This window comes from Brachypodium distachyon, chromosome 5 (genome assembly GCF_000005505.3).
Source record: "Brachypodium distachyon strain Bd21 chromosome 5, Brachypodium_distachyon_v3.0, whole genome shotgun sequence".
Classification (NCBI taxonomy): domain Eukaryota; kingdom Viridiplantae; phylum Streptophyta; class Magnoliopsida; order Poales; family Poaceae; genus Brachypodium; species Brachypodium distachyon.
This window is the reverse complement of record NC_016135.3, coordinates 6,793,927-6,864,991: the sequence shown is the minus strand read 5'-3', so window position 1 is coordinate 6,864,991 and position 71,065 is coordinate 6,793,927. Positions and strand designations below refer to the sequence as shown.

Below are 71,065 nucleotides of genomic sequence, written 5' to 3'. Positions count from 1 at the left end.
AATACCGACCGGGACAGAGCAGTTCGTGTTGGATTCGGACTCGGTTTAGGGTCGCGAATTTTCCCTTATAAATAGAGGGCGTCTTAGTTAGGGTTTCAGCAAAGACGTGAGGGAACTCAGAGCTTTGAATCTAGATCAATTCTTGGAGAGTTCTTGGATGCATGGTTGCATCTTTTGTAATCGATCGACATCGTTGCAATAAAGAGATTCGTTAGCGGTGTCATCTCTGTTCTTCTCGGATCTTCGTGAAATCTTCGTGCTAGATCTTTCTAACACTTTGGTGTAGGTTCATCACAAGTTCATAATACTTTGCTGCAGGTTTATCACGAGATCAAGAGAAGATTGCGATTAATTCATCTTTCTTGTAATTCCTCGAAATTGGTTTTAGATTAATCGTCGTAACTTTCTATCAACTGTTACTATTTTGATCATATCGTTTGATTGGTACGTCCCATTGAGCTGATTCTTCTTGCGTTGGCTAGATAATTTCAATACCTTTCTTTTGTATACTCATACGTATTTTTTGGTTCATCTAATCAAAAGTTACGACTGTTTTACTATCACGGACAGAAAGGTGATTTAGGGTTTGAACTTTCGGGAAAAGTTTTAATTTTCTTCTGCGCAATCATTCACCCCCCCCCCCCTCTCTGATTGCCTATCTTGATCTTACAATTGGTATCAGAGCAAGGTCTCTCTAATTTATCTTAACCGGTTGATTAGACTTGCTAGATATGGATAGGTATTCTACCAAACTCTGTGTGTTCGATGGTGTTGATTTTTAGTTTTGGAAGACAAAGATGAAGGGATACATCATGGCACAAAGCTACGCCATATGGGAGAAGATCACCAAGCCCTATGAGCTTCCCGCAGACAATGCGATCACACCAACAAACTTTGTCCACGTGGAGAACAACTACAAGGCAAGGAACTACATCATCCAAGGTCTACATCGAAGTGACTTCGACCGTGTCGCTCACCTTGCATCCGCTCATGAGGTATGGAACGCACTTTGTAGTTATCATGAAGGATCAAACTCTGTTAAGGAGGTGCGTCAGGACATGTACAAAAAGGAGTACATGAGATTTGAGATGAATACAGGTGAATCTTTGGATGAATTCTTTGCACGCTTTAATAAGATTCTCAGCAACTTACGTGCATTAGGTGTTACTTATACTGATGCTGAGACTTCTAGGCAACTTTTGAATGCATTAGATATGTCCATATGGGAGATGAAAGTTACATCTATTAGAGAATCTACTGTCATGATCACACTTACACTTGATATTCTGTACTCAAAATTGAAAACTCATGAATTAGATATTTTTGCTAGGAGAACCGGTTCCAAATCAATTGCACTTGTTACTAACCCTGGCAGCTCTAAGGATGGTACTTCTACATATTGCTATGCTCTGTCTTCTTTGTCTCAACTAACTGATGAACAGCTAGAGCAATACCCAGAGGAAGAATTGACACTCCTCACCTCTCGTTTTACACGTGCCCTGCAAAATGTTCGTTCAAGGAAGAGAGGTGGGAACAATGCTCCAAGGTGCTTTGAATGTGGTGATACAAATCACTTTCGCCAAAATTGTCCTAAATTCTTATCCAAGATGGCGAAAGAAGAAAATGGGGAGGACAAGAAGAAGAAGCGCTCCTTCAACATCAAGAATAAAAAGAGGGGCGACTTTGCTCGAGCGGTGGCTCACAGTATTTTCTGTGTAATCAATGAATATGGTGAATCATGCTTGAGTGATGTGGATATCGAGTCTGATGAAGATGATGCATCCAAAGGCAAGCGCGACATTAATGGGATGTGTGTTATGGCTAGCAATAAGAGTGCTACCTCCTGTGACGACTACGACAGTGACAGCAACAATGAGGTAGAACTCTCTTATGATGAATTACTTAAAAGTGCTAGTAAATTGAGTTCCTTGCTTGATCATGCTACTAAAAGAATTAAGAACTATGACTTGAAAATTGCATCCTTAATTTCTGAAATTACTAAACTTAAGTCTATGATTCCTCATGATGATTCCTGTAAGTCTTGTGATTCTATATATTATGAGCTTACCTCTTTGCGTTCTATTCATGATGATACTCTTGATAAGCTTAGAGTTGCATTAGAAAACAATGAGAAACCTATTGTGCATAAACGTAAACATATTAATGATGCTAGCATGGATACTTCTGATTTGACAGATTCAACTTCTTGTAATAATTGTCATATTCTTGAATTGAAGTTGAAAGATGCAAATGCTAGGGTTTCTCATGTTGAAAATGCTTTACATATCCATGAGGTTTCTTTGTGCGCTAATTGTAAAAGTGAAAAACAAATCATTGATGGTGTTTGTGATAATTGTATTGCCTTATCTCATCAAGTTAATTATTTACACGCATCTTTGCAGAAATTTTCTAGTGGGCACAAAAATCTGAATATGATTTTAGATAAGTCTAAAGTGAGTAAAAACAAGACCGGCCTCGGTTTTAATACACATGCTCATTTTAAGCCTAATCCACCCACTATTGTTAAGTCACTTGGCAATGGAATTTTTGAAACATCTAACAAGCGAACCAATGTGATTTTTAAATCTGCCGGCATCATGTCTAATGATACTTCAACAATTGCAAATGTAGGTCATATATCACATGCTAAACCTGAAAGTAGGTACACTTGCACTTATTGTAATAAACCTGGACATGGTGTTGTAGGTTCTTGTTTTAAACTAGCTAGAGTAATTAAAAAAGAAAGAAAACAAGCTAGATCTAATTCCTTCAAGACACATTATGCTCATGATAAAACTACTACTCCCCGTTATGTGCCTAGGGTGAATGTTTTACCTTCCGTTTCCACTTGCACGAGGCATGTACAATCTGTCCCAATGTATAAAGAAACTCGTGCTCTGCCTACTCGTCGTGTATCTCAGTATTGGATACCTAAAAGCTTTTTATCTAACCCCAGTACTGAGATCTCGGCATGTGTTTGTTTGTAGGCACTTCGCGTGAGGAAGGAGAACATATGACTAGTGGACTCCGGTTGTTCTCGTCACATGACCGGTGATAAAAATTGGTTTTTTTCTTCCTCAAACGTGCATCTCAGGCTGAAAGTGTAACCTATGGAGATGCTTCTACCTCTACTGTTGTTGGGAAAGGTACAGTAAAGGTAACCGACAATTTTGTGTTCAAAGATGTTGCTTTGGTTGAAAATCTAAAATACAACTTATTGTCGGTTTCAGAAATGATTGATGAGGATCTTGAAGTATCTTTCAAGAAGAGTGCTTGCAAAGTTTTAGATGCTTCGGGTGATCTTGTTTTTGATATATCACGCTTTGGGAAAGTTTTTAAGGCTGATTTTCATGCTGCTTCAAATGTAAAATTTAGGTGTCTAGTTGCCAACACATCTACAGATTTATTATTTTGGCATCGTAGACTTGGGCATATTGGTTTTGATCATCTTACTCGCATTAGTGGTATGAATGTCTTAAATGGTTTGCCTAAACTTAAGGGAGAAAAACATGTTGTATGCTCTCCTTGTAGACATGGTAAGATGGTTGCAGGTTCTCATGCACGCAGCTTCTACACCTTGATACAGTTGGTCCATCAAGAGTACAATCTTTTGGTGGTAAGTGGTATGTTCTGGTAATTGTTGATGATTATTCAAGATATTCTTGGGTTTATTTTATGGCATCTAAGGATGAGGCTTTTAGTCATTTTAAGAGTCTTGTGAATAGATTAAGTGTTGAGCACCTAGGATCTTTGAAAACTATCAGGAGTGATAATGGAACTGAATTTAAGAATTCATATTTTAATCAGTTTTGCGATGAACTTGTCATTGAACATCAGTTTTCTACACCTTATGTACCACAACAAAATGGTGTAGTGGAGCGTAAGAATCGAACTCTAGTTGAGATGGCCCGTACTATGCTTGATGAATTTTCTACTCCTAGAAAGTTTTGGGCTGAAGCTATATCTACTGCTTGTTATGTTTCAAATCGTGTGTTCTTGAGATCCAAAATTGGTAAAACGCCATATGAACTACGATTTGGACGTAAACCTGTTATATCTCACCTAAGAGTTTTTGGATGCAAATGCTTTTTTCTTAAATCTGGCAATCTAGATAAGTTTGAGTCTAGGTCATATGATGGCATGTTTCTTGGATATCCTGCTCATTCACGTGGTTACTGTGTTTATGTTTACGAGACTGGCCGACTAATGGAAACCAATGAAGTGACTTTTGATGAGGCTAGTTCTGGCTCTAGTCCTCTTGTTTCTAATGCAGGAACATATGTTCAGGGGGAGGGAATATTTTTAGATGATGAAGATGATGAGGAGGATGGCATGCCCCCTGCTGTCCATGCACCATCTGTAGCTGTTCTTACACCTACTACTACTGCTGCTACAGTTGATCACCCTCAGGAGACTACCTCGACTACTCAAGCTGGGGTTGAGCAAGTTGCTGAGTCAAATATTTCAGCACCCTGACACATTCAAAATAGGCACCCTCCTGAATAGATTATTGGAAGCATGACTGAGAGAGTCACACGGTCAAGGTTTATCGATTCTAACTCTCACAATCATTATGCATTTGTTGCTTCTTTTGAGCCCAAAGATATATCTCATGCATTTACTGATGAATCGTGGATCAATGTCATACATGAGGAATTAGAAAATTTTGAGCGTAACCAAGTTTGGACTCTTGTTTCACCACCTCTAGGTCATACCCTTATTGATACACGTTGGGTTTTTAAAAAACAAACAAAGTGAGGATGGTGTTATTGTTCGCAACAAGGCTAGGTTGGTTGCTCAAGGTTTTACTCAAATTGAGGGTCTTGATTTTGATGAAACTTTTGCCCCTGTTGCTAGATTAGAAGCTATAAGAATTTTTTTACCTTTATTGCTGTTTCTCCGACATTTTGATGTTTTTCATTTTCTTTTCAAAACCTTGAAAATCTGAGAGTTAAGTGAATGTGTATGCCAATCAATGTTCAATGTCGAGTGTTGTTAAGGAGATGTTGTCAATGTTTTCATCAAGGGGGAAATTGTGAAATCATAGATGATGTGTAACATTAGCAAGTGTTTTAAATGAAACATTGATGTGGATACTTTGGATAATATGGATATTTATGTGATGACATGTATCTTGTTTAGACTTAGTGCTTTGCTAGTGGTGTGCTGATCCATTAGTTTCTTATGTGAAAACATGGCATGAGTTGTGTGAAACTTACGCTGAGTCAAGTCGTGGACTTGTGCTCGTACTGGTTATTTGTGTATTCGCTTTCAGGTGTTGCCGGAGCTAGAGGAACGTGGTCGATGACGGGATCGAGGGACGAAGCTTGGGAGAAGCTGAGGTCGAGGATCAAGGTCATGCGGGACGTTCGTGCGAAGGAACAATGAAAATGAAAACTACGATGATCCGGGAGGGCATCGGTTTGTCGTACGTTGTTTATACCGGATATGTACGGTATTGGAGATATTCGATACGTGATGGTCGAGTTTTGAAGACATCACAAGAAGAGTTGATGGCATGGAGTGGCATCGACGTGAAGATATGTAGGTCCAGCCGTGGCTGGATGAGAGCTGTTTAAAGATTAAACAGAAGCATCATCAAGATAGCGTCGGATGGAAAAGTGGTCCACATGAAAGTTGTGCGAACTTTAATATTGGAGTCATCTCAATCCGAAGTCGTCTGTGGGCTCCACGGGCAAAATACCGACCGGGACAGAGGAGTTCGTGTTGGATTCGGACTCGGTTTAGGGTCGCGAATTTTCCCTTATAAATAGAGGGCGTCCTAGCTAGGGTTTCAGCAAGGACGTGAGGGAACTCAGAGCTTTGGATCTAGATCAATTCTTGGAGAGTTCTTGGATGCATGGTTGCATCTTTTGTAATCGATCGACATCGTTGCAATAAAGAGTTTCGTTGGCGGTGTCATCTCTGTTCTTCTCGGATCTTCGTGAAATCTTCGTGCTAGATCTTTCTAACACTTTGGTGTAGGTTCATCACAAGTTCATAATACTTTGCTGCAGGTTTATCACGAGATCAAGAGAAGATTGCGATTAATTCATCTTTCTTGTTATTCCTCGAAATTGGTTTTAGATTAATCCTCGTAACTTTCTATTAGGTGTTACTATTTTGATCATATCGTTTGCGTTGGTTAGATAATTTCAATACCTTTCTTTTTCATACTCATACGTATTTTTTGGTTCATCTAATCAAAAATTACGGCTATTTTATTATCATGGACAGAAAGATGATTTAGGGTTTGAAGTTTGGAAAAAAAAATTAATTTTCTTCCGCCCAATCATTCACCCCTCTTCGTTGCCTATCTCTATCTCACAAATCCCGATCCCGTCGTCCCTCCTCCCCATCCACGACGTTCACCGCACCGATCCCCGTCGCCATCGTCGAAGCCAGAGGAGCGCAGGATGCGAGAAGAACATCGAATCCGGCGTCCTTGGTGGTGGATCCGCCTCAAGATCCTCGTCGAGATCCCGGCCACTCCCCCTCCGAATCTCGCCACCGTTTGACACCTCACCTAATCTCTGCAGCGCGCGGCGGACGTGCCCAGATCCGCGCCGGGGGCTAGGACGTCTTCGCCGCTCCTCCGTCCGGCTGCCGTCTTCGAGATCCTCGTGTCGCCAGCTCCTCCGCGTCGCGGCCGCGGATTATGTGCACGGTGGCTGGCGGTGACCGGCCGGGCGCCTCAGCATCGGGCCTTCCTCCAGCTCCCAGCTGTTGCCGAGCAGTGCGTGAGCCACGTCGAGTGTGATTTGTTCGTGTTCTTGATAAAGTTCCACCCAAACGTGTGATTGATGGACTCGATTTCTGATGTTATTTGTTCGTGTTCGTGTTTGTCAGCCCGGCCGGATGCGTCTTCTTGATATTTGTTCGAGATTTTGTAATATGTTCTTCGTGAGGCTTGTTCGTGTGATTGATGGACTCGAATTCAGATTAGTATTCATCTGATCTGCTCTTCCCAGTTTTTATGCTCATCAAACGTGTTCTTGGTAATGTTGTTGCCGCAAGTTGTTGCCGCAAAATTCATTTGATATTTTCGAAGCTCTGCCGAAAGTTGTTGCCGCGAAAGTCAAGCCGGGGGAAAGGTGCTGCCGGCGATCGGTGTCCGGGAATTTGGTCGACCGCAGAGCATGTTTTTCTTGGATTTTTCTAATTTCGTTACACACGAAATTTCCATATACGGAGTATGTACTAATCGAACCCAGATTCTTTGTTCGGATTTTGTGTACTGATATTATGTGCCATTTTTTTATGCCAACCAAAATTAGTTATAAGTTGAATAATGTCGGCATGATCAGTAAAATTGATGGAGAAAAACCAGGCTTGCAAAGTTCCAGATTCGTAGTGCTAAAAATTTCTTCAAATTTTGTTGTAACTTCTGGATCTTAGGTGTTGGTCCAGGAAGAAGATGTAGAGGTCCAGTCGGGGGAGCCAGCATAGGGGATCTGGCCCAGGACGGGAACTGAAATGGTTCAGGTTGCATGAGCCTAACGGTCGGATCGCCTAGGACGCTGGGTCATAATTGCAACCCAGAGCAGGCCAGATGTGTCAGATACGGTCCGCATACGAATAGGCCTGAAACGATATACTAATTGCGAGCAGCCCATGAGGTCCACGCGATCAAAGAAACGAAGGCACCGATTTGGTCTCTCGAGGATCCCGGGACCTACATGGAGTATTCGGGGTAGAAATCACTAGGCAGCTAAGAAGTGCAGTAGGTACAAGGTTGTTAACCCCGGGCACCGGAAGCATATTTGCGAAGGTACCGACATGTTGGACGTACGTACCAAAACGAAACATACAAACAATAATGAAAACAATTTTACTATTTTATTATGTACCAAGTCTTTTTTTATCGAGACGTAGCCAGTCTTTTAACCCGAATACCAAGCACATATTTTGTTGAGAAACAATTCCCAGGTACCAAGTCTTTTAATTCCCAAGTACCCAAGATTATTGCTAGGTAAAAAAATTCCCGACATGAAAAAGTTTAACTTGCCGGCCACTGAAAAATTAAGTAGGAACTAGTCTTTCAACCACCGGCACCGGAGGATCTTCGTTGAGGTACCGAATCGTCCGGCCTCGAGTACCGAATATTTTTTAGCTGGAGTATAATACGCAGCAGTAGTATTTGGACCCCGAGTCACAAATCGATGTGCTACTAGATTTAATTAGAAATCTGAATTATTGTACCGGCTTTGGCAACATCCACGACGATGCAGGGACGTTAAATTCGGCAAGGATGCATCGAAATGTCCACTAGGTAATAGAAGTAGACGCACTGAAATGTCTGCTGGATAATAGGTGGAGATGCATAGAAATGTCTGTTGGGTAACACATCCGGGAGACTAGTACCATTCCTACGAAAGCTTGTATATCCACGGGATAATACAGATGTACTTTTTTAGAGAGACTTCTGCGCTGGGTGGATATTTGGATCATTCTTTTATTATGTAACGAGTGATTTAAATCTAAGTACCGAGCACATGTTTTGCTGAGGTACCGGCAGAATTAACCGGAGGTACCGGAGATTTGTATAGAGACTGCACTCGTATCTACACGTGATTTTGTACGCCGACTATTCATTCCGGTGGCAACATGCAGATGCATTGAAATATTCATTGGGTAATAGGATGCATGCATTGAAATCCGAGTAGATGCATGTCATGCATTGATTCGCTGGGTAACAACGTGCATGCATTCAAATGTCCAACGGGTAATAGGGTGCATGCACGAGATGTCTGCTGGGTAACACGCTGCACGTGGACACGACAACTGGATTGGACCCAAAAATAATTGTGGACTTCACGGATTTTGAAACTGGCCAATTCGGGTAAGAAAAAAAAGGCTCGGACCATGGACCCTGACGGCCCAGTAGCTGCTGTTGGCAGCCTGCCATCTGTTTCGAGGCCTAGGCCTGCCCCGGACGCAAATAGCACTGTTTTTTAAATTTGTGTGGTTCTCAGATACAACAACAAGCTAGATGGAGAAACATTTTGAATCTTGGCATAAAGTTGTCATATGTGTGTAAGATGAGGAAAACGAATATCGGAGAACAAATCACAGCACAAGGACAGACGAATTTAATGTGGAAACTCACCCTTATTGTCGGTACGTAATATTTTTACCTTTCAGTTTGCTTTTGTACCATAGATTTTCGCTTCTTAAACGCACAAAAAACATCAAATTTATGTTTCAGAAAATAAGTCCAAACTTTTCTTGAGTAATCGTCAATAATGGTAAGCATGTAATTTGCACCACCAATAAAAGTCTTACGGGGTCCCCAAACATCAGCATTCACATTATCTAATATGTCTTTGGTGATATGAATGAAAAAATGATTAACTCTTTTGTGTTTACCATAAACGAGTGCTCACAAAACTCAAGCTTACTCAAGTTGCAGACATCGATCAGCTCTCTCTTGACCAATTCTGCCATCCCATGTTCACTGATATGCCCAAGACGCTACATATTCGTTTTAGCACAATCATCAGAATCATTAGGTGTAACAGCGGCAGCAAAACCAGGCAAAGGTGCTACCTCTAAGAACATATAATTCGGTAGAATTCATATCACATATCATGTGAATAAGAGAACATTTAGATACCTTCAGAAGTCTACGCCCTTCGGCGTACTTGTACCCGTCACAATCCATGGTATTAAACGAGATCAAATTTCTGGCCATGCTTTGCATGTGCTTCACCTCTTTCAACATGCGTGTCATGCCATCATGGGTCTTGATCTGAACAGACCCAACGCCAACAATATGACAAGAATTGTCATTGCCCACAAGCACAAAATCTCCAGTCTGCACAAACTCATAAGAACTGAACCAATCATTGTTACAACAAATATGAAACGAACATGCAGTATCAAGAATCCATTCATTATCACGGGAAACACAAGCAGCAAGAACAACGAGGCATTCACCCTCAGAACTATCGGTAGAAACGACAGCGGCCTTACCAGTACCATCGGACTTGTCTTACGGTTTGTAGGTACCGTTCCTTTTATCTTTGTTCTGTAGTTAATAACAATCCTCAATAACATGATTATTTTTCTTACAGTACCTGGAGAACTTATCCTTTCCTCGAGACTTTGAACGAGCTTTTCCGTCCCTGCTCTTATCTCGGTTGCCGTAGTTGTTATTTCTCGGTCCTGTCACGAACCTACGGAGCTTTTGCCTTTGACGATGACCCCTCGGCCTGCACCAAAGACTTCATCTTCTCTTTCTGTCTAAATGCCTCTAAAACCTCAGCAAGGGTTAGAGAGTGATGACTGTAAAGAATTGAATCGCGGAAATTTGTATACGAACTAGGCAACGAGCATAAGAGTAAAAGGCTAAATCCTCATCATCATACTTAACCTCCAAAGCTTGCAAGTCAAAAACAATCTCTCGAAAAACAATTATATGAGATATTACTGATCCACCTTCTTGCAGCTTATGGGTGAACAACTTCATCTTAACATGCATCTTACTAGTTAGATCTTTAGACATGCAGATCGATTACAGTTTCAGCCACAGTGCTGCTGCAGATTTCTCCTCCAACACTTCCTGCAAAATATTATTGGACATATGAAGTTCCGGGTGCAGGCTGGAAGTTCAGGTAATTCCTGAATAACCGGAAGTTCCGCATTTTCCCGAAAAGTAATAGAGAGCGACCGGAGGTTCGGCCGGAGGTTGGGGCGGAAGTTCCGGTGCCTGGGAATTTGGATCACATCTTCAACGGTCACTTAATATGGGATGGAAAGAGTAAAACCAATCTGCCAAAGAAATGGTGTTTCCTTTCTCATGGTCCTTACTCTACTTTCAGAGTCATCTGAAGACACATGTTATTTAATAAAATAATATTCAAATTTCAATGCCTTTTAACCATATCATTTTTATATGTTCAATGTATGATATTAGTTTACACACTAAGTTGTATCGAAGATGTCATGTCAACTCACCTCCTAAGAAAACGTACTGAATTTTATCTATGGATGAAAAGGCACATTCAATATATTTGTGGATTTTTGAATTTTAGAAGCACGGAGACAAGCTCAACCCAAAAAATCACACAATGATTTAAAAACAAGTTACTTTAAACGGGAATAAAATTAGACCACCACAAAAATCCAACAAAACATGCCCATTAAAACATACTCCATGCATCAGCATATACAAGCAATATAGAATGGCAAATGAAGCCTAGTGTCCATCCTCCTCCGCCTACCTCTTCAATCAATACAACTGCTACAAAAAAAAAGATTATGGAGGTTTAGGCATTCCATGCTTAAAAGATCTTAATCTCTGCCTCCTTGGCTCTTGGCTCAAGAGGTGCTGCTTAGCTGAAGACAAACTTTGGAAGGCAATTGTAGACCATAAATATTCCAATGCCGCCAATATATTTTGTAGCAGAACTGTAGGTGTGTCAAGGTTTTGGAAAGGTGTATCCTATGCCTTCCAAGCCATTAAATTTGCCTATAGATGGTAGGTTGGAAATGCCAGGAAGATCGGGCTGTGGGAGGACACCTGGTTTGACACATCCCCACTAGCTACCCAATTCTTGCCTCTTATGTTCTCTTTTAATGAACAGTGTGCCACCCTCAGGTTCTGTTTGGATGGGAACACAGTCATGTTCTCTTTTAGGAGGACCTTCCCTAAACATCTAATGGAGCAATGATATGAGTTAGAACAGATCATACAAAGTGTTCAATTTTCTGAGGACACAAAATCTTTAATTTGGAAGTATACAGCTACTGGGTCTTACACTTTTAGGTGTTTGGTGGTGCCCCAAGAATCCATGTTTTTCTTTGGATAACTCCTTATAACAAAATCATGACCAGGGACAACCTTAAGAACAGGAAAATTTATAAGCCTGAATCATGTGAGTCCATTCAACACCTTTTCTTTTACTGTATAATTGCATATGCTACTTGGGATGACTTATCACAGTTCTTTAATAGAGATTTGGGAAGTATATTTTTGTCAATTTCTCATTTCTGGGTTGCTAAAAAGACACATTCTGTTATGAATGTGACATGTGCTGCTGCTCTTTGGCCTCTATGGACTTTTGGGAACAATCTAGTATTTAACCATGCTGTTTGGTGTGATATTAAGCAGATATGTGGTTGATTCTCAAGACTTTAAAGAAATGGGAAGTGATCAGCCTGTTTACCAGCATATCCCTGACATCATGGCAGGAAGCTTCCTGAAGACAATCTTCAACAACACTGTCTCAGTTCTAGTGCCGACGCCTCAAGCTGTCCTTCGTGAAAGTTGAGGTCTATCTGCCTTATGTATGCTATAAGACGTCTGATCATGCTGAGAAGTGAGCGAATGAATCTTGAGGAATACTTTTATTTTAAGCATTCACCTGCTATTTTGTAATAAGCACACTTTTAGCTTTCTCTATTTGCTTTCCTGCCTAGGTAGCAAAAAATCATGAAAAACAAAAACAGCAAAACACGTTGCTAAACTGACGAAAAAATGCAAAATATCCTTTCATTTGATGACGCATCAACACACGCATGACCGTCTAGTAACGATGCATTGCTAAACGTGCCAGCTGACACCAAAATGGACTCTGTTTTCTAGAGAAAAAAGGAGCCGATCAACACAAAAGGAGTATTTCCTCGCTGAACACAACGATTATTGTTGAAAAATAGCAATATATACTTGAGAATGTTGTAAAATACTTTAAAGAATAGAAGATATTGGCAATGTGCCTTACAGAGAGAATGACAAGTACGTTGTTATGAGAAAACTGAAATATTTTAGAACGCTTGAAGAGGAAGTTATCATTAAAGACAATAGAACAATTTGCTTATGGTAAACAAGGAAAAAATTCGAAACTAAGATATTTGTGTGAAGTATTCTAGAGTATAGATATTTATAGATGTATTGTTTGGATGGTTCAAGGTGTTATAATTAATCCTTTATAAACAGGGGTGCTCTCCCTTTCTTCCATGAGGCCCTCCAATGAGTGTACCACCACATCAATATGCCATCAGTATTGGGTATTAGGATCACAGCAAAATCTCAGTTATGATACAAGTTCTAATGTTATCGACATCTCTCGAAATTTTCTTAGCAACCCCTTTCAAACGGTCAATTACCCTAGAATTTAATTAAACGTCAATGTTGTCTATCAGAACTTGTCTTGTCAGTAGCACAAATACACAACTAAAACGGAATGAGACCCTTCAAAGATAAACTTTGTACACAAAAACAAAAACAGTAAACAAACATCACAAAGCTTTAGGACAATCAACACTTTCAATTACAGAATAATCATAAACATTTTGTTCTAAGATTCTTCTTTTTTGTGGGCCATTTGTGCCATGCAGGAAGAGCCCGAGCTGCTGCTGCAGGTTTTGAAATGAGAATCGATCGTGATTTAGAACCTGTTCTTTACATGAACCCTCTTAACTAAGATTTTCTTATTTATACTTGTTCTACTTCTACTATTTTTTCTAACACGTTCTACAGATGAATATCACAATTTTTCAATTTCAATAAAAGATTGCCTTTGTTTTTAACTCTTTTTATATACTTTTCAGCTCCGCTTGTAATTGCGGAATTTTATATCTACTCTTTTCTTTGCTTTTTCGACAGAATCTATCTGTTATTATTCTTGACAACAATTAGAGTAAGGGGTGTCAATGCTCGATGGAACAAGTGCGTGTATAAAAGTAGGGTGTGTACGTCAGTTTTATAGCGAAGGTCGCCGTACATTTGGACAAGTTGACACGTCGATATTTTTTTAATAGGTTCGGTCGACCCTGTGGGTACGACTTAATCCTATGTTACGAAAGGGTTCGAGGTGGTTGTTAGCCAAGTGCTTGGGCCGAGCGGATCTTCCTAAGACACCTTTAGCGAGAGATTCGTCGGGCTGCCTCGTACTTGGACCGAACACGCCTTTCCAAGTATCGAGGTTAGGATACCCTCTGAACTCTAACCCAACCTGATAAGGGGTGGCCCGATCTTCTCGTTGAGCTCGTAGTAGATGGATGATAACTCGTGAGAGGCTGACGAATCTCTGGCTGGACCCTCATTGCCAATGCAACAATTCTCAACCCTAATTGATATTCGCAACACCACACGCTTGCGCACGTAGCCGCCGACCACAAAACGGTTATGCAATCTACCAATTCCCAATGGAACAATAGATAACACTTGGATATCAACACTTGAGTATTCATAACCTCATCATCCTCCCCTTCTCCTTCAAGCCCGTGCTAACCAAGGTTAGCTCGGAACCTCGAAACTAGAGTCCCCTAGAAGGTTTCCTCGAGGCCGGTCGACTTTTAGTCAAAAGCGGTGCTCAAGAGTGAACCTTAGAGGGAGCACTCTAGCCCTCTTCCCTTGAGTTTATTCAAGTTGAGAGTGAATGATACATGCCCCCATGGAGGGTATTTATAGACTAGGGGTCCATCACAAAAGACCATGGCTACCCTTGAAGGAGAGAGAAAATTGGGGGCAAAGTGGTAAAAGTAGCTCATTGGTCTATAGCTTTTGTGTGCACCAAGTGGAAAAAGTGGGGGTTGGTCCATGATCCATCATGGACCAAAAGCCTCATGCTTACATCTTTCTTGCCCCCTACTCTAGCTCATTCCACCATTTGACCATGACATGAGAGGCTTGACTTTTTGACTTTTTTTGACACATAGGATTGACTACGCCACGTTGGCACCTTGACTCACGTTGGGAAATGTTGACCTAGTCATCGTCACTTAAGATTTACGGTCCGGCCCATATAGGAGTTTTATTTTACTACAACACTATCTTTCTCAGGTTTTTCAAAAAATATCACACCAGGTATCACATAATGCCGCGTCATAAAAGAATGAAACGTATATTTTAACTAACTAATGTCATCAATGTTATATTTCTCCATTTTAAAACAAAAAAAAATACGGTCAAAACAACTAAATGGTTTGCAAATAAACAAGGTTTTCTGATGAAACATGCACCTCACACAATGTTGTAACAATCTCAAATTGATTCACCAGCATTTATAGTGGTCTTAAAATGTTATGAGTTGAACTCATGCAATGGTTGCCTGGTGTGATTATGGGCATCTCGTGAAGAAAATCTTTCTTACTTTTGCGTGGATTCGATACAATTGATTAACTATATGTACTTAAACAAGATGACAGGATTCGGACATAACAAATTAGAGTAAACCTCAAAAACATGTTCATCACTCTATTTGGCAAAAAGAAGATATGCAGGACATGCAAAATTGGCAGCCTAACAAATCTAAGAATAAATACAAAATAAATAATGTTACAAGAAAAAAGACTTATATATTGCAAAGGAGCCCTTGGACAGAATAATATGCTAATAACACATATGGAAATAAGCAAAAGAAAACGTACACAATATGTTAATAACAGAACACTTGACACCCCCTCAAACTCATGGTGGATCCTAAATACTGAATTTGGAGAAAAAAGACATGTTGTAATCGAGTTTCCTCCTTCATGTGAAAATCAGCAAGATGCCGAGAGACAGTTGTCGGTTTCTTGGTCTTCCAAGCAATAAAAGAGCAACCAAGGAAAACACAATATGCCGATAGAGAGCAACCATACCTGAATATGTGGGTCTACAATTCTAAAGAACTGGAGGCAGATAAGAACAGACGACGACTCATGGTACCACAAAGATATCTCAAGAGACGCAAAAGGTGATTAAGCTAACCATCACCAGGTTTGAGATGAGTACCAACTTTCATTGGTGTCTCTGCAATTTGATGATCAGTGGGACACGCACGGTCAAAAAGATAATTTGTATACTTTTCTTGAAAATTATAATACTCGTTAGGAGTTGAAAAGTGATTTCAATCCAATGAAGTGATAAAGAAGACCAAAATCAGTCATGAGAAGCTGTTCATGAAGAAGATGTTGTTTGAAAATGTTCAGATGGTCATCCCCGGTAATGATCATCAGCATACAGGAGCAGCATGTGTGACCAAGAGCGAAAGTGTGAATAAATAATGTAGGAGCATGAGGACTAGCGGAAAACCAGCTCCTATGACCACAGAGGAGAAACATTTGAACCATGCACGAGGTGCATGTTCTTGGCCGTAAAGAGAGCGCCGCCTTCGACAGACTGCCATCAGGAACATGATAACCAGAAGGTGAATGCTTATAGATCGAACACCTCTTCCAGTTCTCCATTCAAAAAGACATTCTTGGCATTCAACTGTGATATTAAAAGTTGGAATGTCACCTTGCTGCTCCGTCAGGAACTCGATCTCTTTGCCGACCTCAGACCACTGCCGGAGGGTGGACACAGCGGTCTGGTCGATGAAGGCCATGTAGGCGGTGAGCGCGTCGAAGACAATGATGGACGTTGCTGTCACCGTGAGATTCCGCAGGCGGTGGTGCCTCTCGACCATCATGTCGGCGCCTATGAGTGCGACTGTAGCTTTCGGCCAGCCCGTGACCAAGTTATCATCGTCCACGAGCACTTGCTTGCACGTGTCCGGCGAGGTTACCAGAATCGTCCGACTGCTGAACATGAAGGCTTTGCACAGCCCCGTTTGGCCGAACCTGCCATATAGTGAGATTGGAAATTAGGGGAATGCTCGCTCCATTTCGTCATAATGCAGTTTCCCTATGCAAAATGAAGGAGAACTCATGCATTTGCCGTGAGAGAGTAACATTTTCTTTTGTGTTGCAGAGAATGCATTTTAGGCCATTCACAAGTCACAACGCATGGTCTCTTAGCACGTTATCTTAGGTGATGATTATTCATTAGAGACAACCTCTACAATGCATGTTCTTGTGATGTATCTTAAAATGATTGCATTAATTGATTTAGAAGTCGTTTGCATGTGATTGGAGTAATAAATAGTCCATGTGCAAAGTAGTATCTCTAGTAAAAGACCACCACCCTTTTCTTTTTTTTTAATTAATTAGCATGTCAGGGGTGTAGGCCGGTCAGCCATCAGTCTCAGATCTATTTGTTTGGTTCAGTGCAGGCACCATGCCAATATATTGGTCACTGACAAAAATTTGGCATTTGTTTTGGATAGTTGCCAACTATTTGGCAAGTTAAACTCTTCTACCAAACTCTAGTCCAATTTTTTGACCAAAATTAGCCAACTCATGACCTAGCAAAAGCATAACCAATTATTTGCCTATCTAAATTTTTGGTGGGTCAAGTTTGGACTCAAACCAAAGATACTCTAAAATTACATGCTAAGAGACTCGGTACCACACTTTGTACTTCGTTTATTTAGTGCTCTATTAAGGTCACAGAGGCTGAAATGTGACCCACATGTCAATCTCAAATACTGTATGACTTTCCAATTTTGTGATTTTCTTCCTTCTGTTATTCTTGCAGGAAAAAAGAAATGGCAATCTGTTTGACATCACCATATATATGTTGGTAGAAAACAGGTACGTAATCACCATGGTGTGAAGAACACTCTCCTACCTTCCAGTCAAGAATTACTACTATCACAACATGATAGGAAAGCTTGTCTACTTATGCTCACGGCTCACCAAATATATACTTGTTAGGTAGATGATTCCATGCTGGATTAAAGAAAGCTTATCCAATTGCACCCACCAAACTTGGTCTATCGGTGCACTTAGCAAAGTACTCCCTCTCTCCCTTATAAGATGTTCTAGGTTTGTCTTAAGTCAAACTCTCTCTCCCTTATAAGATGTTTTAGGTTTGTCTTAAATCAAACTTTTTCAACTTTGACTAAGTTTATAAAACAATCTACCAACGTCAAATGCATATGCCTATGCAGTGGTCTAGGAGTATCATCTGTTTGGTTTGGTTCGTGTACTCAGAACACTAATGTAGCATGCATGGGAGGGAATAGCATCACTTTACATGGACATCGCATATAGCCTTGTCATGTTGTTTTAGTTAAGAGTCATAATCCATAGAGATAACTACACGGCATAAGAACTGCTTAGCTTGGGTCTTTTGGTCGCTTAGGAGTATTATGTTTCTATCTTGGAGTCTTTAGGAGAGTTTATGTACCTTGTTTGCATGCATGTAATTTTAGCTAATTGAATACAATTGAAATATATACTCCGTATTAGATTGCATGTCATAGAAACAAACGAGGCTCCGCCAAAATTTTCAGTTTTTCCTCAAGGTTAATATATCTCAGTTAGAATGGTCATATTTCAGGTAGGAATTACCAGTATTGAAGTCTAAAAACTAATTCCTCATTTTTAATATAAGGTATATTTCATTTCTTTTGATCAATACTTTGACCAAGAATTATTCATTTAACATACAAGCTATGTGATAGAAATTATAACCGTTTGAAAACAAATAAAATGATATCAATTTTATATCACATAAATTACATATTCATGGAATAATTATTGGTCCGAGCCTCAGTCAAAAAAAAGCGGAGGAAGTGCATCCCAGGCTCCCAGCCCGTCCTTGCCATTTCGTTCTTTTTTTCTCTTCATCGCTGGCTAGCTGCGAACTTGCAGAGCGGCAGTCACGGCGTTTCTAGAGCTATAACAGGTCAGGAATTCAGGATAGAAGGGGTTAGCGCCAATACTTGGGTCCTGCCTCCTGCGGCCACCGTAGCAGGCCTTACTGATCGTCCACCAGTAACAGTACGCACAACTCAAACAAATTGCAGGAGTCCATATAAGTACCGAATTAATTAGATTAATTGCAACTTCAACAAATTTCATGGACGTTTGCTGCTGGAAATTATATTTCTTTGCTACCTAATGTTGCATCGATTGGTATGACGTCTCCTTCACTGCCTGACTTAGCTTCTACATCCACAGCTATCGCGTGTCATCTTGTGGGTTTCTGAAATTTGCCATGCACCCATACCCGTTGCATGCTCTTCCCGTTTTTTCTATTTATTGATCGAACACAGCAGTATTCGAGTTCCAACTGCACACGGATAAACCACAATTCAAGTCAGTGTTACATAAGCTGTAGACGCATGCTGAAAAATGAACATGAAGCAAACCACCTAATATGAAGAAGGGATATTTTAGCAATCTGTTGACTGAACTTCTTTTAGTGAAACTGAACATGGCAACGAGTAGTACCATAATTCCACATGTGAAACCAACCATAACTCGCAGAGTGATTGCAGGGCCATGCTGTCGTAGTACAAGACGCGCAAACCAACCAGGAGCACACAATTTATTCTGTAGCACAGAAGGTATATAGGTGCCAGCCGCTGGGTAGGAAAAGATGGTCGCAAACAGTAGCCCTGTTCTTCCCTGACCTGATGGCACTAGCACTAAGGGCAGTGGTGGTGGAACAAAAGGAGATGCTTGCATCAAGAGCGACAGTGTGGGGGCGGGGGGGGGGGGGGGGGGGGGGGGGGGCATCGCATTGGCACACTTTGCCTTCATTGTCTTGTCCCATGCTTCTAAATCTTCCCCAAAGTACATCTCGGTGATTGATCTTGTTAATGCAGTACAAGTCATGGTGAGTGGCTCTAAGATCAAGTGTAATGGCCTTGCTTAGATAAGGGCCTGAAGTGCATCCCTGTAGTGCGAATGGCACTATGGAGGCAGTCACACCAGAAGGGTGGAGGAGATATAGACTAAGTAACTCGTTATGTTATTCGCTTGTCCTCTAGTACGATATCTGCTCCCCTAACAGTGGATATCTAGGTGACAGTCAAATGCAACAAATAGAAAAGACGCAACTAAAACTAATTAGCAATTCGATAAAGATAACAAGCTGGGATTTATCAACATGACATGCTGCTATAAGTGCTGCGCTGCAGATGGGCTTCTTCGCGTGTTGGCCGCAGCTCCTAGCCTGCTACTGACCCATGAACCATGATGGAAATGCTGACCATGACAAAGGGTAGAAAGAAACATGTGCAAGTTCAAGTTCAGATTCACCTCCAATAACGAAAACATGTCAAAGCAATTGAAAGTTACCTCTAGTAGTCCAGCAGCATGAAAAAGCTCCCTCATAGTATCCAATGTGAAGAAGTAAGAAAAAGTGCCGTCAGCGCGCATATATTCCCGAAATCCGACTCTTTGGGAGGGAGAAAACCTAAGCATTGTCATGTCATAAAGACCTAATGATAAAAAAGAGTTGTCAGCAGGATTGCTGATAAAGTTTTTAACTAATATTACAGGATGTCTGAGATGGTGAGAACATGAGATGTTACCATAATCCCTGAATAGAACTAGGCCACCTGGTTTCAGAACAGAAACACAACGCTGTATGGTAATTGACATTAAGTTAAAGGGTATAGCTGACAATGTGAATATCTGTCAATGAAAAGAAAAACAACTGGGTTTTAGGGAGGGGAAAAAGGCACTGGTATATATAACCTGGGTGTAAATATGAGCATCAGTAATGAAGGTTTGGTTTTCTTGAAGGCTGATTGATAATTGCATTTTCGAAATGTAAATGCTAGTACACCATGATAAACTTTTTTTTTGAGAAAAAGACGGTCTATCCCTGTCATTCGATTAGAAGAAAAGCACTGTACATGGAGATCCAAGGTTGAACCATGATAAACTTTTAGAAAGAAAAACTAAAATAGTACTCCCTCCGTTTCATAATTCTTGTCTCAAATTTGCCTTAAAATGGATGTATCTATTCCTAAAAAATGTCTACATACATGTAATATTTCGACAAGAATTATGGAACGGAGGGAGTAGTGAACTCCTAGTGCTGATGCATCGTTCACCAAACAGAGGGAGCATGAACTTATGAGCACCGGAGTGAAATTCACCAACCATAGTAACAGCATCTATGCCACCAACACAACATTGATTTTCTTTCAGCAAGACAGGGTGTTCCTTTCTTGTATTATGCTCACTTGAATCTAGAAGGAACAATATATGATGCGATCAATAATATGTGAAAAGAAAATTTCAATTAGAACAATATATAAACGGAATATTTACCTAGTAAAAGGTCAACAGCCTTTGCATTTGACATTTGACATGATTTGCAGAACAACCAATCTGGAAAAGTTTCTTTAGAAACATCCAGTAAAAAAGGATGGAACCTATCTTTGCCATCAAGACCTTCTGTATTGTTTACAATCTCATTTGCCTTCTCTAGAGTGTCTTTACTACAATCACAAGCATAGACAATGTTGTTTCGACTGCACCTGAAGAAATTAGCAATGAAGTTCCTTGTGAGTCAGTGAGTGAGCATGCCGATATCATCATTCACTGACAGTTCCATTATTAATTACACTTGAACTGCAGACAAGAATTTATAGAAATGGGAACAATGTAGTGATTCAAAACACAATCAACATTCTGCACTGGAAGACAACACTACTAGCATACCAATTTTCATAAAATAAAGTGAAAGTTTGGAGGACATTACCGTAGAATGGGGACAACAGTGCTCCCATTCCCACACCCCACCTCTAACATCTTTGCAACGTCGTTGTTGTTAAGCAGGTCAGGAAATTCCTTGAGCAAATATCTCCTTTCCTAACGAAGTGATATGACCATGTCAAATTGATCGGCAAGAGAAAACGAATGGTGTGGACGTATCATTTGTTCTTGCGGACAGAATTGCTACATCGGTTTGCACATTTTGCCTAGTAATTACTGAAGCTAAGTGATTTTATTTTACCAAAGCATATGGTACATGATAAAGCTCGACAATGGTGAAAGAAAAGGAGGCAAGTTGGGAAGAGCGAACCTTGAAGAATCTGCCGGAGGCGTGGCGGCGGTGGAAGCTTCTCCAGGCCTCCGAAGACGGCGACGGCGAGGCGGCGGTCGTGGGGAAAGGGGAGAGATGGTGGGAGAAGGAAGGGTTAGCTTCCACGTCCGCCCGGAGGTCCTCCCACTCGAAGTCGTGGCAGTGGTACTCCGGCTCCGCCTCGTGATCCCGTTCGCCGCCTCCTTCCATGGCGAGGAGCCGAGACACTGGAGGCGGCGGCGCTGGCTCGACGAAGAGGACCCACGAGGCGAGGGGGTAGAGCGAGAGGGATGGCTGTCGAACAAGCGCCGAGGCGGCTGAAGAGCAGGAGGCGGCGGAGGCCGGAGGGCACGGCGACGACGGGGTTGGGCCGGCAACGCAGACACGCAGCAGGCTTCTTGTAGCGGCCCGTGTAGGCCGATAATGTAGGTCAGGATTACGTAAAAAAAATATTCTGATCTAGGTAAATGACGTAAATCTATAATCTCTTGATCATCGGTAAGAGAAATGTAATATTTGTAATTTCAACATGCATAGTGTCCACGTCATCAAGTTGATTCACACTCAGATTTATTTAGAGTGTATTTGGTGATATGGACATACTAACCATGGATACGACCATTAGAACTCTAATTGTTGGTGTCTCTAATAATTATAATCAGGTGAATTCAATTACAAAATGTTTTCAATATGTTACTTGCAAAGAGGCGGAGTTACTATCTTGTGTAATCTTATTATGTAGGCATTTTATTGAACTTTACAAGTCCAAAGTGAAGATGAAGTGTTATAGCCTGCAAAGGGAGATTCAAAGTGAAGCCTATCAAGTGTACTTTCCAACAAATCAAACGGCACATGATTCGGAGCTTGCTAGAGAAAGATATCACGAATTAAAGTTGAATCCGATTTGGGTCCGAGCTGTCAGGAGACCCGAATTTGTTTTAATCACCCAGGCCGCATCCGGAGTCCAAATCAAGCAAACAAGTACTTGTTGGAAAGGTAATTACAAGACCTTTCCAACGGATCTAGCCCCATCAAGAGATTCGACTTGTGCTGACCGTGGCGGACAAAACAAGCTGACGGATCTGTTTTTCTGTTTCCTAAAGAGTTGTAGTTTGTTAGGAAAGTTAGAGATAGAGTTGGATTTCGGACTCCTTATTCAAGGTGGACGAAAATATCTCTCCCTCCTCGTTTATATACCCCATGAGCCCCCCTAAGGAGCCTTGGGTTTTGTTTAGTTAAAAGTTAGCCATCGCTACTACTTCGTGTAATCGCGTGTGTCGGTTAGACCACCTGTTTTACCGCTTTCGGAACCCCAACTTATCGTCTCGTTGAGACATTGGTTTGATATAGTATATTCGCAATTTTAGATTGCATCCGCTATTTATCTTGTTCTTGCTTGTTCTTCGATTGCTTGCAGGAACAAAGACCTTCGTGGTCAGGTTGATCGTGCCTCCGCGTGATCAATAACCCTTTGGAGTTGGTGTATCGATTGCTAAGGCGCTGCCTCCTAGGCCGTAGTCGGATCGTCAACGTCACCTCCTACCCAAATCAAGAGTTACCAATCTCATTGAAAGATCGGGCCACCCGCACCCGTATCATTTGGTTGGTGAATGTGAGAGGATGGGTTGGCCCCGGCTCCTCAACCAAACACATCCTTAATGTTCTAACTCATAACAAGCTGACGTTCTTTATTTTGTTCTCTCGCGCATACGGTTTTTATTGGTCGAGCAACGTCCAACATGGAGTGGGGCCACGTTTGTCGTTCCGTGTAGATGGTGTGCATTGCCAACCTTGGTTTTCATCTATGGTTGTCTCTGTAAGCACGTGCGTTCTAATTAGCCATCGTTGCATGCATGCATTTTGGCTTGGATGCATGGTTGCATGCATTTTGTACTAACTAATTTTGAGACTTAAATTGTTTTATAGCTTGAGTCGTTTGTCCAATTCACATATCAACGAGAGCTTCAAAACTAGACCTCACTTGAATATTTTTTGATGGATTTTTTTCAAGCTTTTCTTGTTATCAAGCAATAATGCACAATTACCATCATACTCTGAAAAAAGTTACCATGTGAAAAACTTGGTACTAATAGAGTGGCAACTTCATAAATTGTTTGTGATAATTTTAATTCATAAGTAACCATCTTATTTTGAATGAAGTTGCCGTGCGGTAATTTTTTACAAACATGGTGGCAACTTCATATATTGTTGAGTGTTAACTTTAACGTGTAAGTAATCATCATAATTTATTTGAATTTGTTACGTGGTAACTTGTCATTAACAGGGATGGTAGTTTCATATTTTTATTGGGTAGTAACTTTAACGCAGAAATAAGCACCCAATTTTGCATGAAGTTGTCATGTGGGCGGAGCCAGGATACAAATTGAGAGGGGGCAAAAATGTCTTCATGAACCAATTAGACATTTGAGAGTGGGGGCAACCTGTATACATAGTAGGTTTAGTATGAAGAAAATGAAAATTGAGTGGGGCAGCTGCCCACAGCCTACAAGGTGGATACGCCCCCTGCATCTGTTAACTTGTTAGTAATAGGGGTGGTAAGTTTATCACATAGTAAACACCTATTTTGTGAAATGGTAACTTGTTACTAAAAACGATGGTAACTTCATATATAATTGGGTGGTAACTTTTTAAGACGGATTTTTTGGGATTGAAACATATCAATATGGGAGCTAATTTCGAAGATTTAGTCGAGACAAAGCTAACCAAGAAAACGGATCGTAAATCGAGCACAAGGTTTAATAGCTATAACTTTTTAAAATTTCAGATTTTACAAATGCATGCATGCACCATGTTCCAATCTACTATGCGCGGTCTCCTGGCTATACACGCATACTGACCAACGGGCGTACGGTGACACGTTAGCATAGTACTTTAATGTTTGCTACCTTATTATCATGCAGGTTGTCCCCGTCATCGTCAACTTCCTCGCATCTATACCGGCCCAAAAAAATATCACCATCGTCACCTTTGTGCACGGAAACATATATTTTTGTATCAAGACACTCTCATTATAAATTTTTACCCCTAGGATATTACAAAATTCACTAAATCATGTCCTTTTTCTGTCATCATTTCAGCATGAGAAGCTCATAAGAAATGTACAAATGTAATTCAAAAACCGAGGATACTGAACCACCACCTATGTGTTTTATTTTCAAAAGCATATGTTCTCATGTTCATGCCTCAAATCAACTACCGTATGATTATCCATTTGTCAACACTGAATGCATGAAAAATGGTACGCCACATCTCCAAGTTATTCCCCTGGAAGAAGCAACTCAAAGCAACACCAAAATGTAGTTCCACCACAATATTTCTGTTTTTCAGTCACAAGAGAAATTAGTCATGAAGATAGATAAATTTGTATATCATACAGACACATTTGTATTCCCTCTCAAATCAATCATGTGATGAGTTTTAGTGCTCATATAATGTTTCTTTTGCTTCATTGCAATCAATTTTTATTTCACGTATGGACAGATGCATAACTCTTTGAGGGCAACGTATCCAGTAAATCCGTGGTGTGTTGTGTATCAAGTGAGCCTAACGATCCTAATCGTTACGTGTTGCACCCAAAGCGATGGAGGTTTGCATTTACACGCCCGCCTCTAATTAAGCCGACGTTATCTTCTGTTAAAGCCCCCGAGGCTTCTAATCTTCAAATCCCCGGCCCATCTTCAGGACGCCATCTTCAGGGCTCATTTGGTTGCTGGGGTATAAGAACCCAGGGAAGCCAACCCCACGAGGGGATTTTGAAGGACACACGGGATCCCCTCCCCCCGCGTGACAAATTTCCCCAGCCTTCTGCTACCAAACAGAAATGAAGAGGGAGGATAGGAAATCCTGATCATATAAAGAACAGGGGAACTCGTTATAAAAATCAACACATAGACAACAAATTAATAAAATACTGCAAAGAATACCATAAAATTAATTAAAAAATGTCAACGAGATTACAAATAATGCCTGCCAAATCAGGAATATTCATAGAAAAGGAAGAAACTTGAAAAGGACAAACATAGAGAATATGTGGTTCCACCATCCCTAGGAGTAAAATGATTACAAACATGATGATCAGTTCTTGTACAATAAAATAAGCGTGATCTTGCAATATTTCGGCAAAGACAACTTAACCAACCACTTCCATCCAAAGACAAAATAATCTCCTAATCCGTGGCTCCCAATGCTTGCAGCCAAGTTTCAGCAACACTGCAAAACAAAAGGTAGATCTTTATATACCAACCATGTAGCCAAAAGCACCATGCAACAAATACTATGATTTTGAGGACGGCATATGCATACTGTTCAATGCTATCTGCTACAAGGGTCTTAAGTCTTAACACAACACAGGAAATTAACCAAGCATGTCATGTTCAGGTTTCTCTCTTTTAGAACAATGTTCTGACCTAAGTGATAATTATCACCTGAAGAAACCAAATGCTCCCAAGTAATAATCAATTCAAGAAACCTGTAGAGGAGTATATGTGGTAGCAATAGCCCTCATGCAAACACATGACCCAGGGTGAATTCTAGCCTAATGTCACAGTTTTCCAGGGTGACAAAATAACTCAAACTGAAACTGGATCACTATATCCTGCATGGACACATCAGCATCGAGGAATGCAGGTACATCAAAATTTCCAAGAGTAGCACATGCCAAATGCAGCTACTAATTACTGCAATGAAGGGCTGAACTTTCATGTCTAGATGTCCATAACAATTCATGGCCATCATAAATTTCATAATTATCTCCTTCCTAGAGTCCATCCTCTAATCTATGCAACAACCTAATTACCGTGAAAATAATAGTAACATGATTAAAAACGGTGCCAGTTTTGAAATATATGTAGTAGTATGTTCAAATATAGCTAAACTTATTTAGATATATTCAGTTCTAATCTGATGCATACATCAACATGCCATTGATCAAACAAATAGAGGGCACCTAGGAAGCAGCAATGGTTTCAGAATAGGCCAGTACTTTAGCGAGCTGCCATTAAAATCAATGCATCACAGCTTTGGATTTAGCACTGCTGATAAAGTCAAAGATGAAAGAATCAAGCAATGACAAACTGACAAGCATAAGCAACTTCAGAAAGAATGGTTTCGTCCATAGGATTGCCTCCTGATTCATTACTACACAAATTAGCAATATTGGATCAATTTGTTTTGTGACTACCACGCATCAGAGAACGCTTTACTACATAGGAACAAGAACTCTAATCAACCGTGCAAAGTTAATAACCAGGTTTCTTCAAAAATCTAGAATATAGCAGCACAAGAGTTTTGGATCTAGGGGGAGAAGGAGGGATTTTGTGCTCACAGGTGAGTAGGAAACTAGGAGCTCTCCAGAACCTGCTACGTCAGAGGGAAGAGGAACCTCGAGGTGGGGCAGGGCACGGGGGAGGGGGCGTGCCCCTGGTCCCCGGAGGGAGGCGGCTCGCGTCCGCCGGAGGTTGGCGGCGGGGTCGCGTCGCCGGAGGGAGGCGGCGGTGTCGCCTGCGGTCGACGGAGAGAGGAGGCGGCGTTGCTTCTGGTCGCCGGAATTGGAGGGAGACGACGGGATCGATCGCGGTCGACGGAGGGACGCGGCAACGTTGCTTCAGGTTACCGGAGCGAGGGAGCGAGCGAGCCCGAGGAATAGTTCCCGACCTACCGGGCCGTGGAACTCTCGCCCGGGAAAGAGCCGCGGAAAAGATCAGGATCGCCGCGGAAAAGATCAGGAGCAGCGACGATGGCTCTGAAGGTGTTCAATTCCATCGCCGAACGAAACCTATAAACCTACACTTCGTCTCCTCTTAACCACGTCCGGGACGTGTGTGCATCTCGTTGAGACAGCGTCCGCGGCCACCACCATGGACCGAGCCACAGTGGCCCCCGCCTCTGCCCTTGGAGCCCATCGTCGCGGAAGGCGGCCGGGCACGGCTGCGGCAAACGCTCGGCAGTGTGCCTGTCAACTGCGATGGTGACGGCGTGACGCCATCTCCCTCGCCGCTTCCAGGCGGCCCTCGTCTGAGGAGATCGGAGAGGACAGGGAGAAGCTCCTGACTAGCCTCCGCGCGGTTTCGGCTCGCGGCCACGGCGGCGGACCGTCGGCGCCGCGAACGTGGACGTCTTTTTTGCCTAGGCCGAAGCGCCCCGCCGCCGTCGGGAGGCAGCTATGGGCTATGGCAATATGGGCCAAGCCGCCTGAGACGCATCTCGCGAGGGAGACGAAGGGATGCTTTCACGAGGAGATGCAATCAAAGTTTTTGCAAAAGAAATGGGCTAGATTGAATGGTTGCCGGCGGAACAAGCTATCCCCTCGGTTTCATAAAAGTTAGCACGGATTTGAATTAGAGAGTAATACACACGATGTTAATTAGACGGTTGAGGATTAAAGGATGCAGGGATGCACCAATTTGACGGATTCACTTGATATGTTGTCCTCTTTGAGCCCCGGAGCACCGCGTGTGCTATCCACTGGTTATCAATAAAGTGGGCCTAATGCCATGCCTTAAAACGAGTTCAAATGAGATATTCAACATGCTAATGACAAGTCCCAATACTTATGGGAAAAAAAGTTTTCAGAAACCACATTGGATATACATTAGTACTACTTGATTTGTAAATTCACATTATTTAGTGAAACTTCTAGAATCACTTATATTTGATTGGGTACTCTGAATCTTTCTACAAGTAAATCATCTCGCGGACACAAATCATATAAATTGATAAAAGCGTGTATTTCTATACTTTTTTTGTAAAATGGTGAAGTCAATGGTTACTTGCAACTATATGTGTGGGGTGGAGTCTAATATTTATTTTTGGAAGGAAGGTGGAGTCTAATTTGATAGTGGCCAAGTTGTGAGAAGTAGGAAATTTGTAATTAATGAATCCACTATCTACTAATTCCACAGTTGTTTTCCCATTAATTTGGACCAGTAAAGAAGTTATTCTAGGTCTAGTGGAACCATTCACTCAAACTCGATTCACGACGCGCGGCGAGGCAGGCAGCGGAGGAGGAGCGTTGGTGGAGATATCTCTTTGTTTCCTTGCTAATGAACTAGTGAGATTGTACGTGCAACACACGCCTTCACGATATGTGCCTTTTGAACTTAAGTTATTTCTTATTACAGTTTACTTGTTGAACCATTTAGGATGTGTTTGGATCGTGAGCGGGGCCGCACCACGTGGGTTGGATTGGCTCAAAACAAAGTTTCTGCGCGTTTGGTTTATGGGCGAAGCGCGGGCGGAGCGGCCCGAGCGAATATTCGCCTAAAATGCCGCATGGCGTGAGTCGATGAAATCGGTCGACTCACGCGGCTCACGCTGGTTCACCCTCTTCCCACGTCTCTCTTGCTTGTCTCTCTCTCTCTCTCGCGCGCGCGCTCGCCCCCCTTGCTGCCGCAGCCCGCGCCTGCGCTCGTCCGCCTCGCCACCGTGCTCGTCCGCTCCAGCTCGCCGTCACGCTCGTCTCCCCCTCGCCGCCCGAGCTCGCCCCGCTCGCTGCCACCGCCCTCCTCCCTCTAGCCGCCACCAGAGCTTTCCACCTCCACGACCATCCACCACTCCACCATCTCCCTCATCTCCTCGGCCGCGGCGTGTGGGCCTCTGTTATAGTAAAATAAAACCCTTATATGAACCGGGCCGTAAATCCTACGTGGCGACGACCAAGTCAACATTTCGCAAGCACGAGTCAAGACGTCCACGTGGCGCGGTCAATCCTACGTGGCAAAGGAAGACTAGTCAACGAGTCAAGCCCCTCATGCCATAGTCAAAAGGGTCAAATGAGCTAGAGTAGGGGGCAAGAAAAGTGAGGGGAGGGGCCCCCTAGTCCATGGTGGACCATGGACCAAGCCCTGCCTTCCCATATGGTGCACGCAAAAGTTATGAACCAAAAAGCTACTTTTACCATTTTGCCCCCACTTCTCTCTCCCTCAAGGGTAGCCATGATCTTTTGTCATCGACCCCTACGCTATCAATACCCCCCATGGGGGCATGTATCATTCACTCTCACTTGAATAAACTCAAGGGGAGAGGGCTAGAGAGCCTCTTTGAGAGGAGCTCTAGTTTCGGGATCTCGGGAAGCCTCGTTCGGCCGGAGCCCGAAGGAGAGGGAGTCGGGTTAGAGTCCTAAGGGTATCTCGACCTCGCTACTTGGGAAGCCTCGCTCGGCCCAAGTATGAGGCAGCCCCTTTCGACCTCTCGCTAAGTGATTCGGGGAGCCTCGATCAGACCCGAACGCTTTGGCTAACGACCTCCTCGAAGCCTCTCCTAACATAGGACTAAGTCGCACCCGCAGGGTCGACCGAATCTATTCAAAAAATATCGACGTGTCAACTTGTCCAAGTGTACGGCGACCTTCGCTATAAGGCCGGCGTACACGCCCTACTTTTATACTCGCATTTGTGCCATCGAGTTTTGGCACCTCTTACTCTAATTGTTGTCGAAAACAACAACAGCCTCGAACCCGACGACGAGCGGCAGCGGCCTGGGGCGCGGCTCGCCTCGAGGCTGACGGTGAGCAACGCAGAAGAGCAGGCGTCGTGGACTCGTGGGAACTGGGAAGGGGAGGCATCACGGGAAAGTGGAAGGCGACCAATTTTTTTAATTGGGGATGAACTCCTAACCAAACATGAAAACTGGTTGATCCCGCTTTTTTTAACCAAACATGAAATTTATTGGTTCTGTCCCTAAAATCTGGTTGGGGCCAACCCATCCTTCACCACTCACCAACCAAACACACCTTTAAATAGTTGTGATCATGTAGCAATGTAAAACTTGCGCGTCATATAAAACCACGAGCACATAAATATATTATAATTAAGTAACTAAAGGGTTTTTTTTAGGGGAAAGCAAACTATTAGCTCATATCAAACATCCGGTTACAAATGCTACCGTGCTGAAAACCGTGCAAATCAGGGATTGACCCCTTAAGCAGGTCATGAGCTAAAGAGTTGCCCTCACGGCAAACCCAGCTAATCTTAAAGCTGTTACAAGAGAGCAGAGCATTCCTAATGTCCTGATGCAAGAAGCAAGTTGGGGATCTGTCGAAATCAAGCGAGATCAAGCTGTTTGCTAGCACCTGACTGTCCGTCTCCAGGTGAAGGTTTAACTCCGAATGCAGACAGAGGGTCTCGACTCCAAACAAACAGGCAGCAGCTTCAGCTTCATAAGCAGAAGAACAGTTGACGATCGTGCCTAAAGGTTTTGTCTAACCAACAAGTATTGGAGAGTATGACACAATTAAATTAATCCTCTCACAGAATCAGGAAAATAGAAAAAAGAATGATTACACGTGATCTAAAATACAACTAATTGTGTAATACTCTCCAATATTTGTTTAGAGCCGAGGCGCTGGTGCTGCGGCGGAGCGAGAGGGAACCGGCGGCGGTGCGCTGCACGGGCGGGCGGGCGGCAGCCCGTGAGGGCAAGGGTTCCGCCACGGGCGCGAGGGCGGGGAGATGAAAGTCACGATTAAAATTAGGTAAGATTAATAAATTAATTAATTGATTGATGATTGATTTGGTTGCTGTGATTGCGCACGGAGCTCTTTTTTTGAATCCTTGGAGCGTCTCCAATAGGATTCCCAAATTTTGTTCCCAGATGTCTCTTTTTTTGTTTGTTTGGGGCTAATGGACATGTGTTCGGTTAGTGTCATCCATGGTCACCCCAAGGCGTCCCCCAAATTTCTCCCCCGAATATTTTATTTTTCTTCTTTTTTCTTTTCTGACTCTCTGACCGCTGGGCCCCATCTGACCCTTCTCCTTTCTTCCTCGTTCCTTCTTCCAGACGTTGCTTCTCTCTGTTCTTGGCCAACCAGACCATCGTCCGCCATGGATTGATTCCACCTCAAATGCAGCAAATCCATGTTCAGTCCTCAGCATCCTCCATCACAAATGAGGGGAAGGATCAGATCCAAATACATGTCCACTGACGAAATCAAGAACATTGCAAGGATGCGGCAAGCAGCTACTCGCAGCCACGGTTCAGATCCAAATACATGTACAGCGCAAAAAAAAGATTCAAATACATGTTCACAATTCTGATTGCAAGGATGCAACGCCCTGCAGCTCGCGCTCGTCCACATTGCGGTCGCGACGGGAGGCGACGGACGGCGCCGGTTTGGACAACAGCAGGCGCAGAGCGTCTCGGCACGCCGTCCATGGCGGCTAGGGCGCTGGGAGGCGATGAGAGGCGCCTTCCTGGAAAGCGGCAGATCTGGAGCTTCTAAGCGCGCCGTCCATGGCGGCTAGGACGCGGGGAGGCCACATGCGGCGCCGGCGTGTACAGCGGCAGGTCTGGAGCTTCTCGACGCGCCGTCCATGGCGGCTAGGACGCGGGGAGGCGACGGGCGACTCCGACGTGGACAGCAGCTGATCCGAAGCTTCTCGGCGCGCCGTCCATGGCGGCTAGGGCGTAGGGAGGTGACTCGGTCTCCGCTTCTCCTCCATGGCGGGGCAGGTTGTGGGAAAAAGAATGAGGCGTGGGGAGGAGTGGATCGACCGATTCGGGAGGAGGAAGGGAAAAAGGTACGTGGGCGACGGAGGACAAATCGGACACCTCATTTCTCTCCCAAACATGGGCAACTTGAGTATTTTTTTTGTCTGTTTTGGTAGCCCAATGTGAGTTGATTTTTGGGCCAAGATGTCCATTTGTCCTAAATAGAAAATTTGGGATAACTTAGGGGTAGCCCATTGGAAATGTTTTTACGTGCGGTTACTCCATCGTGCCGGGAGAGACCGAAAATTCTCAGTCCTAATTATTTGCTAAGCGCACACAACGAAAAAGATTAGTAGGCTAACTGTGGTTGTTTGAGTTGGTTTAGTGGACCTAACATAGAGGTGTGGGAGTATGTACATTTCTTGGGTTGCTTAGAGCATCTCCACTCGGGCCCCCTAAACGGGCTTGGGGGCGCCGGCGCCCAAAAACCCACCCAGTCGGCCTCCCCAATTTGTTTTGTTAGCAGGCGCGGCCCAAAAAGTTATCCGGCGTTCCCATGCCGAACCCAACTTGGCGGGGGGGGGGGGGGGGCGATCGGGGGTGCCGGCTGAAGCCAAAAGGCAACGTGGGCCACACCTGTCGGCGGGGATATTCCAAATTTCCCTCCACTCCTCCACACACACCCCCCCCCCCCCGCCTGGGCGCCAAGTCCCGCCATTTCCCCCCATTCTCGCCATTGACACCACCTCAAAGCGCCTCACCGACACCGTCGCCGCTCCAAGAAAAACCATGGCGCCGAAGAGGTATCAGCGCCTCGTTGCACGCTGGCCGGCGACGTAGTGGCGAAGAAACCCAAGGAAAAGGAGCGGCCGCCTTGGATGAACAACGTTGACAAGGCGGCGGATGTTACCCGCCGCAACGTCGAGAGCGCCTTCCGCCGTGAACGGGAGAGGAGGGCCAAGGAGAGGACCGCCGACCTGGCCTGACAGATGGAGGCGCAGAGGGTCGCGGTCGCGGCGCAGACGGAGGCGCAGAGGGGCGCGGCCACGGCCTCGGCGCAGATGGCTGGCATTCCGGTTCCGCGGCCACCCTCCGCCCAGCACTGGAGCAGGTGCAGCCCAGGGAGCTCATCGTCGTCCCCGTCGCCGGCGGGCATATCGTCGGTGTCGCCCCACATGCCCCATGACCACCAGGGGAATGCCACGCCGTCCCTCTCACGGTTCCGGACTACCCCGACACCCACCCCCTCGGCAGCTTCAACCCCAACACCTTCCAGCAGTTCCCCGCCGGCAGCAGCCAGCCTGCGCCCAACCCGTTCGGTAGAATGTCGCAAGGCGACTCCATCATGGCCGACATGATCAACGACGGCTCCCAGCACGCCCACTACACCTACAACCAAGAAGAGGAGCCTTACGCCGCCGAGGACACCGAAGAGCGAGAAGAATGGGCCGACGGGACAGAGGAGCCCGTCGTGGCCGCTCCAAAGGGGAAGAAGAAGGGTGCGGCCGAGAAGAAGAAGGCCGGCGACGGAGGCTGAAGCCCCAAATGGACCGCCAAGGAGGACGAGTGCCTCGCCGAAGCTTGGAAGGTCGTGAGCTTGGATCCCTTCACCGGCGCGAATCCATCTAGCGACAACTATTGTCGGCGTGTGAAGAGGGCGTATGATGAGCGTCGGGTCATCAACCGGGAGTTCGCGTCAGTGACCCACGATCGCAACGAGTCCGGCTTTTCGCACCGGTCGCAAATGATCCAACAAGCGTGCAACAAGTGGCATGGCATTCAAGAAGAGGTGCGCCGGCGACCCGCAAGCGGCAGCAACTCCCACGGTCAGGTAAGCCGGCGCTATCTTTGAGCGTTTTGTCGCCGATTTTACATTTGACGCCTAGTCTTGTAGATGGTCGCCATGTTCACCGCCTTCTGAGACGACAACGACGGCGCCGACTTTAAGTTCATCCACGTCTTCACCTGAATTGAGACGTGCGACAAGTGGACGGAGACACGTGCCGCCCTGGCCAATACCGGCACCAACGACCCGAAAGCCGCTCCTCCGGCGGCAGTGGAAGGCCGGCCCATCGGCCACAAGAAGGCAAAGGAAATGAGGGATGCCACGCCGGCCACGGAGCGCTTGTACACATGCATCGAGAAGTGCATGTCCGATGCCGCCGCACAAGCCGCGAAGAGGGACGAGCTCGCCACCAAGAGGGAGGCTGTCGCGGCGTCACGGTGGGTGACAGTGATCAAGAAGCAAGACGACAAGCTCGAGATCCTCAAGGCGAATGTCGCGGCGAAGAAGAGGCGGGAGGACTTGTTGATCTTGACATGCGACACCACCGGCATGGACGACAAGGTGAAGGCGTGGTACGACGGCCAACGCAGGCTCATTTTGGCCGAAGCGAGAGCGCCGGCGTCGGCGCCCCAAACAGAAGCAACGGCCACCTCTACTCCATCGGCGCTCCCACCGCCCGACACCGCAACTCCGGCCACTTCTACACCACCGGCGGGCACGGAAGAGCCATCAGCGCCGGCGGAAGACGAAGTGGCCGAGTGATTTCACTTTTATTTAAGTTTGATGTTATTTTGATCGCAGAAACTTGTGATGAACTTGGGCGATTTCATGATTTTGGCCGGCCTGTGAAATGGCGGCAATACTTTGTTTGAATTGTATTTTTTGGGGGGGCAACGTTTGGGGGGGCAACGTTTAGGGGGTGCGGTTGGGTCGCAGTTGGGCCTCAAACGAAGAGGGTGCGTTGGCGCCCCCCCAAATGGCTTAGCGCCGGAGGCGAAATGGGGGGGCCGAGTGGAGTTGCTCTTAGAAAAGAAACAATTGGTGCCTTTATAAGTACTAGAGATGAGGAATCGACTTGCCTTAGTCGTCTCTCACTCTCTCTCCACAAGCAAGATGTGACCATACTCACTCTCTCATTCTAATTTTGCATTTTGAGCTTGAACTTTGGCCCACCAGTGTCCAAATTCTAAAAGGCATCCCACCATGGTTGCCAACCCGTATGGCTAACCGGCGGCTGATACGGGTGCGGGTGGCCCGATCTTTCGATGAGATTGATAACTCTCGATTTGGGTAGGAGGTGACGTTGACGATCCGACTACGGCCTAGCAGGCAGCGCCTTAGCAATCGATACACCAACTCCAGAGGGTTATTGATCACGTGGGGGCACGATCAACCTGACCACGAAGGTCTTTGTTCCTGCAAGCAATCGAAGAACAAGCAAGAACAAGATAAATAGCGGATGCAATCTAAAATTGCGAATATACTATATCAAACCAATGTCTCAACGAGACGATAAGTTGGGGTTCCGAAAGCGGTAAAACAGGTGGTCTAACCGACACACGCGATTACACGAAGTAGTAGCGATGGCTAACTTTTAACTAAACCAAACCCAAGGCTCCATAGGGGGGCTCATGGGGTATAAATAGGAGGAGGGAGAGATATTTTCGTCCACCTTGAGTAAGGAGGCCGAAATCCAACTCTATCTCTAACTTTCCTAACAAACTACAACTCTTTAGGAAACAGAAAAACAGATCCGTCAACTTGTTTTATCCGCCACGGTCAGCACGAGTCGAATCTCTTGATGGGGCCAGATCCGTTGGAAAGGTCTTGTAATTACCTTTCCAACAAGTACTTGTTGCTTGATTTTGACTCCGGATGCGGCCTGGGTGATTAAAACAAATTTGGATCTCCTGACAGCTCGGACCCGAATTGGATTCAACTTTAATTCGTGATATCTTTCTCTAGCATGCTCCGAATCATGTGCCGTTTGATTTGTTGGAAAGTACACTTGATAGGCTTCACTTTGAATCTCCCTTTGCAGGCTATAACACTTCATCTTCACTTTGGACTTGTAAAGTTCAATAAGATGCCTACATAATAAGATTACACAAGATAGTAGCTCCGCCTCTTTGCAAGTAACATATTGAAAACATTTTGTAATTGAATTCACCTGATTATAATTATTAGAGACACCAACGATTAGGGTTCTAATGGTCGTATCCATGGTTAGCATGTCCATATCAGTGGCAAACAAGTCCTCGTCACTGACATCCTCCTCCTCAAGAGCCATGCATGTAGTTGAGAGAGAAAGGGGTGAGGGGTTGGCAGGGTTGGCAGGGTTGGGGACGAGGAGAAGGGCATAAGAATAACCCAATAAAATGTTATGTGATATTTTGAAATTCTTGCATATGACAAGCATACCTACCTTATGCAGTACTCCCTCCAATCATAAAAAATGTCGCCCACTTAATACAAAATTTGTACTAATTTCGTACAAAATGGGTGACACTTTGTATGTATGGATCCGAGGGAGTACATTTACAATTGTGCATTATTCGTTTTTTCCAACCCCCAAGAACAGGACACCCCATCAAAGGGACACGTATAAAACAGAAAAGATTACATCTTTCCTCCAGGAACACGTGTCCAGGCAACCGAGAAGACAAAGTCAAAGATGAACTGATAACTGAATGAATATAGGAAAACAGGAAACCTCGCTGCTGCTCCTCCCTCGCCGCTGCCGGCTCCCGCTGCCGGGCAAAGCCCGTGCGGGCTCGGTGGTGGCAGGGCTCCCTGCTAGCAAGACGGCGTCTCCCCTCCCAGCGGCAGTGCCGGCCAGATCCGGCGGCCGTCCTTGTCACGGCGGCCGGCCCTGGCTTCGTATTGGTGGCGGTGGAGGGCTTCTCTGGTCGCTCGGCAGCAGCGAAGCTCTAGCCATGCGGCGACGACGCAAGCCTGGCTGCGGCATGTCATGACAGCAGCTACGGTCTACTGGGCCGCTGTGAAATCATAGGTGATGTGTAACATTGGCAAGTGTTTCAGATGAAACATTGATGTGGATACTTTGGGTAATATAGATACTTATGTGATGAGATGTATCTTGTTTCGACTTAGTGCTTTGCTAGTGGTGTGTTGATCCATTAGTTTCTTATGTGAAAACATGGCGTGAGTTGTGTGGAACTTACCCTGAGTCAAGTCGTGGACTTGTGCTCGTACTGGTTATTTGTATGTTCGCTTTCAGGTGTTGCCGGAGGTAAAGGAACGTGGTCAATGATGAGATCGAGGGACGAACCTTGGGAGAAGCTGAGGTCGAGGGATCAAGGTCATGCGGGACGTTCGTACGAAGGAACAATGGAAGTGAATGCTACGATGATCCGGGAGGGCACCGGTTTGTCGTACGTTGTTTATACTGGAGATGTACGGTATTGGAGATATTCGACACGTGATGGTCGAGTTTTGAAGACATCACAAGAAGAGTTGATGGCATGCAGGGGCATCGACGTGAAAACATGTAGGTCCAGCCGTGGTTAGATGAGAACTGTTTAAAGATTAAACAGTAGCATCATAAAGACGGCGTCTGTTGGAAAAGTGGTCCACATGAAAGTTGTGAGCTTCTTCGAGACGAACAACTTTTCTTTTGGAGTCCTCTCAATCCGAGGTCATATGCAGGGCCCACGGGCAGAATACCGACCGGGACAGAGGAGTTCGTGTTGGATTCGGACTCGATTTAGGGTCGCGAATTTTCTCTTATAAATAAAGGGCGTCTAGGCTAGAGTTTTAGCAAGGACATGAGGGAACTCAGAGCTTTAGATTTAGATCAATTCTTGAAGAGTTCTTGGATGCATGGTTGCATCTTTTGTAATCGATCGACATCGTTGCAATAAAGTGATTCGTTGACGGTGTCATCTCTGTTCTTTTCGGATCTTCGTAAAATTTTGGTGCTAAATCTTTCTAACACTTTGGTGCAGATTTCCCACAAGATCATAACACGTTGCTGCAGGTTTCTCACGAGATCAAGGGAAGATTGCGATTAATTCATCTTTCTTGTTATTCATCGAAATTGGTTTTAAATTAATCCTCGTAACTTTCTGTCAGCTGTTACTGTTTTGATCATATCTTTTGATTGGTACATCTGATTGAGCTGATTCTTATTGCCTTGGTTAGATAATTTTAATACATTTCTTTTGCATACTCATACGTATTTTTTGGTTCATCCAATCAAAAGTTACGGCTGTTTTACTATCATGGACAGAAAGGTGATTTAAGGTTTGAACTTTCGGGAAAAGTTTTAATTTGCTTCCGCGCAATCATTCACCCCCCCCCCCCTCTGATTGCCTATCTCGATCTCACAGCCGCGTCCATGGAGGTGGCGGGGCCGGCCCGGAGCGGTGGAACTCTAGATCTGCGGGTGAGGGGCTTTTGGTCGGCGGCTGGGCACTTGCTCGTCTGGCTCTGATTTGCGTCGTCATTGCCGGACCTGGCAAGATCAATGTGTCGTTCTCTTTCCTGAAGATGGGTTGGCGGAAGACGGTGGCAGCTGATTTTGGAGCGTGCACATACGGCACATGCTGGGAATTAGCTTGACTGGTTGTGCCTTCATGGTTATGTTGGGCGGTCTTGTTCAGTCAGGGCATACGGCTCTCATAATGGCCACATCTTTCATCAGGCTAGGAGGTATAGTTTTGTGGACTTGGGTTGTCCAATCGATGTATTCGTTTTGTCAGGCTTGTTAAATAAATCAATATAAAAATGTTGTGCGCATCCTTTTGATGCAGATGACGGGGGTTTTAACCTCCTTTTCGAAGAAAGGAACTTGTCCAGACAAGCCCACATCACGCGACATCACATAGGACAGGCATCGAATAAATGGCTCCACCGGAGAGAGACATCAATAGACGCCGCCACCGTGACTACATCCGAGGAAGGAGAATGAGAGCCAAACCTCTCGGTGACCGTGGTGGCATTTGCACCCACGGTCTCCACCTACCACCACCGGCGGATCCATAGGGTGGCGGACCACCCTGGAAATACAGCCCGTATACATATACACTAGTGTATCTTAAACCCACCAAAAAAGAAAAATCAGCCAGAGCAAATAGCCCATCTTCCCGGCTAGTTCTCGTTTTCTTTATGCTGTGTAGTGTACGCATCACCACATCGGATCAGGCCTTGTAGCAGCCTAGCGATCGATCACGAGCAGTTGGCATCGTATCGTATGTTTGCCGAGCAGACGAGCATGAGCAGCTAACATGTATTTCTCGTCATCATCGTCGCTGACTGCCAGCGGACGGCAAACATACGCTTCGTCACCGCGAGCATTCGATGGGGCAGCAGCTTACACGGAGTTGCGACATTTTTCTCGGTCTTTCATTGAATCGAATTAAGATTTGCTCATTGATTGAAATGAAATTATCGCAAAATTCTGCTGTTCAAAAACCTAGAAATTATCGCAAAATTGTTTCAATGCCGTTTTTTTCTCTTTCCAACTCAATAAGACTAGTATGTTTGAGGTAAAAATTGCTGGTTATAATTTATATTGGGATAAAAGTTTATACATTGGACCACCCTGTCTCAAAAACCTAGATCTGCCACTGCCTACCACGTGTCCCCTCTCCTTTACTTAACCTCTCTCCCAATAATTAACAGTTGAATAGATCTGTTCCTCTCTCTGTCTTTCTCTCTTCTCCCATCTCTCATCTCTGGTTCGTGAAACTCATCTCCCCGATCCATTCTCTCTCCCCACCAACCCCGAGCCCCGGCGAGCCGCCATCTCCCCTATCCAATCTCTCTCTACACAGTCGACGGCCGGGGTTGCACGGATCGAGGGGTGGCGATGCTCCGGAGTTGAAGAAGAAGGCCGCGAGCAGAGGCTTCGACGTGCGGCGGCGTCCATGCGGTCATATTTGATTTGTACATTGATGTACCTGTGATGTACTCAACCACTGAATTGAATATTGAGGTACTTTGACTTCCTTTGATTTGTATCTTGATGTACCTGTGATGTACCTTGATGTACTCGTCATGTATCTGTCATGTACTCCGGATTTTTCTGTATGAATGTGATGTACCATACAATGTAGTTGTCTCATAAGTCCGTGTACATGAGGTACTTAAAAACTGATGAGGTACATGTGATGTACCATATGATGTACTCGTCTCATAAGTTCATGTACACGAGATATTTGAAAACTGATAAGGTACAATTCATTTACCATAATGTATTAAATATGTACTTAAAAACATGACATGTACCATAATGTACATTTTTTGGCACGTAAAGCACCTTTTTATTCATTCGAAATCATGGTTACATCACTAATCAACAGAGGTGCAATACTATTATGAGGATCCTCAAGCCAAACTGCAGGAGGGGTAAATTTAGCCAGCCTATCCAACTCATGTGTGCAACAACATTAGCTTCCCATGGGCAGTGAGCAAAGGATATCTTGGCATAATCATTTGAGAGGAAGAAACAGTCGTCAAAAATTGCTGCTCCAGCCATCTATGCAAGCTCCAGGCCTAGCCTCATCGCCATCGCTTCGCCACGGAGACATTAGGACAGCCTTCAATTCGTTGATTAGCCGCTGCAATAAACTGCTCATGTCATCACGAATAACAGCTCCTATTGCCCCATCCAGCGAATTGATATCAAAGGCCACATCCGCGTTAAGTTTAACTGTGTCGTGTGGTGGTTTCTCCCAGACATGTCTTTTAGCTTATGCAATGTGGTCTACAAAGTCATATCTAAGATGTTGGCAGCTCGCTTGAAAGTCTTCGTTCCTGATATTATTTTTCCTACTCAAAGTGCCTTTGTTCCTGGTCGCTTAATTACTAATAATATACTGGTGGCCTTTGAGAGGTTCCATGCCATTAAGAAGAGGAAGCAAGGAAAGATGGGCATGTGTGCCATCAAATTGGATATGCATAAAGCTTATGATCGTGTCAAGTGGAGGTTCCTAGAACTTACTATGTTGAAGTTGGGTTTTCATACAAATTGGGTGAAGATGATTATGGCATGTGTTACCTCGGTCAGATATAGAGTTCGTTTCAATTCTTCTGGAACCGAACAGTTCACACCTTCTAGAGGTTTACGCCAAGGAGACCCACTCTCACCCTATTTGTTTCTCCTGTGCTCAGAAGGACTTACTAGCCTGTTATCTCATGCTGAAGACTCGGGAGCATTGACAGGTCTGCGTGTGTGTCCTGATGCACCGGCTATTTTGGGGGACTATTGTGCTGCTTCTATACCCATATTAGCTTGACTAAGCGAAAGAAATAGGGCCATCTCGAGAATAAGGAAGTCTGAACTTCGCTGATCCGAAACAGGAAGGGTGCCATATTACTTGATTTAGGGGAAGTCTTGCTTGTCTCCTCCAATCCTAAAAGGGAATGTGGGTCCAGTTTCCCAAGAATAAGAAGAAAAAAGCTAGGAGATGATGGGTTTGTTTGCTAAGTAGGTTATGAAGCCCTTACTTGGTAAGATAAGTAGTCCTATTTCCCATCCCTTCGTTTGCTAAGTAGGTCAATTGGGCCAAAGCAGAAGCAGAATAGAGAGCAATGGGAGCTAATCCTCTGGAAAGTACGGTAGTAGCATCCAAATGGGCAAATGTTGTGGCAGGAGCAGGGTCAGTCAAATCGTCCGCAGGTACATAAACCGCTTGGATCGAAGTTATAGATCCCTTTTTAGTAGAAGCAATTCTTTCTTGCAAAGAACCCATTTCTGTACTAAGAGTAGGTTGATAACCCACCGCGGAGGGCATTCTCCCTAATAAAGCGGATACCTCCGATCCTGCTTGAACAAAACGAAAGATATTATCGATGAATAAAAGCAGGGACAAATGGTTAGTGAATCTAAATCAAGTAATTTTAGTCCCAATACTCCTAGCTAGGTCCGAGATGATATCTTGGCATTTTAAATATTGCCACTAACGCACTAACTGAAAAATATCTTGGCCTCCTGTCAGTTGTTGGGTCAGATAGAAGTTCTTCTTTCCGGTTCCTTGTTGATTGGGTTTGTAAGGAAGTGAGAGATCAAAGGGCGGGGGGGGGGGGGGGGGGGCGGGGTGGTGAAAACCCCACCTGAATATATTCCCAAAAGAAAGCCCGAGGAGCAATACAACTTGCCGGAGCAAGAACACATAGGAAAAAACAAAAAACCCAGTACATGATTACAACACAACACCGATGAACCCAGTAAACATGAGCAACGAACGGGGTATCACAAGCAATAGGAGGAGGACTGTCATAGACAGCACCAGAGGGCGGGGGATCATAACCAGAGAGCTCAAACCAAAGCTTGGAAACTAAGCCGAGAAAACCGAAGCATCATCATCAGGAAGCCGCACCGATGCCATCATTGGGGAAAACAATAGACAGCGGGGCTCATCGAGCACGCATAAATGTCACGCAGATCCTCCACCGGAGGGTGGTTATTCCGAGAGGAGGAGGAGAGCGACAGGATGGTCACATACTCTCCAAGAGCGCCACTAGTGAATGGTATCTCCCCAAAAGGAGGTGGTTTACCCAGTGGAGGAGTTTAGAAGAAGGGCACATACGACGACATAAGATGACAACAAGGCTATCGAGCAAAAGTTTGTTGGAGATTTGAAGTAGCTAAATGGAGGTGGATGGAACTCGGATCGACCTTTAGCGGCACACACGCACTCTATCACGACCATCTCCATCAGGAGGGTGTCGCCTCCATAGCCGCCATCTGCAAATCCATGGATCCTGGAACAGAAACCAGGTTGTATAGAGATCTCCAAATCCAACCACGGCACCAACCGTTAGGCTAAACAGTGCCGCCACCAAAGCTGCCATCTGCAACCCATGGTTACCAAAGGCATGCGTGGTTGAACCACAGCCGACGGAGGGAGGGACGAGGAGAGAAAAGAGGAGTATACAACATCACTCTAATCAACGTGAGCATCGGATAAATCTTGCAATCTGAAAAGGGATGGGCTTGGTGGAGTGGAGGGCAGCGAAATTGAAGAGGACGATACTGGTGTTGGATATGGCAGTGAAGTCTACCAGCGGCACAGAATCTGGATCGGGCATGGGGGCCAAGGCGGGCACGCCGGATCTGCCCGGGCTAGCTGAGCATCACGGGCCACGTAGGGGCGGCCACCTCCGGTGTTGGAGCGGTTGAAGGCGGGACGGCAGGCCGGGGGCGGATGCGCATGGGCCGGAGGTGGGGGATCGAACTTGCGGCTGCGCTCCTCCTGGATCTTGCCCGGCAGTCACCGGATCCGGGGAGGAGGACGAAGGATTTGGCCATGGAACCGCACAACGGTGACGAGCAGCATCCATGGCGGGTGTGGAGGAGCCTAGGGGCGCGTGTGAGGACGACGGCCGGCTGCACGGGCTAAGGCTCCCACGGATCTGGACTTGTAGCCGCCGGATCCGTGGAAGGGGATGGTGGAGCTGCCGGGAAGCGCCTCGACGACGACGAGCTCCAGCTTCGAGGATGGCCAGCGAGGCATGGGCACGCGAATCGTAGCAGGACCTCGCCGCCAGCTTTGTCGGCCACGCGCCGAGCTTTGCCGGCGAGTGCCTCAGGCGGCGGCGAGGGAGGAGAGGGAGGGGAGGGTGGCGGCGGTGAGGGCTGGGGTGCTCCCCCGAGTCGCCCAGGAGGAGCGACGCGAGGGACGACACCTGTATAGACCAGGTTGTTTTCGTGCGTGCCCAAAGGAAGTGCTTATGAAGTCGGTTGCACAATCAATTCCGTCTTTTGCAATGTCGGTCTTCAAAATCCCTAAACTAATCTGCAAAGGGATTACGAATGTGATTTCTCGCTTTTGGTGGGGTGACGATGAAAACCAAAAAAGAACGCATTTAATCTTGGTGGAAGATGTGCATATCTAAAAAGCAAGAAGGAATGGGTTTCCGCAACCTCCATTGTTTTAATCTTGCTCTCCTTGCAAAGCAGGCTTGGCATCTACAGGAAAATCCGGACTCACTATGTGCCCGTGTCTTGAAGGCAAAATATTTTCCAGATTGTGAGATGATAAATGCATCTTTGAAAAACCGTATCTTGATACGAGATGCAAGACTTGGTCGCTTGGAACCATACCCAGACGGGTGTTTTTTCTGTCCGGTCGGCGTATCATGTGAAATGGACACATCAGTATGGGAGCCGCCAAGCTAGACATGGAGCTTCAGAGATGACGACTATCAACCGTAAGTGGGATAAACTTTGGAAATTGAAAGTTCCTAGTAAAAGTAAAGATCTTCCTATGGAGGGCTCTACATGGTGCTATTGCTTGCCGATCCATTCTTGCTAATCGCCATGTAAAGGTCAATGCACAGTTCCCTGGATGCGGAGGATATTAAGCATATATTGTTCAGCTGTCCAAGAGCCCGTCAGGTTTGGCAATGCCTGGAGATCCATAAAGTCATTAAGTCAGGGGATCCTCTCCGGTGAAATTATCTGGAATTTCTCTTGGAGGTACAGCAAGACGAGAAGACGTCGGCATTAATTGCTACTGCGGCTTTGGTACCTTCGGTAGAAACAGGGCAGGCAGTCCGAGGGGAAATAGTCCAATCTCCCGATCGCTCGGCCATTTCTATGGAGCATAGAAGTAGGAGAGAAGAAGAGAGAAGACCAAAGTTTTTTTTTAGAACGAGAGAAAACCAAAGTGTCAGAGTGCTAATCCACTCTAGTTTAAAATATAATAAATTAATTAAGAAAGAAGAAAAGAAGGACAAACATGTGGCTAGGACGATGGATGCAAATGCCACATGTGGCACCATTTCGGCTTACGGAGAGGAGAAAATGGTAGTCAGATCCGAGTGGTCCTCCAACAGAAACAAGACGAGGGAGGACGCCAACACCAGCAGCATAGCCAACGAGGCCAAGGCAACGATGAGAAATATTGAGCATACGAGGGGCGCCAAGGCAACGATGAGAAATAGTGGGCATACGAGGGGCCTCTGGCCTCTGCAAGACCCTGATTAAGAGTCGAAGATCCGTCCATGTTCGAAGACAAGCCCCATTCGCAAAGAAACTCAAGTATAATACAGTACATAGAGAACAAGTGAGGATGACCTAACGACATCCTTTGTAATATTGGTATAAGATTGCACGGTTGAGACATATCCATCCTGATTTTACAAACTCACAAACATGTGACCAAAGCTACAAATTATGCACCTTATTTTAGTAATACTGTTATGCCTATGTGATTGATGGAGGTTCAACAACTAATCTCACTTCTTCCATAAACATTTCATGAGACAGCGCCGCTTCATTTTTCCTGCGAACAAAGCTAGTGAGATACCGAGCCGCAGATATTAGTAAAAGAAGACGAGTGTAAGTGGCTACCCGCCATTCTATCCAAAATTAGCTCAAGCTGAAAACTTTGTGCTGCCGATAGGAGGAACATCGACAACCTTTCCTACAGCTACTGTCTTTCCTGCAACAGTTCAGGTAAAAGGACATGTTAATAATATAACAGAATGTTGTATTAGCATGCACAGAGATATATGATCTGGAAAGTGCTCCAGAAAATGACACAAACAGCTAGAAAAAGGAGTTCATAAGATAATAAATCAAGCTACCAAGGATTTTATAAAAAACACAAAAAACTGAATCTAGGGTTTGCTTGATTTGCTTCGTTACCTACATCCAATTCCTATATCTTGCAAAGATATATATGATATGGAAAGTGCTCCAGAAAATGACACAAATAGCTAGAAAAGGGAGTTCATATGCCGACTTCCATTCAATACTGGGTAACGTGTAAAAAAGTTGAAATTTAACAGCTCGTTTGGCACCCATCATCTGGGAATAGAATTGTAGAATTCATTTTGAATTCCAAAAAACAACTTGTTTGGTTGGCACGGAATTAGCCACAGGAATTCAATCTCAAACTCCATGGAATCACACTATAACTAGCCTCAATTCCTCTCTAAAAGCCATCATTTCTCTAGAATTGTCTCTCACTCTTCAATTCCATGTGGTAGACAAACATGATTTTTCAACCCGGAATTCAAATTCAACCAAATGAAATCCTATCAAAAATTGGATTTCATTTCATTTTTATCAAAAATGAAATGAATTCTTGGTTGCCAAACGAGCTGTAAGGGAAATCCCGACAATAATAAAAGGAACCTAGATTTGCATCCATTAGAACTTAACCAAGGTGGTTATCTTTGTTGTACATCCACCCCCTCAACCATGCGAGCTAGTATCACTTTCTCAAATTTGGTTATCTTTGTTGAATAGCAGAAGCTAGCAGCCATGCATGGTTAAGTTTCTGAAGCAATGTATACTTGCCTTCTGTTCGGAGAGTAAACCTTCCAAGCTGAGGAAAATCAGAGAATTTCTCTATGCATATCAAATTATTCACCTAATTGCATAACACATTACAATTAGTTCAGTAAGCAATGAGCAGTTATACTGTAGTAGTGACGTTCTGTAAGAATACCTGAATGCGGCAAACTACAACCGCACCATTCTTCACAAAAAGTGGCTTCCTCCCTGGCTTCTTTTTCTTTGGATCAATTTCATTCTTTTTCTTCATGTCAACCTCCTCTATGAGATCAACAATCTCACACTCCTCAACAACAGAGTGGATATGTAACACTGCCTTGTAGCCAGCAGTGAAAATAGCCTGGCATATTACAAAAATCATATAAAGAATCAACATTCGGAAGAAGCACTGCGGTCAATCATCAAAATTGTGCAGTGGCATACATATCCATGGTATGGTGAAAATCAAGTATCGGCAAAGATAAGTTAAAAGAAAAACTATGACATGTTAGATGTGTATACCATTGGTATTCCGTACTGAAAGACATCCCACAGAATACAGAAGTTTCTACTAGAAGGGATGTATGAAATCTGGCATAAGTTATGTATGAACAGAGAATGCCAAATAAAATTTAAGTTTAAAAGAACTGCTTACAGTGCTTACCGATTCAAACAAACAATATATGTATTTGAACCCGCAAATCCCGATACACATCAACAAATTTAAATCCAACAAAAGTATTACCGTTATACACAATGCTTATTTAACATACAAACCAGAAATGGCACACGCAAAATATGGAAACTAATCTCCTTTTAACTTATTTAAGTAACTGGAAGGATCAGGTAACACTTACATTATCAAGCAACTCTAGAATCTGCAACTGAGCATTAAATTCAGTGAAAGCACCAACATGATTAGCTGCATGGATATACATTACTAAAATAAGAACATATGTCAAATAGCAAATGATACAGAAAGCCACAAGTAAACAACCTTCAAAAATCTTTAAATTTACAGGAGCCATGGTCCAAAAGTCTATAATAAGAGCATACCAAATATCACATGCATAACACACAATATATTATAAAAATATAACCGCAACAACCCTAAGGGATAGCCAAATTGAGGGCTACAGCATATAAGCCATTAGCTTATTGGGTTACAACATTCATGCTAAGTTTATTAGTGGTATTTTAAAAACTCAACTTGTTACAGGAAGGCCCAACAACCTGAATCACTTCCTTCCATTTGTCCAAAAACACATCCTAAATCAACATGTTACTTTGCTAGGTTGACAACCTACTCCACACTGGGTTGAATGCATGAATCTGTATCAAACACTAAAGCAGTGTTATAAAACCAGAACCAGTGGAGAATTAGATGTTCTGAACAGAAATAGTTGTCAAATTTCTAACGTTTAGAATTGACCAGTAAACAACCTATGTCACGAGAGAAACTTGTTAAGGGCCATCTGTAGAGAGAGGGTATATGTGGCTCTAAAGCCTTATGTTTGCCTTGTCCTTACTAACACTATGCACTGGATTCAAGCTCACATAACCTAATACTTTATTACGGAGTAACTTTTAGTATACTTACCAATGCTTGAAAGTACAAAACCAGCCATAATATCCTCTTCTTCAATTCCTGATAATTTGACACGGACATTCTCAGCAGGTCCAGCACGACGTACTTTCTTCTCATCCAAGCTTATACCTATGACTTTCACATTGGACTGTTCGGAAAAGACACATTGCACAAAACTGAATTGTAGAGTCCCAAGGAGAACAAGTATGCAAAGGGTGCTAAATGAAAATAAAATACCTTGTTTGGCATAACAAACAAGCTGTCACCCTCTCTGATAGTCCCCGACTCTAATTTCCCCATTACAATAGTGCCCATATCTTTGTATTTGTCAATTATTGGCATCCTACATTATGGATAAAAAGAACTGTAAAGCTTACATCCAGCATCTGATCAACACAAAGTGCCCAAAACAAAATAAAAAATGAAATGAGAAGATATTGTTTTAGTTTTCGTTTAAACTGCCTTTCGTTTTGGAACAGAGATTCACATAGTGATTCCAAAAACAAAAATAAAATCTGAACAGAAAGCAGCAATGTCACCTATGTCAAACCAAGATGATGTTTCAGGAAACGTGTTGTCAGACTTTCTTTAACTTTGACCAGTAGTGCATACAAAAGTTCACAATGTAAAAGTAAGATCACTAGATTTGCAACAGAAAGTAGTCACATGACATAATAATCTTTTTTCCTATCATATTACTATATACATTGACAACAAAATTAAACACTTGTGGCATGGACATGTCCACAGTACCATACACTTTGAACATAGGAATTGTGCAGTTTAAGCATGAGCTTAGCTTTCAAACCTTACTGGACCGTTGGGGTCACGCAACGGAACTTCGATATGGTCCAAAACTTCAAAAAGGCAAGGACCATCCCACCAACTACAAATGCTTTTATCCATCCTGGTCTTCATATTGGTTCCACAAAGGCCAGATATTGGTAAGAACTGGACATCTGATAACAGAGTGAATGAAATGGTAAGAAATAGCATGTGTTTGGCCATACATTGCTACAGTAATTCGAGTAGGGCTATTAAAAATCGGTTTCATGTGAAACCATAGAAACCGGCAATGAGTAGCACAGTTCAATTTCTTTCTTTCATTGCACGCCCATCCACCAAGCTAGTACGAAAAAATTGAATACTGTTGAAATACATAAGTGAATTGTCCTCCTTTCTCCATCAGCTTAACGGTGCTTGCAATTCTTGGTATCATAGCCAAAGAGGCTTTGAGTTCACGCCCCGACTGGCGCAATCTAATAAATACCACACATATGCGCATGTGCAGAACAAAGTCGTTGTAGTTAACACGATAAAAAAACCACCGAGCAGCGAGGGATGGGAACAAGGCCCGATGAGGAAGACATTGTGCATGCTTTTTTTCTCAAGATCAGAGTGCTCCGTTCCAAACAGAGCACTATGCACACGTGGGGCAGGGCTCGCTACGCTCGCGCAGGGGTCAGTGGCCACAGGAACTACCTTAGGGCAGGGGTCATCAGAGGGCCAGACAGGTAGAGATTGCCGGGCCGGTGGCGGCGGCAGAGATCAACAAACCGGCGACAGAGGTCCAGCGGAGATGGGTGGACCGGCAGCAAGTCCAACAGACAAACCGGTGGCGGCTGGCAACGGAGGCGGCCAGCGACACGACTAATATCCGCAAATTCTTCTGATCTCGGTTCTACCTCTGAGCCTTCTGATGGGGAGCACGAGACGCACCAGGGGAAAGATGGGACACATACATAGTTCATCGAGAAGGTCATCAGTTTCAAATAGACAAAAAAATGCTCGGAAAAATAGAAACCCTAGCTCTATACCACCATGTGAAGAAACGTATATCTATGAGGCCACACCCCACAACATCTTAGGAGGTCCTCACGGCTTACAAATGTGATTTTGCTGGTTTTCTTCAGGAATTTTGTGCCACTGGGAGAGGTTGAGTTTATCTGGTCCCAGACATGCTACATAGGGGAGAGAAGGACACTGAGGGAAAGATGAGCTTCGAAAGAGAAGAACAGATAAGAGGACTGCAAAGAGCTGCACTAGGCAATGGGAGAATAAGAGTGGTGGATGGAGAAGTGAGTAAGAATGTGATATGCGGGCATAGATGTCAATGAACAAGAGAAGCTTTTGTCTGGAGGCTAGGGATATTTAATAATTGAAGTTACTTAGCGTTGCAATCATGGTCAAATACTTGAGTCCCGCAAGCTCACTCAATTGTCTTAGATGAAATCGGAGCAAAGTGTCATACACATGAATACATCCAACAGGAACAATGACATGTGTGTAATTCGCTAAAAAGTGACAGCATCGGTCTAAATTTCCCTTTAATCTCCAAGGCAATGTCAAAAGCACAATAATACCTTTCTTAACATTGTACCCCGAAGATTTGAGAAAAGGAACCATTTTTCCTTCAATTTCATCATACCTGAAACAAGTAATAAAATATATCTATACCTGATATGATATTCTTTCAATTTGAAAACTATAGTGCAAGGTATGGCCCCAACTATAGTGCAAGGTATGTTCCATCAGGCCATACCTTTCTTTAGACCATTGTACAGTAGGTTCATCCATCTTGTTGATGACAACTATCAACTTAGCAACACCTAGAGTTTTTGCGAGCAGAACATGTTCACGAGTCTGCCCTCCTCTTTCGTAACCAGTTTCAAATTCACCTTTTCGAGCAGATATGACCTGAACAGAAAAAGAAATATGTTCACTACAAGAGAAAGGACAAAGGAAAATGAAAATAATGATGCCCAGGGCCCTATAGTTACCAGGACGCCAATGTCAGCTTGAGATGCACCACTTATCATATTTGGAACATAACTTTTATGACCCTGCAAATTCATATTATCCAAGTAAACAAGCACTGTACATGGAATACAAACTCAGTCCACCGGCTATCGCAAGTAGACCAGTCACATGCAGTTAGCACACAAAAGCATCATCATTCAAGAATTTAGATGTGTTAAAAACGAAGTTACATATTTTGTACCTGGGAACGAAACAGGTAGGCACAGTGGAGAGTACCGAATGCGATTTTATAGTCGCATAAGTATATTCAACAAATATGACATGTATAAGGATGAATCAGAACACTAGCATTGCCAAAAAGTGGTATGGTAAGAAGTACGTACAAAACAAATTGTTCCAAATCTGATTTTGAAGTCACAGAGTACAGCGAACAGGTAAATCAGGTAAGGATGGAAGGATTGAGCTCAGAGCAATGAATGATCCCTTGACTAATCAAGACAGTAAGTGTGTGTGCTCATGTATTAATGTACGCAAAGTAACCAGAAGTTCTGTTATTTCACTGGAAGTAGAGCCGTTTAGTTCAAAAAGTAAATACCCATAGCACATTTGCTAGTGTTAATCTGTGTGCTTGTGTTCACTTTGGAGCCAACTGTTGCACACATGAATTCAACTACCAATGTAAAATTAAGACTCAATTTTCACTCAAAACATCATGGCACAAGTTTCTTGCATTGATGCTGACAATGTGTAGTGCAAAACTACGAAATACCATACCTTACAAGTGGGTCAAAGGTTAAGACTCGCTCTGATGGTTCTATTAAGCATTACAAGGCTCGTTTTGTAGCACGTGGCTTCCAGCAGGAGCATGGTCGTGACTATGACGAGACGTTTGCTCCTGTGGCCAACATGACCACTGTCCGTACTCTTCTTGAAGTGGCTTCTGTTAGCCACTGGTCCGTCTCTCAGCTTGATGTGAAGAATGCCTTTCTTAGTGGTGAGTTGTGTGAGGAGATCTACGTCACCACCTGGGTATTCTGTTTCTGACAGCATGATGTGCCATCATTGTCGCTCACTTTATGGTCTTAAGCATATTAGTGTTGATGCTTCTTTTATGCAGTCTCGTGTGCAGGATCAGGTGATTGCTCTTCAGTATGTGCGTTCTGAGGTCCAGTTATTAAAAAAATTCACGAAGGCCCAGACTCCAGCACAACTAGGCTTCTATGTCTTCAAACTCAAAGTTGTGGATCCACCATGCGTTTGAGGAGGGGGGTAGAGAGATATGGTTGTATACTGTACTAGGACTAGTTGTATTTCCTTTTGTATTTAGAATTCCTAGTTTATCTCCTTGTATATATTTGGCCTAGAGCCTTGGCAATACAAATTATTAATAGACCAAGTTGGATATTTCCTCACACATATGACTACATACGCAGGAAAAGGTGACATAACCCTGGACAGATTGTAGGTCCATAAACGACAAGTCATCCTATTTCATAACAGTACAAATTATTCAAGAAAGAACCTTAAATTAAATGGCCTCAAAAACCATCTATGCAGTGTTCAGGTTGACCATGTAGGTTCCTTAGTCTTTATCAGAATAGGTTCAGCAAAGAAAGAACCTTAAATTAAATGGTCTCAAAAACCATCTGCGCAGTGTTCAGGTTGACCATGTAGGTTCCTTAGTCTTTATCAGAATATATTCAGCAAGAACAAAAGGAGCTAAAATTTTGTACACTTCAAACTAGAGTACGGCCACCAGAATGATGTTGTGGCCAGAAGAAATGAATCTGGAGAACCATAATAGTGCCACAAAAAACACTAACAAGTACCATATGTAATATCAAAAGAAAAGTACCGGTGCATCCAAAATAGTGAATCTTGTATTTTCAGTCTCAAAGTGGGCTCTACCAACTTCGACAGTTTTGCCCTGAATATTCAAGCAGAAGTGTCAAAAACTATGGCAAGCAAAACAAACCTAGTAAGAATGCAAGAAAAAGTTGCCTGGAGACATAGTTTCATAAATAAGCAGAATAAATATATATTTTTGTTAATGCAAGTTTGGTGCATGCATCAGCTTGTACCAAAATAATTAGTTAAACAAAAAAAAAAGCACCGCGCAACAGATATGGTGTTTCAACATGATGACCAAAAATAATAACGAATCTTCAACACACTAATGTTTAAGCAGACATATGTAAGAAATACCTTAAGTCGCTCTTCCTCATTTGTGTCCATAATGTAAGCCATATACCTGCAAGTATTCGGATTATAGATTATAGTAAAAGGAGTGCAGTGAATTGAGAAATCAAGTATTCGTAAACCAAAAGTAAATAATACATTAGAGACCAGCCACAGCCATGGTTCTATTTTGGTTGGGCATGAGGTTTAGAGCATAAGAAAGATCACTTTTCAGTGGAAGGCATCTTACACATGGAAATATGAAAGATTTATAAGGCATTTAAGTGGCACAGGATTTAAGACGGCAAAAAAATCACAAACCATGCTATCTGTAGATAAAGGTCAAAACATCAACTAATTAGGTATTCCAAATATATGGAGTTACTGCAACCCGAAGTTCTAAAAAAGGCATATGTTCACAAGTACGAAACAGCATATCCTGAATAATGTTCACAGCTTCACATTTACATTTCATGAACATCCTTCACTTTATAATGGAAAATAGTATGTTATAGTTTATAGGGGCCTATCATACAAACAAGCAAAAGCTTTTGGTGCATTTGAGGTTTCATGTAACAACTTTAACCTGAAGGATGATCATGTTTTTCTTTTCTCAGTATACATCTAGAATTTTTCTCTACTCCCAGTCCCACACGGTTATGCAATATTTTCTGTTGTGCATGTAGATATATCCAAAGCATAGGCTACCTATAAACAGAGTTGCCGTATTAACTTTATCTGCTCCGTTAGACTTTATTCAAGTCTTAAAAGTTTTAGGAGTACATGTTATTGTTTCGACTATAAATAAATAGTTGGTGCCAGCTAGTCAAAGCAAGAACTAAATGCTTTAGGGCAAGCATTAACTGACGAAGGGTTTTGCTTATATTGCTTATAACAATTTTTGTTACATACTTTCTCCGTCCAACAATAGTGGGCATATTAGTTTTGCTTTGACCAACGCTTTGACCAAGAATTGCTATTGTATTCGTATTCAAAAGTACTTGCTTACGGTTATGATTTAGATCAAATAGTCGCTTATAAATGAAGTAATTTATGGTCAAAGCATTGGTCAACCGGAACCTAATATGCCCACTATAGTTGGACGGAGTTAGTATCACATATGTAATAAAGACAGCAAAGCACAAAATGAGGTGACAAACAAACCAAGTTGATGATTTGTAGGGGGGAAAGCTTGTGATAGAACAGAAGCAGATATGTGAAAGAGCATCCTGTTACTGAAAGGAAGCCAGCAAAGCACAAAAATCAGGTGACAAACAAACCAAGCTGTTGATTTGGAAGGGGGGAAAGCTTGTGAGAGAACAGAAGCAGATATGTGAAAAAGCATCCCATTACTGACAGTATGGGTTAGCCTTGCAAAATGGATGTGCAAGCTATATACTTAATCTCGCAAACAGGCCTCAAGACTTGCTCACCAGCTTTCTCGGCTTTTATCTTTTGCTTCCTTCTCATATTTCTGGATGGTTCGGTCATCGACTTGACCACTCAAGAACAATATTTGCCCTCCAGCAGTTGATTTTCCAGCATCTGGAGCCATGAATCAACAAAATAAAATTTTAAGTACACTTATTAAGACATTAACACTATCTCTAGAGAAGAAAACTTAACAGGACACTAGTACTATCCATTGAGTACGGAAATATACAGAAACACAGCATATACAAAAAATCAGAAGAAAACTACTCCCTCCGACCAACATTACTTGTCTCAAATTTGCCCAAATATGGATGTATCTATGTTTAAAAAGCATCTAGATACATGTAATATTTCGACAAGTAATTCCGGCCGGAGGTAGTAGCAAAAACAGTGAGCTGGTGTACCAGATGACTTTTCCATGAGCAAAGAGAAACATGAAAGTTTGAACAAGCTAGAACATTAAATCTGGGCATTCTAAGTAGGCACATCAACCGGCACATCAATGTTGACATCCAATAGAGGAAGCGAGCACGTATGAGTGATATGACACTGGCACACACATTTGTCTAGAACAATGCAGAAAGTACTATATCAATTTCTTAGACTACAATTAAATTGTTAACACTTCCTTCCACAGATTATAACCTACCCAGAGCGCCCCCCCCCCCCCCCCCCAACCGTTGGCAAGTCCCAAATTTAACCTTAAACTCTAAAACCAGGCAAACTGCCCCCTTCATCTTCTCATCCCATTCACTGGAACCCCTGGCCTGTTTCCCCCAACGATTACCTTGACAGCAACTGCCAACAGTTGAGGGGGGGTAAAATGGACTTACCAAATCCAAAGATCCAACCTTAATCCAAGTCTTAATGAAAATATAAAGAACTAAAGATAGTCATATTTCAACTATCTCAGTGAATTAAGAAAAAGATGTCAATTTTGATTTGTACTTTGGTCCTTTTTTGTCCTGTAGAAGAAAACTCCGCACATCTCATGCATGTTAAAAATCTGCTATGGGATTTAAGCAAAATAGTCTTCTATAGATTTTGAAGGATGGGCACATCATAAAAGGAGACTGCAGTAACTCGTCAATCTACATAAAAGCATGAATGCAGAATAAAATAGTCCCCATTCCGACCATCATCATCGCTAAATAGACTCGTAATCATTGCAAGACAAGCATATTCTGATCAAGATTGTTGTGAACCACCTCCTCGCTGGCTGCCCCGTTCTTGCAGTCAGCCGGTCACTGTGGCACAAGGTGCTCTCATGGATCCAATCAACAGATTAGGTGCCCGTTGCTGGAGATGACTTCATCGAGTGGTGGCATTCAACCATCAGCTCCTTTTCCACCACGTTGTAGAAGGGCACCTTGTTGCAATCATGCTTACGTCATGGCGGATCTGGAAGCAGTGCAATGCTTCCATTTTTAACAACGCACAACACAACATCGTCAACCAGCTCGAGACAATCCAAACCGAGGCCAGGATGTGTGTAAAAGCAGGAGCAGGCAGTCTTGGGACACTATTCCTGACAGCGCTTAGCACTTAGGCGTGTGGCGTTGTAAAAACCATGGGTATTCGCCCTCTTAGGCTTGTACATAACTTTGTTTCATCAATGCATCGAGAAGCTATGCTTTTGTGTTTTCTCAAAAAATAATTGTTGAGTTTAGTAAGCCCCAGGACAAGGTATTGCCCCAGGAGAAGGTATTCTCATCACATGTAAGGACCCAAACCAAGCTATGACAGAAACAGCAAACAAGCGACACAGCAAAAAAGAACATCAAGTAAGACTTCTCATATGTATACATCTTGCCATAACAAGGAAAGGTTTCATGAAAGCAGGCAGTAAGAAACGAAACCTTACCAACATGGCCAATGAAAACGACATTCAAATGACGCTTTGTTTCTTCTTCCTCATCTACTACCATTTGAGCATCCTCATGAGTACCAGCTGGATTGGTATAAAAGTTAGTGCTGCTGAAGAGTACATAACCAAAGAAGAAATTAGAGACACGATCAGCACTGGCAAGGATTTGTGAATCCTAAATTTTGTGTTCCAACAGTTCACGATATCCCATTGAAATTCGAAGTTCCAACTGACATTCAATAGTCAGAGGCTTACTATCACATGGGAAAAGCAGGTTGATATTTGGAAAAAAAAATTGCAATAAATCAAGACAATAATTCAAAAGTATTAAATAATTGAATAATTAGAGTTCGAGATAAGATTATAACGAATTCACAATAGCTACATTAACAACCTGACGATGGTCTCATACATACCGCTAGGCTTCAACTCCAAGGACTGAAATGATGACTGAACTTCTTTCACGACTGAAAGTACATAATTCCAATGTCAAGTTAAAAGTTAGAACTTCGAACAGACTAGAATACGGTGCATTTTTAAGTAGGAATTTTTTTAGAAGTTTTCTTAGTATAGTAAAAACAACTTCTACCTGCTGATAATGCAGGCAAAATCTTTTTAAGGCCCAGGAAGTACAGGACAGAAACATACAATGTACTATACTACTATCCAGCCACAACTTCAATTCAGCGTTAAGAAAATATTTACTATTTAGATAGCTGAAGTTAAGGAAACATTTGTATCAGTTCTTTATGGCTACGATCATGGGTCGCAGTGCAATGCTGATACATCTAGCTGTACTGCTGTTACTGTTACTCAAGACGAGCGTCGATGTTGCATCAGTTATCTACACTCAAAAGCTCTTGCACTTAAGCTATGATGACAATGAGAATGAGCTCGTAAGTATAACAGCCATACATGTCGCTGCACTAAAGAAGATGCATAGAGACAGAAGCATGCACACGTTTCTGTCAGATGAGACGAGATCACTTAGTTTGGCCCCTGATTTCTCTGCTGCATGCACTAGGTGTGAAGATAGATAAAGAGAGATGCATATGCAGGGAATATTATCAAGGGAAATCAAGGTGTGTGGAAACTGTTGTGTACCAAAATCACGCACGTTCAGCACAACCCAACCAAGTTGTGTACAACAAGGAGTGCAAGATTGAAAAGTTTCTATGTATATTACTTGCTGCATGGAGATCACAACTAAAAACACTTTCCATTATATTCCTTCCTTGCAAGTAAAATATCATTCTGCATAACCTGCAGGGGATCAGGAGCAGGCATTGCACCAAAAGAACAAGAGTCCTAGTAGTTAGTGTTTCTTTAATTAAATAGTGTCGGTCTATTACATGTACATGAGTCAAGACGTAAAAGGTAACTTCGTCAATTAAGAATAGTCCAGATCGCATATTCCGTCAAGATGATTTAGGTAAGTGCTTGATGGGGCCAGGAAACCGAGCATGCCTAGTACAATCATCTATAAAGCCAAATCACACGTCCAAAAAATACTTGGGTTAGTTTTTGAGAAATAGACATGATTGTGTTTGGGGTTAAAGTTCTCTTATAAGGTTCAGGGAAAACTGTCAAAAAATCCTAAGTTTTTACAGGAATCTTTGCAAAAGCCTTCAGCAGCTTGTGAGTTATTCCAATGCATAGGAGGTACTGTTTGTCCATGCTATTCGCTTTTGGAGGAATCCAAGCATGAGGTCTAACCTCATTGAAACTTTCCTTTGGAAGTTCCAATGCATCTTCTCTCTATATCAAAATTCCTATATTTTTTCTATGTAGCATCCAAACACTCTTTTCAAACAATTCCTAGGTTTTTTATTCATACTAGCTAAATACCCATGCGTTGCGATGGATAAAACAAATTAGACTACTCAATAAATTAGACTAAAATAACTATTACATCAAATTAGTGGCACTGTCTATCTAATTACAATTTTGGTGACAAACAGTATCCACATGTCAGTCTTTTGCAATAGGTTTAATTTTTATTTGTATTTCCCATTCAACCAAAATATGGTCGGGTTCCACTGTCAACTGATAACGGAACAAATAGGTTTAATTGTTTGCATTAGAAAAAGAGGGGGAGTTTTTTTTTGGCGATAAAAAGAGGAGAGGAGGTTTTTTCTTTACAACAAAAGGAGGTGATGGACCGCCGCCACCAATTGGCTCTTTTATATAAGAGTAAAGATGGTATTCAAAATGCCATGACATCCCAATCCTATGTTTTTCCTATCCCTACCTTTTACAGGGAGAGCACATGGAATCCTCGACTAATAAAACGATTGAAGCACAATCAATTACATAACACGGCCCCTTAGGCTTAGCATCCCACTGATGGGCACCATCTAACGGAAAGAGAGACTGTTCTAATAATACAAAGACGTGTCTAGGCAAAGGGCCTAAGCTGAAGTAAGAACAGGTAAAAAAAAACTGTGTCCAGATCTTCCAAGCCCAGTCGGGACACAACAATTGAGCGTGTTGCCAATCCTCCTAAACACAACAAAGAAGACCGCACAGTCGAGCACCATATATCCGCGTGGAAGTTGCTCAGATCTAACCGCGGAACAGCATAGCGGGAGAGAGTAGGGAAGCTGAGGCGAGCATACCTTCTGCCGATGGCGCGGGAGGAGCAGCATCCACGGCCTCAGCAGCATGCTCCGCTAGGGCGCCTGAGTGATAGGAGTCCACGGCCATCGAGTCCGCGTCGTCGCGCGTCCAGTCGTCGGCTGCGCCGTCATCCTGTTCGGCAGGCAGCGGGGCGTGTGAGAAGGGCGGCGCGTCAGCTTGCTCGTTGTGCTCCATCCCCGCGAGCGATGCGAACAAGGGCTGAACAAGGCGGTGGATACCGAAGCTACGCACGGCGCCGACGTCTAGGGTTTCGCGTGGAGAATTTAGGGCTTTTGGGTGCTTATTATTTTATCCGCAAGACAAAAACACAGGAATATGAAATTCACAGCATTGCAATGTCGCGTCAATTTAAGTTCTACGGGATTATGGTTTGACTTTGACTGAATAAGAAAATCTTAAAAAAGGTTGGGACGAAGGAAACTTTCGTAAAAAAAAAAATTTAAAAGGTCTACGGGATCTTTATTCATTAGTACATATTACAACAGGATCCTCTAAAGACTGAGAATTACACACAAGTCCCTGAAAATTGCAGAAAGGACCCAGAACAAGAAAGAAGAAATGCAATTGGGTCCTCAACATCCTCTCGGGATCCACCTCGCCGTCGCCGAGGACGAAACCACTTGGGTCGACGAGGCTGCCATAGTTGGAGACTATGGCCACCAATCGGACATTGAACTGCCTCCCATAACACCACTTGACCGGAGGAATGAAGATGGCCGCCCTTCGGCCTGAAGATACGGAGGCAAGGGAGGAACCGGTGGCCATTTGCAGGCGCTATAGCTCCACCGTGACCATTGTGATTGTGCTTGACCACGACACATCAGCTTCAACCCGTCGCTTTCACCTCGTCAGAGTACCACCTCCACGGTGGCCACAACCTCAAAGGGAAAGCCGCTGGATCTCCTACAAATCCAGGACACCATCGAGCTTATTCTTGGAGCTGCCGGCGTCAACCACCGCAGGGGCTGCCCTCTAGTCCCTACGAGCATCTTTGCCGCCAAACGCCGACCGCCGTTGCTCGACCACGGCAGCCACCTGCTCCCTAATGGCATAGCGCCACACCCCGGCATGAAGCCGAAACCCTCTAAGGGAGACCTAACTACGGTGGAGCACCGGGCACCTCCTCCATCTCCTTCCCCACCGGCTTTGGCAGCGGCAAGAAGATGGGATCGGGCCGGGCTCCCTGGAGTTCCTTGGAGAAGCTCGTAGAACAAAGGAGAAGAGGAGGAGAAGGGGAAAGTTTTAAAACTAGGGTTTAGAGATGTATTTGGGGAAACTGCTCAACGCTCTATGGCGTGGCTATCTCATATATTTATAGAGGTACAATGTGTACAAATACGGAGAATACAGAAACTATACGAATACAATTCTAACACCTCCCTCAATCTGAACGGACGGTGTCTCGCAAGTTCAGATTGCGCCAGCAGCCTTCAAACAATGGCAATGACAGCGGCTTGGTGAAGATGTCTGCAAGTTGATCTTTAGAGGAGATGAACTTGATTTGAAGAAGCTTCTGTGCAACACGTTCCCTCACAAAATGATAATCGACTTCGATGTGTTTCGCTCGGGCATGGAATACCGGATTGGAGGACAGGTATGTAGCACTGATGTTATCACACCAAAGGACAGGAGGCCGATCCGAAGAGACTCCTAGCTCTTGAAGTAGCGGCTGTATCCAGATCAGCTCAGCAGTGGCATTAGCGACCGCTTTATACTCCGCTTCAGTGCTGCTTCAAGAGACTGTAGACTGCTTGTGGGCACTCCAGGCAACCAAGTTGGTACCAAGGAAAATAGCATATCCCCCGCTAGATCGGCGGTCATCAGGACTTCCAGCCCAATCAGCTTCAGAGAAGGCTAAGAGAAGATCCGTCGAGGTAGATCGAAGATGCAGACCATAGGAAGCCGTGAGACGGACATACCGCAGAATGCGCTTGACAGCCGACCAATGATAGTCTCGAGGAGCATGAAGATACTCAAATCCGATTGACAGCAAAAGATAGATCAGGGCGAGTGATAGTGAGATATTGCAGCCCACCAACAATACTTCGGTACTCAGTAGCATCGTCGGGAGAGAGAGGATCCGTGGCAGCCATGGTGTAACATCTCAAATTTTCAAAACCCTTCATGTGCATTGCATTTCATAAGCATCATGTCACCCTTGCATTTGATCACATTTGAAAATCCTAAAATTAACCCAGAAAATCCCTATACAAAAGTGTTTTGTTTGAATTTGGGTTTTGTTCTTGCTTTTGAATAATTTGCATTTTAACCCATGAGGGTTTTGGCATAAAAGGGATTTAATGCATATATAAAGCTATCCCATAAATTGGCTTTTGAAATTATTTAAAAAAACAATTTATTTTGATAGCCTAAAAGGCCCTAAAGGCCATTTTATAGGCAAAGATATTTCTAAATATATTTTTTGAGGAAATTCTTGTCCCAAAAGTTAGATCATGTGAAGATAGAATTTTACAAATTTTGTTGCAATTTATTTGGAGTGATTTGGAGCTTTGAATCAATTTTGGAGTTCAAAAACAGAAAATAGAAAAAAGAAAAAGGAAAGAGAAAAAAAACCGAGGCCGGACCGGCCTAATGGGCCGAACCAACCGAACCGGACCGAGCCGACCGGCCCCGCCCCGCACGCTCGAGCGCCCTGTCACTGTCATGTGGGCCCCCCACCATCGTCTCTCTCCTCCAACTGCAATCCGAGATTTCCGGCCACGTCCGCGAGTCCACGCCGCGCATGACTCCACGCGTTTTCGTCGCGCACGAGCCTCTATCCCCGAAACCCTGCGCGTCACTTCGAGCCTCTCCCTTTTCTCCTCCAAATCCCCCAAACCGCTCGTCCAATTTTGCACCGGTTAGGATTTAATTTCTCGTCGGAGTTCCCTTCGGGCACCGCCGTCTCCGCGTTTTCGCCGCCGTTCCGGTGAGTTCCACGCACCACCGACCTCCTCCCCTCACTCCTCTCTTCCGTGCGCACCCCGTGACACGGTCAATTTTTGTTTTGGATGCCGCAGCGAAGCCGCCCGACGCCGCCCCGAACCCGTCATCGCCGGCCGCCGCCTTCCCCGCTTCTCCGAGCCGCCCGAGCCTTTCCCGAGGTGAATAGCCGCCGGATTCGGGTCCGCCTCGCTGAGCCGCCCCCTCTCCCTACCTCCTCGAGCCGAACCGAGCCCGAGGACGCCGTGCCACCATCGCCCAGCCGCCGCCGCCGCCTTCTCCTCCAGCTCCAGCGACCCGCGCCGCCGGTAAGCCCCTCTTCAATCTCCATCGTCGGATCCCCATCTAGCGGCCAGGACTAAAACCCTAGGATGAACCGGTACGGGCCAATCCCGTGTTGCCACGTGTCAAAGTAATTGTAATCATATTCTCGGCCAAATAAAAATTGTAATTTTGCAGAAAAGCCCCCAATTATTCAAACCATCATAATTTTTAACCTGTTTGTCCAAACATTATGATCCGCACCATTCTGGAATCCTCACAACATGTAGAATCTCTTTGCATAATCCAATTTAAATTTTGAACAACTTTACCAGAAGCAAATTACAGAATGCTTAATTATAGTTTAATTTTCAAATGAATTATTTCAAAATAGTTGTGAGCATATTAGCTTGCTAGAAAATTATTTGGGTATGCTCTTGTCCATTTGGACCAGAAGAGAAAATTATTTTGTAAATGATATTGCCATACAAGTTTAATCTTGCTCTATGTTTTGCAAAAAATATATAAGCTTTTAATTAAAACCCATCTTTGTTTCATGCATAATAATTATCTTTTGTTTATTGTATAATCTGTCCAAATCTTTTGTGAAGTTTTTCAAAACAGAAAACTAAAAAAGATGCAATTGGAAGTAACCAAATGTGCATTATCATGGCATATGCATCATAGCATGTTTTTGTATTGAATGTTGTGTTTATTGTGTGTATGCTTTCTTTTATTTTAAATTGTGTGGATTGTGAACCTTGTTGTTGCGAAGAGTGCGAGAACTACCACAACCTTGGACAAGGCAAGTTCACTTTGATCATTTTCCTAAATATATTACTATGCACTAGTTGTTTTATTAGATGCATTAGGAATATTACTCGTACCTCTATGCTAGCTATAAATCCCAGGTAGTATAGATTACCCTTGCCATTACCTTGCTACCAAATTGTCATCGATTGTAGTTGAATGCTAGGCTATGGTAGTATCGTGGGGAAATTACTACATTATGATATTGTTATGCCTTTGGCGATATGAAATGTTTTATTAGATGTAAGGCAAAACAATTAATTCAATGAATCGTCCTGGGTGGGCTGCTTTGAGGATTTTGAGGATTAGCGGCGTCAGGTCCATTTCTATGGGTCCCTCTGAGTCAACTTCCCGTGGATTCGGGAAGGGATCGTCCATGGACGTCTCTCCTGTGGATTCGGGGAGCGCCTACGTTGCAACTGTGGAATGCCATCTGGGCCTATATTCCAACAGGCTCTCACCGTGGTGTTGATGTAGCCCTTTTATCTTTCGTTTTCCGCTGCTAAACAATTGTTTTATTTCTAGCTAACCCATGAGGTTATGCGAGTTTGTAAATACTTTTAAATTCTAGATGATGCGTTGTAATATTGAGACCTTTGTTCTATGATATTGCATCTTGAAACTGTGTGTACTAGTGAGTCGATCTAGGGACTAGCACTAAAAGCACAGAGATCGAACCCGTGTACGGGGCGGTCTCTTCACATGGGCGTGTGTGATGGTTTGCACTTCAACATAGCAGCACGCTGCAGCAAGTCGAGGCAGTACTTCTTCTGGGTGAGAGCCAAACCAGAAGCTTGATGAGTAACCTCAATACCAAGGAAAAAATGAAGCTGGCCTAGATCCTCGACAACAAAGTCACCCTGAAGAGCAAGGACAAGACGATCGGCCGCGGCAGCTGAGGAACTGATAAGGATGATATCATCCACATAGACCAAGAGATACATGGTGATGTCAGGTCGCTGAAGAAGAAACAACGAAGTGTCAGCCGTGGATGGCACAAACCCATGAGACCGAAGAGCTGAGGCAAGCTTGGCATGCCAGGCACGAGGAGCCTGTTTGAGGCCATACAATGGCTTGATCAGCCGACAAAGATGATGAGGCCTGGCCAGATCAACAAACCCTGCAGGCTGCTTCATATAAACTTCTTGTTCGACCACACCATGAAGAAAGGCATTCTGAACATCCAACTGCCGAAGGGACCAACCACACGAGTGACAGCCAGCGATAGAAGAAGGCGTATGGTGGTAGGCTTGATAACAGTGATGAAAGTGTCCTCATAATCAAGACCATATCGCTGTCTGAACCCCTTTGCCACTAATCGAGCTTTATAGCGCTCAATGGAACCATTTGCATGCCGCTTGACCTTGAAAACCCACTTGGAGTTAATGACATTGAGACCAGACTGTGGTGGAACAAGAGCCCAAGTCTCATTTTTTTGAAGAGCCTGACACTCCTGCTCCATGGCAGCACGCCAGTGAGGAATGCTCATAGCTTCTTGAAAAGACCGAGGTTCGGATGTCGGGTCGGCGACTGCCTCGGCCATGCACGCGGCAAGCCAAGCCACAGTGCCGTCAGTGCGTTCGACAGGCTTGACAATCCCACTGCGGCTGCGAGTATGTGGTCGACGAGGTGGACTCGGAGCACGCGGCAGAGCAGGCTGTTCTGGCTCAGCAGGGGGCGACGGTGACTCTGCGAGAGCCGCGAAGGCAGGAGAAGGCGGCGCAGGTGATGGCGGCCCATCCGCAGCACACGGCCCAGGCGAGGGCGGCCCACCAACGTGCGAAGATGGCCCAGGTGAAGGCAGCCCATCAGCAGGAAGCGGAGAGATCGGACGGGCCGATTCACCGACCGGCCCAGCATGGCCATCGATGTGACCACGTGCATCGCCATGCACATGAGGCTCATCCGGATCGTCCAGGAGCTGAAGCCGGGCACCACGACCAATACCTGCACCATGATTAGGCAACAACAGAGGAGAATATGCAACATCCAAAAATTGGTCAGGGACAATCGGCGAAGAATGGGAAGGTGGATCGGTGGAAGATGATTTTTGCAGATGGGAAAAAGGAAACAAAGATTCATCAAAGATAGCATCGCAGGATATGTAGACGCGATTGGAAGGAACATGGAGACATTTGTACCCTTCGTGGAGAGAACTGTACCCTAAGAAGACACACTTTTTGGACCGAAATTCGAGTTTGTGATTGTTATAAGGACGAAGGTGGGGCCAGCAGGCGCACCCAAAGACCATGAGGAAAGTGTAGTCGGGAGTTTCATGGAGAAGACGCTCAAGCGGTGTTTTCGTGTCAAAAACACGAGTTGGAAGTAGATTAATAAGAAAACAAGCCGTGGAGAAAGCATCACTCCAAAAACGAAAAGGGACGGATGAATGGGCAAGAAGAGTAAGACCAGTCTCAACTATGTGGCGATGTTTGCGTTCGGCGGCGCCATTCTGCTGATGTGTATGTGGACAGAACACATGATGGATAATCCCCAACTTCTCAAAAAAGGTATTAAGATTGCGATACTCGCCCCCAATCGAACTGAACATGAAGAATTTTATGGTTAAGGAGATGTTCCACGTGGGTCTGAAATTGAAGAAAGACATTGAACACATCACACTTGCGTTTCAAAAGATAAAGCTAGGTAAAACGACTATAAGCATCAATGAAACTGACATAATAATTATGATCACTAACAGAAGTTTGCGTGGGCCCTGTAAAGACCCGAAAACTAATAAAAGATTATCTTAAGACTAGGCATGCATCATGTCATCATTTACATGTATTGGTTGTTGCATCGATTTAAAAGTTTGCGGTCGTCGCTGAAACTAGTTCAAACCTCTGTAAAATAAAACTATTTCCAATACTTTGTCCGACCGATCTGGAACTTTTTGTACAAGCTCGTGTATATATATAGTATGAGCCTCTACAAATTTTCAAGTCAAACGGAATTACTTTAATTCCCTTTTCTAATTAACAATATTCGAAATCACCTAAAATCCCAGATTTTCGAAAGTGCTCCAAATGAGTTCAAATTTTTACTGGAGATAGATAATATCATAATAAACCAACCCTCAAAATTTCATTAGATTTGGAGTTAGTTTTGATGTTCAAATAAATTGTAGAAGCAGCAAATCTGTTAGTACAAAGTTGGAAACCAAGAATCAATCGGCCGGCCACCCTCCCTTCCTTTTTCTTCTGCACGACTTGCTGTTGCCTCCTCTCACTGACTGCTAGGCCCTGCCGTTCCCTGGCCCGCTTGGCAGCCTCGGCCAGCAGAGAACCGAGCGTCCTCCTCTCTCTCTCTGAATCGCTCTTCTTCTTCCCTTCGCAGCAGCCAAACCGCGTCAGCCCATGGACGGACCTACCTGCTGCCCCGCCTTTACACCCTCTGAGCCATGGACACCGAAGTCTTCCCCTACGCCTGCCATGCTCGCCATAGCCCTGCTCGGCCTGCTCATCTCAACGCGTCGCGCAGGCCATCCCTCCCTTTCTCTCTGCTGCCCTCTCACGGGAGAAGCACAACAGCACTGTGTCGCTCGCCATTTCACCGATCCACGCCACTCCTTCTCCCTCTCACAGAAGAACCACAGCCTCCCGACGTCTCATCCGTCCGATGCACTCCCCTTCACCACTGCCGTCCGATTGGTTGGATCGATCCGCGTGCTCTCCTCCGGCCTATAAATAGAAGCCCTGAGCCCTTCTTCCCCTAGCCAAAGGCCACGTTCCTCCATTGTTGCCATCAAAGAACACGCCCACTGTCACTACGTCACTATGGGAGAAACCGTCTTTGCCCGAGGCCAGGGCCGCCGGCAAAGCCACCTTTGCCTCCGGCAAAGCCTTTGCCGGCGGCTTTTTTTCGGGGCCGCCGGCAAAGCCCGTCGGCACGGAGATCCACCGGCAAAAGGTTCTTTGCCGGCGGCTTTCCCATGGGTCCATTGGCGAAGCCTTTGCCGGCGGAAACAACGGCCTCCGGCAAAGAAAAGGTGTCGTCGCGCGGGGCTCCGATACCGGGGGCGTGCGGTCACGGCCCCCTTTTTAGGTTCGGCAGGGGCGTCGGGGATCGCCCCGGCGATCACCGGCATGGCTGATGGACCTTTGCGACCTGCTCGGGGTGAGCACAAACGAAGAACACATGCACGCACGTTTTTACTCAGGTTCGGGCCACCCGGAGATGTAAAACACTACGTCCTGCCTGTCTGAGCTGGTATTGATTATGAATCAAGTGCCTACACCTTGTCGGGGGAAGGTCCCCAGGCTCTCTCCCTTTCCTTGCTAAACGCTACTTGCTACCCTCGGATTAGGGCTAGTTGTGAGCTATCGGTCTGTGTGACCGTGTGACCGTCGAACTATCCCACTGGCCAACCTCTGAAAACGTGGAACCTGGAACCGGAACCTCCTGACCGCTGGCGGGGGTCCTTCTTTTATATTCAAGGGGATGCCACAGGTGCCACGGTGCATGAGCTACAAGTGTCGAGCGGGGAGACATACAAGTCCCCCTCGGTGAGCTGGTGGCGCGCATGGGCGCCACATCCGCGGCTAGGGGTCTAAAACCCCTAGAGTAGGATTGGACATCCACTGTTTACTTGATTTGGACGGGTAACGCCCCTTCTGTCGGCTCATTTAATGAGCCGGGTGCCTCACACCTCGCCCTGGTGGGGCCGCGCACCCCACGCCTGCCACGCGCCCGCATGGCGCTGTTGATCTGCTCGCTGGGTCCCACCCTTGAGGCGGGAACCTGCGCCCGGGAACCCCTTCTCCCGGCAAGTCGCTTCCCCGGGAAGCGTCCAGGCCCAAATCACCCGGGAACCCCCCCTCCCGGGAAGCGGCTTCCCGGGGGTTGCCCAAGCGGGAATATCCCCTGAAGCCCCGCTAGCCCTTCCGGGCTGGTAGCTTGCCGGGCTGCTCGTGGTCGCTGCCCGGGACGGAACCTTCCCGGGAACTCGGAGACGGGGGCCCACGCGTCGTGCAGCAGTGGTACCCCGGGTGCCACTGGTGCGACAGTAGCCCCCGGGCGTGGGCCGGCATCACCTGTTCCCGGATGAGTCTTCCCTGGTACGCCCGGCAACCGACGCGTGGGCCCCGATTTGCCTCGGGCCCGCGCCCCTTCGTTGCCCGTGTAACACGCCGTTACAGACGGAGTAGTGGGCGCGTGATTTCCACCCTAACTCCCCCTTTAAACAGGGAAGTTAAAGCTAACCCGCGCATTACTCCAATGATTAGGAGTTATCCCCGCGCACCCGTAGGATACGGAACCGGCCGTTACCAAACGGCCGGGTGTTATAAGGCCCTTACTGTTGCCAAAAGGGGAAAGACACTCTGCCCCCCGTCCCCGTAGCCTTTGTCTTCTTCCTCTTTCGCATCTCGCACCCCAGCGCCCCTGCTAGCTTCCGTCTTCGTTCCCCATGGCGCCCCCCACCACCAGAAAGGGGAAGGAGGTGCAGGTCTCGAAGAAAGCCATGGCCAGTAAGAGCGAGGCGGCAACCAGGGCTCTTCCGCCACTACTTCTACCCCCGCATTGACAATGCGAACGCGATATCGTCGGGGGTGGTGTTCCCGCCCGCGACCATATGAAGTCCGAATTCATTGTCCGGTCGGGGAAGAAGATCGAAAAGGAGTGGCGGGGCGACTGGTGTTGGGTCCGAGTGGAGGACCCCCAGGAGTTCATCCAGTCGCCCACGGAGCTGCCGCAACCCCAAAACGGCTGGCAAGACAGGTACCACCGCGACGCCGATCTCCTCCCCATCGTGGAGCAGATCAAGGCGCTGCGGCTAGCGGGGCTCACCGACGTGGACGTGGCGCGCACCTTCGTCCATCGGCGTATAGCGCCGCTTTAACTGCGCTCCCGGCCCGCGTGGACGTACAGGACATGCCTCCAGCAAGACGGCGTGGACTTGGAGACTCTCAGGACGTGGGTGAGGGGAATCTCCGACGAGACCTTCCAATCAACACAGTTCCCGCCGGGGGTCTCCTCTCTTCATGCCGGCGTTGCGGCGCTCAGCGACATTGTCGGCGCCTTCCCGCCCTGCAACGAGTGGGGGTTGATGGACGACACCCCTACTCAGGCCCCGCGCGCTCCCCTGGCAGCACCCCGCGAGAAGTAGGTCCACGAGGAGAGCGGGGGCGGATCCGAGCCCAGCTGGCCCTCCCTCCAGTCGCTGGACGACGAGGCGGGCCAGGCGGCTGCGTCCCCGGAAGTCGTCCCCGTGGATGACGACGATAAGGACAGCGACAGCGCGCCCCTGATTGTGCGGAGATCAAGGGTGTTGCGGCGGCTGCAACTCTCTCCTCGACGGCGACGTCCACCCCAGCAACGGCCACCAACCTTGCGGCGGCGGCCACTTCAGGGGCGCCCGTTGGTACCTTGGCGGCGTCCGCGGCCGCAGGGGGCGCCGGTGCCTCAACGGCGGCCCCTGCCCAAGTGGCCGCCGCCAGCACCGTGGTGGTAGCCGCTCCCGGGGCGCCCGCCGGTACTCCGGTAGCGCCCGCGCCCGCAGGGGTCGCCGGAGCCTCGTCGACGGTTTTCGCCCCCGCAGCGGCAACCTCCCCAGGGTTGGCCCCTGGCACCGCGGCGGCATCACCGTCAACACCCGCGACACTCCGGGTCACGACGACCCCGCGGGCGCCTACGGCGCCGCCTGCTCGGGGGGTCTTCCGGGGCTTCGCGCTCCGGCGTAACCCCCCAAAGTCCAATTCGCCGGCGGGTGCCAGCAAGAGGGCGAGGAGCGACTCCCCACCCGCCACGCCGGGCAAGAGGGCGCGTGCAGACGCCAGCGGCGCTGCCGATCCCCCCACCGCAGGGGTCAGCAGCGACGCGATCACACCCGACGACGGCCCAGCCCCCACGGAGGCGAGGCCGGCAACTGGTACGTCTTCTTCACTTCTCCCCAGCCGCATTTTTTCAGTTGTTAGTTAATCTCATGAGCGTACCTCTTTCTGCAGTGAGCGGCAGCTCGCCCGCGGCAAGCCTCTCGGAGGCTCCCGCCGGCGCAGGCGAGGCGGGAGAGGTCCCCCCCGCAAGTCCGTCAGCCGCGCAAGGTAACCACCCTGGTCACCCTTGTCCGTTTCTGACAGTTCTATTACTCGCCGATCCTCATATTTCTCATCGCTGCAGGCACAAGTGCGCCCGCTCCTGGAACGGGCGCAACCGTGGTTGATCTTGACCCGATCGTCGAGATCATGGGGGCGGAGGAGGAGCCGGAACCGGCTCTCACATCAAGCCCCGCCGCGCCAGAGACAGTGGCAGTGGCGGCCACCGCCCCCGCTGAGACGGCGATTGCCGACGCGCCCGCCACCGCGGACGCGACTGGCACGGACTCACCTGCTGCCCAGCAGGAGACAACCCCCGCCGTGAGCAGGGAGGCTTCCCCAGCCCCGCGTCCCTGGGCGCAGGCACAGGGGGAGTTGCTGGGGAGGGGCAGCAAGATCCCCGGGAGCAGGCGGGCGACCCCCCGCACAGCCCCACGTCGGCAGCAGGGGCCTCGTCGTCCTCGGCTGCTCTCCCCGGTGCTGACCTCGGCACCCTTGCCGGGGTCGCTTGGAATCCCATCACCTGGGATCCGAGCATCTTCGAGCGGGGGCACCGGTTCCTGGACGCCGTCAGGGACCAACAACAAGCCTTCGTCACTTTCTTCAACAAGGTGAGGGAGCACCATGCCGCCGCCAAGAACCAACTCGGTGAGGTGCGGGAAGCCGTGGAGAGGGAGCGGCAAGAGCTCTCCCGGCTGCGCGAGGAGAGGCGCCTCGCCAGGGAGGAGGCGCGCCTCGCTTGGCAAGCCTTGGAGGACGCCAAGGAGCCGATGGTCCCAGAGGGCGAGCTCCACCGACAGCTAGAGGCCCAGCGCATGAACCTTTAGGGGGAGCTGGACTTGATGGCGGCAACCCTCGAGGCGACCAGGAAGGAGCATGCCGAGGTGGTCGCGACGGCCCAGAGTCGGATGGACGAGAAGAGTGACATGATCGCCAACTACCGCGGTGAGATTCAGGGCCTTCGCGTCATGCTGGAGGTGCAAGTCAAGGCCACCGAGGACGCGGTGGGAGCGACGGCTCAGCACGAGACCCAGCTCGGTTCCGCCAAGGAGAGAGCGGCTAGGCTTGAGACTGAGCTGGCCGCCGTCCGGGAGAAGCTTGCCAAGGCCGGCGAGGACAATGCGGCCAAGGCCGCAGAGCTTGTGAAGCTGGCGGGCCACCTCAGCAAGGCCAAGGAGGCTCCCGTCAACGCCCGGCTTCACCACGGCACGCTGATCGGTCAGCGGAAGATCGAGACCGATAAGCTGCTAAAGATCGCCCAGGCATTGCGCGATCTGCTGCCCAAGTTCGAGCTACAGGCCGCGGCGGTGGACGGTACGGACGTCTCCACTTTGATCCCCTTCTTCTTCGACTTGGTGGGGAAGCTTAGGGCGCTCGACGTCTGGAGCGCCTAGTACGGCGCCAATGAGGTCGCCAACTGCGCCC

The 71,065-nt window shown here is 45.4% G+C and overlaps 2 protein-coding genes and 1 long non-coding RNA gene across 9 annotated transcripts; all 3 read right to left on the bottom strand.

The window, feature by feature from the left end:
• Positions 1-18,290: 18,290 nt before the first annotated feature.
• LOC100844642 (methyltransferase-like protein 6) lies at positions 18,291-22,004 on the bottom strand. Of its 3 annotated transcripts, none has more exons than XM_003581054.4 (7): positions 21,644-22,004; positions 21,320-21,429; positions 20,887-21,095; positions 20,716-20,804; positions 20,139-20,241; positions 19,903-20,045; positions 18,291-18,889 (listed from the first exon to the last, which is right to left on the bottom strand). In XM_003581054.4, exons 1-7 carry the CDS (start codon positions 21,851-21,853, stop codon positions 18,788-18,790), a joined length of 966 nt encoding a protein of 321 aa, XP_003581102.1. In that variant the 5' UTR covers positions 21,854-22,004; the 3' UTR covers positions 18,291-18,787. The 3 variants fall into 3 exon arrangements, with proteins under 3 accessions (XP_003581102.1, XP_010239757.1, XP_014751039.1); XM_010241455.3 differs by having other exon boundaries at positions 20,139-20,190; XM_014895553.2 differs by lacking the exon at positions 18,291-18,889 and adding an exon at positions 19,553-19,809.
• A 3,559-nt stretch (positions 22,005-25,563) lies between these two features.
• On the bottom strand, positions 25,564-27,931 carry LOC112269259. Its single transcript, XR_002960802.1, has 2 exons — positions 26,988-27,931; positions 25,564-25,873 (listed from the first exon to the last, which is right to left on the bottom strand). It is a non-coding gene; the product is annotated as an uncharacterized LOC112269259 (long non-coding RNA).
• Positions 27,932-44,850: 16,919 nt separating this feature from the next.
• LOC100841181 (eukaryotic peptide chain release factor GTP-binding subunit ERF3A) lies at positions 44,851-58,900 on the bottom strand. 5 transcript variants are annotated; one of them, XM_014895931.2, is made up of 17 exons: positions 58,574-58,899; positions 56,350-56,422; positions 55,953-56,065; positions 54,088-54,199; positions 52,682-52,727; positions 52,332-52,403; positions 50,497-50,559; positions 50,259-50,413; positions 50,080-50,144; positions 48,525-48,675; positions 47,954-48,059; positions 47,729-47,864; positions 46,986-47,050; positions 46,304-46,489; positions 46,153-46,225; positions 45,199-45,289; positions 44,851-45,130 (listed from the first exon to the last, which is right to left on the bottom strand). In XM_014895931.2, exons 1-16 carry the CDS (start codon positions 58,767-58,769, stop codon positions 45,222-45,224), a joined length of 1,680 nt encoding a protein of 559 aa, XP_014751417.1. In that variant the 5' UTR covers positions 58,770-58,899; the 3' UTR covers positions 44,851-45,130; positions 45,199-45,221. The 5 variants fall into 5 exon arrangements, with proteins under 5 accessions (XP_014751417.1, XP_003579482.1, XP_010239754.1 ...); XM_003579434.3 differs by having other exon boundaries at positions 55,953-56,039; positions 56,372-56,422; positions 58,574-58,898; XM_010241452.3 differs by lacking the exon at positions 56,350-56,422 and having other exon boundaries at positions 55,953-56,039; positions 58,574-58,898.
• Positions 58,901-71,065: the final 12,165 nt, after the last annotated feature.

Bases quoted from the DNA above. Each gene is read 5' to 3' on its own strand.
- LOC100841181 (XM_024455576.1), bottom strand. From the start codon at position 58,769: ATGGAGCACAACGAGCAAGCTGACGCGCCGCCCTTCTCACACGCCCCG. The intron at 52,728-54,087 runs GTGAGCAAGTCT...GAATACTTGCAG, and splicing joins GATAAAAGCCGAGAAAGCTG to GTATATGGCTTACATTATGG. The intron at 50,560-52,331 runs GTACTTTTCTTT...ATGAATTTGCAG, and splicing joins TCACTATTTTGGATGCACCG to GGTCATAAAAGTTATGTTCC.
- LOC100844642 (XM_003581054.4), bottom strand. From the start codon at position 21,853: ATGGAAGGAGGCGGCGAACGGGATCACGAGGCGGAGCCGGAGTACCAC. The intron at 21,096-21,319 runs GTAATGTCCTCC...TAATTTCTTCAG, and splicing joins ACTGTTGTCCCCATTCTACG to GTGCAGTCGAAACAACATTG. The intron at 20,242-20,715 runs GTTGGTGAATTT...TTTCATTGACAG, and splicing joins GCATAGATGCTGTTACTATG to ATATTCACATTGTCAGCTAT.